Genomic DNA, 72,089 nt, shown 5'->3' with positions numbered 1-72,089 from the left:
TGATGCGGTAAGTAAACGGACTCCAAAAATTCTGTAAAAATACTTTCTATCAGTTTTGGAATATTAGAAAAAATACCAAAATAAGAAACAGCCGAGGGGACCCACGAGGTGCACACGAGGCACCAGGGCGCTCCCTGGTGACTCGTGGGCCCCTCGTGAGCCTTCCCGACTTTGTTTTCTTCTAGAATACTTGTTTTGCAAGATAAAAAATCTTTATATATATACTCCCGGACGTTTTGAACACCGTATCGTAGAAATATCCTATGTTCTTGTTTCGCTTGTTTTCTGTCAGATCTACCAAGCCAGGCATCATGTCTTCTTCCTCCTCCAACAACGTAGAAGACGATGCTTGGTTGCTGCAGAAGGAACTAAGGAGAGAAGGAACTGAGGAGGCTGCCATGGAAGAAGATGAAGGAGACTTGCTTGGAGCCCACCCTTTGACCTTCGAGAGGGGCACGCTAGCTGGCATCTCCACTACTACGAACCCCATCAAGCCATGAGGCCGATGAACGACCAAGGGAATGATGCGGCTTGAAGCTACGTCGGTATTTCCCCAAAGAGGAAGGGATGATGCAGCACAGCGACGGTAGGTATTTCCCTCAATGATGAGACCAAGGTTATCGAACCAGTAGGGGAACCAAGCAACACTACGTAAACAGCACCTGCACACAAATAACAAATACTCGCAACCCGACGTGTTAAAGGGGTTGTCAATCCCTTTCGGGCAACGGCGCCAGAAATTGGCAAACGGACATGAGAGAGTTGTAAATATTGATAGATCGAACGCCAAATAAAATAAATTGCAGCAAGGTATTTTAGTATTTTTGGTGTAATAGATATGAAAATAAAAGCAAAGGAAAATAGATCGCAAAGGCAAATATAATGAAGAAGAGACCTGGGGGGCGTAGGTTTCACTAGTGGCTTCTCTCGGGAAAAATAGCAAACGGTGGCTTAACAAATTACTGTTGGGCAATTGATATAACTTCAAATAATCATGACGATATCCAGGCAATGATCATTATATAGGCATCACGTCCAAGATTAGTAGACCGACTCCTGCCTGCATCTACTACTATTACTCCACACATCGACCGCTATCCAGCATGCATCAAGTGTATTAAGTTCATGGAGAAACGGAGTAATGCAATAAGAGCGATGACATGATGTAGACAAGATCTATTTATGTAGAAATAGACCCCATCGTTTTATCCTTAGTAGAAACGATACATACGTGTCGGTTCCCCTTTTGTCACTGGGATCAAGCACCGTAAGATCGAACCCACTACAAAGCACCTCTTCCCATTGCAAGATAAATAGATCAATTTGGCCAAACAAAACCCAAATATCGGAGAAGAAATACGAGGCTGTAAGCAATCATGCATATAAGAGATCAAGGAAGACTCAAATAAATTTCATGGATAAAAAGATAGATCTGATCATAAACTCAAAGTTCATCCGATCCCAACAAACATACCACAAAAAGAGTTACATCATATGGATCTCCAAGAGTCCATTGTATTGAGAATCAAACGAGAGAGAGGAATCCATCTAGCTACTAACTACGGACCCGTAGGTCTACAAAGAACTACTCACGCATCATCGGAGAGGCACTAATGGACATGATGAACCCCTCTGTGATGGTGTCTAGATTGGATCAGGTGGTTCTGGAACTTGCAGCGGCTGGAATTGATTTTCGTCGACTCCCCTAGGGTTTCTGGAATATTGGGTATTTATAGAGCAAAGAGGCAGTCCGGGGGCACCCGAGGTGGGCACAACGCACCAGGGCGCGCCTGGAGGGTTGTGCTCCCCTCGGAGCACCCCCAGGCGCTTCTCCGGCCCACTGGATGTCTTCTGGTCCAAAAAATCCACAAAAAGTTTGATTGTGTTTGGACTCCGTTTGGTATTGATTTCCTGCGATGTAAAAAACATGCAAAAAACAGCAACTGGCACTTGGCACTGTGTCAATAGGTTAGTACCAAAAAATGATTACAAAACATCCAAGAATGATAATATAACAGCATGGAACAATAAAAAATTATAGATACGTTGGAGACTTATCAGCATCCCCAAGCTTAATTCATGCTCGTCCTCGAGTAGGTAAATGATAAAAACAAATTTTTTGATGTGGAATGCTGCCTAACATGTCATCTCATATTCTTTTTCTTTATATCATGGACATTTGGACGTTTTATATGGTTCAAAGCAATTGTCTAGTTTTGACATGATAACTTAAATACTCAAGCATATCAACAAGCAACCATGTCTTTCAAAATGTCAACGCTAAAATAAGTTATCCCTAGCCCATCATGCTCAATCATTGATCCATTCATGAAACACACTCACATATTAGCTACACCCAATGCTCAAGTATGATCATAGTGCTCCTAGTTGGTGCTTTATAAGAGAAGGTGGAGACTCAAATTAAAAATAAAAATTACATAAAGTAAAAGGAAGGCCCTTCATAGAGGGAAGTTGGGATTTGTAGAGGTGCCAGAGCTCAAAGCGAAAAACTTAGAGATAAAAACATTTGGGAGGTATACTTTTCCCACCAACGAAAACGACTTAGAGTTCCCAACACTTTCCATGCTAGATATATCATAGGTGGTTCCCAAACAGAAAATAAAGTCCATTCCTTTTTCCACCATACTTTCACTTTCCATGGCTAACCGTCTCCACGGGTACCCTCCATACCAACACTTTCCAAGGAATTTATTATTTGACAACATAAAGTAAATTCATTTTTCATTTCGGGACTGGGCATCCCTAATACCTTTGCCTTACTCTCGTGCAATGACAAGTGAATAAACACTCATCATGAGAATAACACATCTAGCATGGAAAATATTAGCCACCCCTCACCGCCTCACGAGCGGTAGGAACACACAAAAGAGAAATTTATTTTGAAAATTAGAGTTGGCACATGCAAATTTGCTTAGAACGGCAAAAGAATACCGCATATAGGTAGATATAGTGGACTCATGTGGCAAAACTGGTTTAAAGGTTTTTGGATGCACAAGTAGTGATCATACTTAGTGCAAAATGAAGGCTAGCAAAAGATTGAGAAGCGACCAACCAAGAAACGAATAATCTCATAAGCAAGCATTAAGCATAATTAACACTGAATAATGCACCACAAGTAGGATGTAATTTCATTGCATGACTATTGACTTTCATACTTGCATAGGGAATCACAAACCTTAACACCAATATTCTTACTAAAGCATAATTACTCATCAACATAACTCACATATCACATCATCATATCTCAAAACTATTACAAGGAATCAAGTTTATTTTGTCCAATGATCTTCATGAAAGTTTTTATTATATACTTCTTGGGTATCTATCACTTTGGGACTAATTTTCATGTGCTGCTTTTGAGAAGCTCAAACAAATATAAGTGAAGATCATGAGCATAATATTTCTTTCTCTCAAATTAATTTAAGTCAAGCAAGAGAGAATTTCTTAAAAAATTTACTAACTCTCAAATAAGTCTAAGTGAAGCAAGAGAGCATTTCTTAAAAAATACTAAAGCACACCGTGCTCAAAAGGATATAAGTGAAGCACTAGAGCAATTCCATAGCTCTTAAAGATTTAAGTGAAGCATAAAGAGCAATTCTAACAAGTCATGGCATAATTTTTGCTCTCTCAAACAAGTGTGTCCAGCAAGGATTCAATATTTAAAAAGCAAAACAAAACAAGCAAAGACTCATATCATACAAGCGCTCCAAGCAAAACTCATAGTATGTGACGAATAAAAATATGCTTCGAGTAAAATACTGATGGTCGTTAGAAGAAAGAGGGGATGCCACTCGGGGCATCCCCAAGCTTAGTTGATTGCTTCTCTTTGGATAATAGCTTGGGATGCCATGGGAACTCCCAAGCTTAGGCTCTTCTTACTCCTTATTCCTTCATCCATCGTAACATCATCCAAAACATGAAAACTTCAATCACATAAAACTCAACAAAGCCTTCATGAGATCCGTTAGTATAAGAGAGAAAATCACTACTATAAGTACTGTATCAAACCAATTCATATTTTATCCTTGCATTATATCTACTGTATTCCAACTTTTCTATGGCAGAAACTCATCAAAGAAAACCATAGAATCATCAAAACAAGCACACAACGCAAAGAAAATAGAATCTGTCAAAAACAGAACAGTCTGTAGCAATCTGAATAACTCGAATACTTCTGCAACTCCAAAATTCCTGAGAAACTAGGACATCCTAGGCAATTTGTATATCAGTCTTCTGCAAAAAGAATCAAATCAAAATCACTCTTCTGTTAAATATGAGAATTATTTTCATGAGCGCAAAAGTTTCTGTTTTTCAGCAAGATGAAATCAACTATCACCCAACATGATCCTAAAGGCTTTGCTTGGCACAAACACTAATTAAAACACAAAAAACACAATCATAACAGTATCATAATTGTACAAACACTGAACAACAGAAATAAAAAAGACAAAAATAAATTTTATTCATTGGGTTGCCTCCCAACAAGCGCTATCGTTTTACGCCCCTAGCTAGGCATAAATTTTATTGATGCTCACATGAAAGATAATAATTGAAACACAAAGAGAGCATCATAAATCATGTGACAAACATATTTAAGTATAACATATTTTCGATGCATATGAATTTTATAGGAAAACAAATCAGCAAGACAAGCAAGATCTAGCATATGCAAAGGAGAGGAATAAAACATTGAAAATCTCAACATAACGAGAGGTAATTTAGTAACATGAAAATTTCTACAACCATAGTTTCCTCTCTCATAATAATTACATGTGGGATCATACTCAAATTCAACAATATAGCAATCATATAAAATTTTATTTTCATGATCCACATGCAAAAAAGTCTTATAATCTTCCAAGATAGTGGGATTAACATCAACTAAAGTCATGACCCCTCCAAACCCACTTTTATCAAAAAATCCAAAGTAGTGGGATCATTATTACCTATAGTTGACACTCTTCCAAACTCACTTTCAATATTATCGCAAACATATTCATCATGAGGCTTAAATAAATTTTCAAGATCATAAGAAGAATCACCCCAATCATGATCATTGCAATAAGTAGTGGACATATCAAAATTAGCATCCCCAAGCTTGGGGTTTTGCATATTATTAGCACAATTGACATTAATAAAATTTATAACAACATCATTGCAATCATGCTTTACATTCAAGGAGCTATGATGAATCACTTTATAAATTTCTTCGTTTAACACTTCATCACAATTTTCAGATTCATAAATCTCAAGCAAAACTTCATAAAGATAATATAGTGAACTCAATTCACTACTGATTGGTTTATCATAACTGGATCTTTTGAAAAGATTAGCAAGTGATGAGGATCCATATCAATAGATTTTTAGCAAGCGAAGATGCAAGCAAATATAAGGCACATGGCAACACAAGCAAAAAAGAGATCTGACGAGAAAACGGCGAACGAAAAAGAGGGCGAATAAAATGGCAAATTTTTGTGAAGTGGGGGAGAGGAAAACGAGAGGCAAATGGCAAATAATGTAATTGCGAGGAGATGAGATTTGTGATTAGGAACCTGGTAGATGTTGATGATGTCTCCCCGGCAACGGCGCCAGGAATTCCTTTTGATGCGGCTTGAAGCTACGTCGGTATTTCCCCAAAGAGGAAGGGATGATGCAACACAGCGACGGTAGGTATCTCCCTCAGTGATGAGACCACTGTTATCGAACCAGTAGGAGAATCCAGCATTCAACTAGTGTATTAAGTTCATGGAGAAACTGAGTAATGCAATAAGAACGATGACATGATGTAGACAAGATCTATTTATGTAGAAATAGACCCCGTCATTTTATCCTTAGTAGCAACGATACATACGTGTCGGTTCCCCTTTTGTCTCTGGGATCAAGCACCGTAAGATCGAACCCACTACAAAGCACCTCTTCCCATTGCAAGATAAATAGATCAAGTTGGCCAAACAAAACCCAAATATCGGAGAAGAAATACGAGGCTATAAGCAATCATGCACATAAGAGTTCAAGGAAGACTCAAATAACTTTCATGACTAAGAAAATATATCTGATCATAAACTCAAAGTTCATCCGATCCCAACAAACACACCGCAAAAAGAATTACATCATATGGATCTCCAAGAGACCACTGTATTGAGAATCAAACGAGAGAGAGGAAGCCATCTAGCTACTAACTACAGACCCGTAGGTCTACAAAGAACTACTGACGCATCATCGGAGAGGCACCAATGGACATGATGAACCCCTCCGTGATGGTGTCTAGATTGGATCTGGTGGTTGTGGAACTTGCGGCGGCTGGAATTGATTTTCGTCGACTCCCCTCGGGTTTCTGGAATATTGGGGTATTTATAGAGCAAAGAGGCGGTCCGGGGGGCACCCAAGGTGGGCACAACCCACCAGGGCGTGCATGGAGGTGGGTTGTGCTCCCCTCGGAGCACCCCCCCAGGCGCTTCTCCGGCCCACTGGATGTCTTCTGGTCCAAAAAATCCACAAAAAGTTTCACTGCATTTGGGCTCCCTTTGGTATTGATTTCCTGCGATGTAAAAAACATGCAAAAACAGCAACTGGCACTTGGCACTATGTCAATAGGTTAGTACCAAAAAATGATATAAAATGTCCAAGAATGATAATATAACAGCATGGAACAATAAAAAATTATAGATACGTTGGAGACTTATCAGGGAATCATGAAGTGCAAGGAGGGCTTTCCCCTAAGAGGCCCTTACGTAGGTTACATCGGAACAATTTTCACAATTTTATTCATAATTATGGGGTTGAAAATACTCCTCGTATGCACATACCATCCAATTGGGGCATATCTCGTCCAAGAGGAATTGATGCACGAACAAGCTCTTGGTGGCCGGAAAACAAACATATTATGGTTCAGGTGGGAAGGAATACTGTGTTAATTCGTCAAGCGCTCCGGGAGATTCAGAGTCTGAGGGAGATGCTCGTCCACATTATGAAGGACAAGCCCACTACTTCATCACCACCATCATCACCGAAGAAACAAACGTGAGTACACGGGTATGGGTTCTTGTTGGAAATATGCCCTAGAGGCAATAATAAAATGGTTATTATTGTATTTCCTTGTTCATGATAATTATCTCATGCTATAATTGTATTAACTGGAAAACGTAATACATGTGTGAATACATAGACCACAACATGTCCCTAGTAAGCCTCTAGTTGACTAGCTCGTTGATCAATAGATGGTTATGGTTTCCTGGCCATGGATATTGGATGTCATTGATAACGGGATCACATCATTAGGAGAATGATGTGATGGACAAGACCCAATCCTAAGCATAGCACAAGATCGTGTAGTTCGTTTGCTAAGAGCTTTTCTAATGTCAAGTATCGTTTCCTTAGACCATGAGATTGTGCAACTCCCGGATACTGTAGGAATGCTTTGGGTGCACCAAACGTCACAACGTAACTGGGTGGCTATAAAGGTGCACTACAGGTATCTCCGAAAGTGTCTGTTGGGTTGGCACGAATCGAGACTGGGATTTGTCACTCTGTATGACGGAGAGGTATCTCTAGGCCCACTCGGTAATGCATCATCATAATGAGCTCAATGCGACTAATGAGTTAGCCACGGGATCATGCGTTACGGAACGAGTAAAGAGACTTGCCAGTAACGAGATTGAACAAGGTATAGGGATACCGACGATCGAATCTCGGGCAAGTAACATACCGATAGACAAAGGGAATTGTATACGGGATTGATTGAATCCCCGACATCGTGGTTCATCCGATGAGATCATCGTGGAACATGTGGGAGCCAACATGGGTATCCAGATCCCGCTGTTGGTTATTGGTCGGAGAACGTCTCGGTCTTGTCTGCATGGTTCCCGAACCCGTAGGGTCTACACACTTAAGGTTCGGTGACGCTAGAGTTGTTATGGGAAATAGTATGTGGTTACCGAAGGTTGTTCGGAGTCCCGGATGAGATCCCGGACATGACGAGGAGCTCCGGAATGGTCTGGAGGTGAAGATCGGTATATTGGACGAAGAGTATTGGAGTCCGGAATTGTTCCGGGGGTAACAGGCTATGGCCAGCATGTCCGAAAGGGGTTTCGGAGGCCCCGGCAAGCGTTGGGGGGCCTTATGGGCCAAGGGGAAGGGGCAAACCAGCCCACTAAGGGGCTGTGCGCCCCTCCCAACCCCTCTCACATAACCAGGAGAGGTGGGGGCGCCACCCCTAGGGCAGCCGCCCCTCCCGGCTTGGGGGCAAGTTTCCTAGGGGGCGGGGGCGCCCAAACCCATCTAGGGTTTCCCCTGGCCGCCGCCTCCTCCTCTAGATCCATCTAGAGGGGCCGGCCCCCTCTCCCCTTCCCCCTATATATAGTGAGGGGGTGGGAGGACAGCCATACCCTTCCCTTAGCGCAGCCCCCTTCCTCCTCATACATCTCCTCCTCCACCGTAGTGCTTGGCGAAGCTCTGCCGGAGAACCAAGAGCTCCATTGCCACCATGCCGTCGTGCTACTGGAGTTCTCCCTCAACTTCTCCTCTCCCCTTGCTGGATCAAGAAGGAGGAGACGTCCCCGGGCTGTACGTGTGTTGAACGCGGAGGCGCCGTCCATTCGGCGCTAGAACGGATCTTCCGCGATTTGAATCGCCGCGAGTATGACTCCATCAACCGCGTTCTTGTAACGCTTCCGCTTAGAGATCTTCAAGGGTATGAAGATGCACTCCCTCTCTCTCGTTGCTAGCATCTCCTAGATTGATCTTGGTGACACATAGGAAAATTTTGAATTATTGCTACGTTCCCCAACAGTGGCATCATGAGCTAGGTCTATGCGTAGATTCTATGCACGAGTAGAACACAAAGTAGTTGTGGGCGATGATTTGTTCAATTTGCTTACCGTTACTAGTCTTATCTTGATTCGGCGGCATTGTGGGATGAAGCGGCCCAGACCGACCTTACACGTACTCTTACGTGAGACAGGTTCCACCGACTGACATGCACTTGATGCATAAGGTGGCTAGCGGGTGTCTGTCTCTCCCACTTTAGTCGGATCGGATTCGATGAAGAGGGTCCTTATGAAGGGTAAATAGCAATTGGCATATCACCGTTGTGGCTTTTGCGTAGGTAAGAAACGTTCTTGCTAGAAACCCATAGCAGCCACGTAAAACATGCAACAACAATTAGAGGACGTCTAACTTGTTTTTGCAGGGTATGCTATGTGATGTGATATGGCCAAAAAGATGTGATGAATTATATATATGTGATGTATGAGATTGATCATGTTCTTGTAATAGGAATCACGACTTGTATGTCGATGAGTATGACAACCGGCAGGAGCCATAGGAGTTGTCTTAATTTATTGTACGACCTGCGTGTCAATGAAAAACGCCATGTAATTACTTTACTTTATTGCTAACCGTTAGCCATAGTAGTAGAAGTAATAGTTGGCGAGACAACTTCATGAAGACACGATGATGGAGATCATGGTGTCATGCCGGTGACGAAAGTGATCATGCCGCGCCTCGATGATGGAGATCAAAAGGCGCAAGATGATACTGGCCATATCATGTCACTTTATGATTTGCATGTGATGTTTGCCATGTTTACATCTTGTTTGCTTAGAACGACGGTAGCATAAATAAGATGATCCCTCACTAAAATTTCAAGAGATGTGTTTCCCCTAACTGTGCACTGTTGCGAAGGTTCGTTGTTTCAAAGCACCACATGATGATCGGGTGTGATAGATTCTAACGTTCGCATACAACGGGTGTAAGCCAGATTTACACATGCGAAACACTTAGGTTGACTTGATGAGCCTAGCATGTACAGACATGGCCTCGGAACACAAGAGACCGAAAGGTTGACATGAGTCGTATAGTAGATACGATCAACATGAAGATGTTCACCGATGATGACTAGTCCGTCTCACGTGATGATCGGACACGGCCTAGTTGACTCGGATCATGTATCACTTAGATGACTAGAGGGATGTCTATCTAAGTGGGAGTTCATTAAATAATCAGATGAACTTAATTATCATGAACATAGTCAAAAGGTCTTTGCAAATTATGTCATAGCTTACGCTTTGGTTCTACTGTTTAAGATATGTTCCTAGAGAAAATTTAGTTGAAAGTTGATAGTAGAAATTATGCGGACTGGGTCCGTAAACTGAGGATTATCCTCATTGCTGCGCAGAAGGCTTATGTACTTAATGCACCGCTCGGTGTGTGAACCTCAAGCGTCGTCTGTAGATGTTGCGAACATCTGACATACACGTTTTGATGACTACGTGATAGTTCAGTGCGTAATGCTAACGGTTTAGAATTGAGGCGCCAAAGACGTTTTTGAAACGTCGCAGAACATATGATATGTTCCAAAGACTGAAATTGGGATTTCAGACTAGTGCCCACGTCAAGAGGTATGAGACCTCTGACAAGTTTCTTAAGCCTGCAAACTAAGGGAGAAAAGTTCAATCATTAAGCATATGCTCAGATTGTCTGAGTACTACAATTGCTTGAATCGAGTGGGAGTTAATCTTCCAGATGAGATAGTGATGGTTCTCCATAGTCACTGCCACCAAGCTATTAGAGCTTCGTGATGAACTATAACATATCAGGGATAGACATGATGATCCTTGAGCAACTCGCGACGTTTGACACCGCGAAAGTAGAAATCAAGTAGGAGCATCAATTGTTGATGGTTAGTAAAACCACTAGTTTCAAGAAGGGCAAGGGAAAAAAGGGATACTTCATGAAACAACAAATCAGTTGCTGCTCTAGTGAAGAAACCCAAGGTTGAACCCAAACCCGAGACTAAGTGCTTCTGTAATGAGGGGAACGGTCACTGAAGCAGAACTACCCTAGATACTTAGTAGATGAGAAGGCAGGCAAGGTCGACAGAAGTATATTGGATATACATTATATTAATGTGTACTTTACTCCTAGTAGCACCAGGGTATTAGATACCAGTTCGGTTGCTAAGTGTTGGTAACTCGAAATAAAAGGCTACGGAATAAATAGAGACTAGCTAAAGGTGAGATGATGACATGTGTTGGAAGTGTTTCCAAGGTTGATGTAATCAAACATCGTACGCTCCCTCTACCATCGGGATTGGTATTAAACCTAAATAATTGTTATTTGGTGTTTGCGTTGAGCATAGACATGATTGGATTATGTTTATCGCAATACGGTTATTCATTTAAGGAGAATAATGGTTACTCTGTTTATTTGAATAATACCTTCAATGGTCTTGCACCTAAAATGAATGGTTTATTGAATCTCGATCGTAGTGATACACATGTTCATGCCAAAAGATATAAAATAGTAATGATAGTACCACATACTTGTGGCACTGCCATTTGAGTCATATTGGTATAAAACGCATGAAGAAGCTCCATGTTGATGGATCTTTGGACTCACTCGTTTTTGAAAAGATTGAGACATGCGAACCATGTCTATTGGTAGATATGCATGAAGAAACTCCATACAGATGGATCGTTTGGACTCACTTGATTTTGAATCACTTGAGACATGCAAATCATAACACATGGGCAAGATGACTGAAAGGCCTCGTTTTCAGTAAGATGGAACAAGAAAGCAACTTGTTGGAAGTAATACATTTTGATGTGTGCAGTCCAATGAGTGCTGAGGCATGCAGTGGATATCGTTATGTTCTTACTTCACAGATGATTTGAGTAGATGCTGAGTATATTTACTTGATGAAACACAAGTCTGGATTATTGAAAGGTTCAAGTAATTTCAGAGTGAAGTTGAAGATCGTCGTGACAAGAGGATAAAATGTCTGTGATATGATCATAGAGATGAATATCTGAGTTACGAGTTTGGCACACAATTAAGACATTGTGGAAATCATTTCACAACTAATACCGCCTGGAACACCATAGTGTGATGGTGTTTCCGAACATCATAACAGCACCCTATTGGATATGGTGCATACCATGATGTCTCTTATCGAATTACCACTATCGTTTATGGGTTAGGCATTAGAGACAACCGCATTCACTTTAAATAGGGCACCACACAATTCCGTTGAGACGACACCGTATGAACTATGGTTTAGAGAAACCTAAGCTGTCATTTCTTAAAAGTTTGGGGCTGCGACGCTTATGTGAAAAAGTTTCAGGCTGATAAGCTCGAACCCAAAGCGGATAAATGCATCTTCATAGAATACCCAAAACAGTTGGGTATACCTCCTATTTCAGATCTGGAAGCAAAAGTGATTGTTTCTAGAAACGGGTCCTTTCTCGAGGAAAAGTTTCTCTCGAAAGAATTGAGTGGGAGGATGGTGGAGACTTGATGAGGTTATTGAACGATGACTTCAACTAGTGTGTAGCAGGGCACAGGAAGTTGTTCCCGTGGCACCTACACCAATTGAAGTGGAAGCTTATGATAGTGATCATGAATCTTCCGACCAAGTCACTACCAAACCTCGTAGGTCGACAAGGATGCGTACTACTTCAGAGTGGTACATAATCCTGTCTTGGAAGTCATGTTGCTAGACAACAATGAACCTACGAGCTATGGAGAAGCGATGGTGGGCCCAGATTCTGACGAATGGCTCGAGGCCATAAAATCCGAGAGAGGATCCATGTATAAAAAAACAAAGTATAGACTTTGGAAGAACTACTTGATGGTCGTAAGGCTGTTGGGTGCAGATGGATTTTAGAAGGAAGACAGACAATGATGGTAAGTGTCACCATTAAGAAAGCTCGACTTGTCGTTATGATGTTTTCCGACAAGTTCAAGGAGTTGACTGCGATGAGACTTTCTCACTCGTAGCGATGCTAAGAGTCTGTTGGAATCATATTAGCAGTTACTGCATTATTTATGAAATCTTGCAGATAGGATGTCAAAACGTTGTTTCCTCGACGATTTTCTTGAGGAAAGGTTGTATGTGACACAACCAGAAGGTTTTGTCAATCCTGAAATATGCTAACAAGTATGCAAAGCTCCAGCAATCCTTCTAAGGACTGGAGTAAGCATCTCGGAGATGGAATGTACGCTTTGATGAGATGATCAAAGATTTTGGGTTTTTACAAAGTTTATGAGAAACTTGTATTTCCAAAGAAGTGAGTGGGATCACTATAGAATTTTTGATGAGTATATGTTGTTAACATATTGTTGATCAGAAATGATGTAGAATTTCTGGAAAGCATACAGGGTTATTTGAAAAGTGTTTTTCAATGGAAAACCTGGATTAAGCTACTTGAACATTGAGCATCAAGATCTATAAGGATAGATAAAAAACGTTTAATAGTACTTTCAAATGAATACATACTGTGACAAGATTTTGAAGGAGTTCAAAATAGATCAGCAAAGAAGGAGTTCTTGGCTGTGTTACAAGGTGTGAGTATTGAGTAAGACTCAAGACCTGACCACGGCAGAAGAGCGAGAAAGGACGAAGGTCGTCCCCTATGCTTTAGACGTAGGCTCTACAGTATGCTATGCTGTGTACGGCACCTGAAGTGTGCCTTGCCATGAGTCAGTCAAGGGGTACAAGAGTGATCCAGGAATGGATCACATGACAGCGGTCGAATTTATCCTTAGTAACTAGTGGACTAAGGAATTTTCTTGATTATGGAGGTGGTAAAAGAGTTCGTCGTAAAGGGTTACGTCGATGCAAACTTTGACACTAATCCGGATGACTCCGAGTAGTAAACCGGATTCGTATAGTAGAGCAGTTATTTGGAATAGCTCCAAGCAGCGCGTGGTAGCTGCATCTACAAGATGACATAGAGATTTGTAAAGCACACACGGATCTGAAAGGTTCAGACCCGTTGACTAATAACCTCTCTAACAAGCGAGATATGAACAAACCCCATGGGTGTTGGATTCATTACAATCACATAGTGATGTGAACTAGATTATTGACTCTAGTGCAAGTGGGAGACTGTTGGAAATATGCCCTAGAGGCAATAATAAAATGGTTATTATTGTATTCCCTTGTTCATGATAATTGTCTATTGTTCATGCTATAATTGTATTAACTTGAAACCGTAATACATGTGTGAATACATAGACCACAACATGTCCCTAGTAAGCCTCTAGTTGACTATTTCGTTGATCAATAGATGGTTATGGTTTCCTGACCATGGACATTGGATGTCATTGATAACGGGATCACATCATTAGGAGAATGATGTGATGGACAAGACCCAATCCTAAGCATAGCACAAGATCGTGTAGTTCGTTTGCTAAGAGCTTTTCTAATGTCAAGTATCGTTTCCTTAGACCATGAGATTGTGCAACTCCCGGATACTGTAGGAATGCTTTGGGTGTACCAAACGTAACAACGTAACTGGGTGGCTATAAAGGTGCACTACAGGTATCTCCGAAAGTGTCTGTTGGGTTGGCACGAATCGAGACTGGGATTTGTCACTCCGTATGACGGAGAGGTATCTCTGGGCCCACTCGGTAATGCATCATCATAATGAGCTCAATGTGACTAATGAGTTAGCCACGGGACCATGCGTTACGGAACGAGTAAAGGGACTTGCTGGTAACGAGATTGAACAAGGTATAGGGATACCGACGATCGAATCTTGGGCAAATAACATACCGATAGACAAAGGGAATTGTATACGGGATTGATTGAATCCCTGACATCGTGGTTCATCCGATGAGATCATCGTGGAACATGTGGGAGCCAACATGGGTATCCAGATCCCGCTGTTGGTTATTGGCCGGAGAACGTCTCGGTCATGTCTGCATGGTTCCCGAACCCGTAGGGTCTACACACTTAAGGTTCGGTGACGCTAGAGTTGTTATGGGAAATAGTATGTGGTTACCGAAGGTTGTTCGGAGTCCCGGATGAGATCCCGGACATGACAAGGAGCTCCGGAATGGTCCAGAGGTGAAGATCGGTATATTGGACGAAGAGTATTGGAGTCCGGAATTGTTCCGGGGGTACCAGGCTATGGCCAGCATGTCCGAAAGGGGTTTCGGAGGCCTCGGCAAGCGTTGGGGGGCCTTATGGGCCAAGGGGAAGGGGCAAACCAGCCCACTAAGTGGCTGTGCGCCCCTCCCAACCCCTCTCACGTAACCAGGAGAGGTGGGGGCGCCACCCCTAGGGCAGCCGCCCCTCCCGGCTTGGGGGGCAAGTTTCCTAGGGGGTGGGGGCGCCCAAACCCATCTAGGGTTTCCCCTGGCCGCCGCCTCCTCCTCTAGGTCCATCTAGAGGGGCCGGCCCCCTCTCCCCTTCCCCCTATATATAGTGAGGGGGTGAGAGGGCAGCCTTACCCTTCCCTTGGCGCAGCCCCCTTCGTCCTCATACATCTCCTCCTCCTCCGTAGTGCTTGGCGAAGCTCTGCCGGAGAACCACGAGCTCCATTGCCACCATGCCATCATGCTGCTGGAGTTCTCCCTCAACTTCTCCTCTCCCGTTGCTGGATCAAGAAGGAGGAAACCTCCCCGGTCTGTACGTGTGTTGAACACGGAGGCGCCGTCCGTTCGGTGCTAGATCGGATCTTCCGCGATTTGAATCGCCGCGAGTACGACTCCATCAACCGCGTTCTTGTAACGCTTCCGCTTAGCGATCTTCAAGGGTATGAAGATGCACTCCCTCTCTCTCGTTGCTAGCATCTCCTAGATTGATCTTGGTGACACGTAGGAAAATTTTGAATTATTGCTACGTTCCCCAACAGTTCTCCCCTTGGATTGTGCCAAGATTGAGGGAGGTTGCCCAGTATCGTATCACCATCACTTTTATTATCTTTACCTGTTTTTAGTTTGATCCTTAGATATTTCATGATTTAATTGAATAAATTTTTAGTATGATCTATTTTAGGGAGCTAGTTTCGTGATCTATCTATTTATGTAATCGAGTTGAGAGTTGTATAATAAAGAGTAGTTTGATTTTTTGCTTCTTTACTTTTATGTTTCAACCTTAGCAATGAAAATAATGGAAAAATCACATGCTAATCTTATGGAAAGTAATGACATCACATAAGAAAAGTGTAAGTGGTAAAATTTATTGAAATTAAAAAAACATAGCATTAGTCAATGATGCAATTCATGAAAGAATTAATAAGGGAAGAGAAGATTCACATATAAATATACTATCTTAGACATCTTTATGATTGTGAGCCCCAGCCCCATTAAGTATTTTATGTCAAATTATTGACGTTGGAGAAGGAAGACAACGTAATGAGTTATATTTGCTTTTATTCACATAGAAATTATATTATCATAGTTCCTCGAACATGTGGTTCTTGCTCAATATCTTTGCTAGCCAAAAATCCGCACCAAGTAGAGATACTATTTGTGCATCCAAAAAACCCTTAAACCCAGTTTCATGTCATGATCGAGAGTCCGGTATACATACCTATGGATTGAATAAGATCCTTCAAGTAAGTTGTCATCGGTGCAAAAGATAATAAAAATTGCTTCTAAATATGTATGATCTTTTATTGTAAGGGAAAATAAGCTTTGTACGATCTTGTGATGGTAAAGAAATAAAAGCGACGGAGTGCACAATAAAGGTTGCTATCACAAGAGGCAATATAAAGGTGTCATTCCTTTGCATTAAGAGCTTGCACATCCAAAAACAAAAAAGCGCATGACAACCTCTGCTTCCCTCTGCGAAGGGCCTATATTTTACTTTTATGTATTTACTTTTCATGCAAGAGCCAAAAGTGTTCTCCTCTATTTTTTTCGCTTTTACAAGCATCATGTGGTGGGAAAAGATCTAGACATATATATCCAATTGAATATGAGTAATCATGAGTTATTATTTTTGACATTACCCTGGAGGTAAATGAGTTGGGAGGCGAAATTATAAGCCTCTATCTTTCTATGTGTCTGGCTGAAACTTTTGCTCCATATATATGTCGTGAGTGTTAGAAATCATAGAAGACTAAATGATGGTTGAGTATGTGGACTTGCTAAACAAAATCTCCTACATGAGACTCTTCCTGAAAAGATGATGAATTGAAATTGCATTGTTGACTGAGAACATAGTTTGTTAGTTTTCAAGGAAGTTTATGCTTTATACTTTGTTGTTGTGATGAATTGTTACTTGCTCATGAGAAGTTTTATGATGATAATTATTGCTGCTATGATACTAGTCATGATGCTACTATGTCCATATTTTGTTTTTATCGACACCTCTCTCTCTCTCTCTAAACATGTGGTCATGATTATCGATATCGGCTTTGGCTTGAGGACAAGCGAGGCCTAAGCTTGGGGGAGTTGATGCGTCCATTTTGTATCATGATTTCCTACTATTACTTATAATGTTTTTGACCAATATAATACTTTATAGTACCTAATACGTCTCCAACATATCTATAATTTTTTATTGTTCCATGCTATTATATTATCATTCTTGAATGTTTTACAATCATTTTATAGCAACTTTATATCATTTTTCTGGGACTAACCTATTGACATAGTGCCCAGTGCCAGTTGCAGTTTTTTGCTTGTTTTTTACTTCGTGGAAAATCAATGCCAAACGGAGTCTAAATGCAGCGAAACTTTTTGGAGAATTTTTCTGGGCCAGAAGACACAGGATGGGCCAAAGAAGTACCAGAGGGGTGCCCCGAGGGGGGCACAACCCACCTGGGTGCGCCTGGGGGCCCAGGCGTGCCCTGGTGGGTTATGCCCACCTCGGTGGCCTCCCGCACCACCTCTTTGCTCTATAAATACCCAAATATTCCAGAAACCCTAGGGGAGTCAACAAAAAACAATTGCAGTCACCTCAAGTTCCAGAAACCACAGATCCAATCTAGACACCATCACCGAGGGGTTCATCATCCTCATTGGTCATTAATGAAATTAATTAAAAGAATAAAATTAAATATTAATTAATTAATAATATATAGACTTAATTAATTCCGTTTAAGTTAACTAATTAAGATTAATTAACCTAATAGCTAATTAACCTAATTAACCACTATTAATTAACTAAACAGTCAATGACATGCGTGACCCACACATCAGCGATGCAGTCAACACCTCTGTTGACTGCTGACGTCGTGCTGATGCAATAATGCTATTTTCGAATTAATTTAATAATAATAATTTAAAAATTGATTAAATCTTTTAAAATTAATATAAAATAAACCGTAGCTCGGATGGAAAAACTTTGTACATGAAAGTTGCTCAAAACGACGAGACGAATCTGGATACTAAGCCCGTTCGTCCGCTACACATCCCTAGCATAGCGAACACACAACTTTCCCCCTCCGGTTCATTTGTCCAAAAACGCGAAGCACCGGGAATACTTTACCGGATGTTTTCCCCCCTTCGCTGGTATCACCTCCTACTGCGTTAGGGCACACCTGGCACCGTTACTTGTCATGTCATGCATCGATATGCATCTGTTTGCATTGTATTCATTGTTTCTTCCCCCTCTTCTCTCGGGTAGACTACGAGACTGGCGCCGCTGCTGGTGCCCCGATCGACTACTGTGTTGATGACCCCTCCTTCTTGCCAGAGCAACCAGGCAAGCCCCCCCTTGATCACCAGATATCACCTATTCCTTCTCTCTACTGCTTGCATTAGAGTAGTGTAGCATGTTACTGCTTTCGGTTAATCCTATTCTGCTGCATAGCCTGTCATTGTTGCTACAGTTGTTACCCTTACCTGCAATCATAAATGCTTAGTATAGGATGCTAGTATTCCATCAGCGGCCCTACATTCTTGTCCGTCTGCCATGCTATACTACTGGGCCGTGATCACTCGGGAGGTGATCACGGGTATATACTTGTACATTATATGATACATGTGGTGACTAAAGTCGGGTCGGCTCGTAGAGTACCCGCAAGTGATTCCAATGTGGGGGCTGAAAGGACAGGTGGCTCCATCCCGGTAGAGGTGGGCCTGGGTTCCTGACAGCCCCCGATTGTTACTTTGTGGCGGAGCGACAGGGAAGGTTGAGACCACCTAGGTGAGAGGTGGGCCTGGCCCTTGTCGGCGTCCGCGGTTACATCAATTAACATGCTTAACGAGATCTTGGTATTTGATCTGAGTCTGGCCACTGGCCTATACGCACTAACCAACTACGCGGGAACAGTTATGGGCACTCGACGTCGTAGTATCAGCCGAAGCCTTCTTGACGTCAGCGACTGAGCGGCGTGCGCCGGGTTGGACCGCGTAATGCAACTTTCTTTGTAATGGAGGTTGCTAGGTCTGCTCACCGGCCGCAATCGCAACGTGCAGGTGTGCAATGGGCGATGGGCCCAAACCCCTGCACGCATAGGATTTAGACCAGCGTGCTGACCTCTCTGTTGTGCCTAGGTAGGGCTACGACGTGTTGATCTTCCGAGGCCGGGCATGACCCAGGAAAGTGTGTCCGGCCAGAGGGATCGAGCGTGTTGGGTAATGTGGTGCACCCCTGCAGGGAAGTTTATCTATTCGAATAGCCGTGATCCTCGGTAAAAGGACGACCCAGAGTTGTACCTCGACCTTATGACAACTAGAACTGGATACTTAATAAAACACACCCTTTCAAGTGCCAGATACAACCCGGTGGTCACTCTCTCATAGGGGGACGAGGAGAGGATCGCCAGGTAGGTTTATGCTATACGATGCTACTTGGTGAACTTACCATCTACTCTCTTCTACATGCTGCAAGATGGAGGCTGCGAGAAGCCTAGTCTTCGACAGGACTAGTTATCCCCCTTTTTATTCTGGCATTCTGCAGTTTAGTCCATCGATATTGCCCCTTTACACAGATACCCATGCATATGTAGTGTAGATCCTTGCTTGCGAGTACTTTGGATGAGTACTCACGGTTGCTTTTCTCCGTCTTTTCCCCCTTTCCATTCTTCTCGGTTGTCGCAACTAGATGCTGGAGCCCAGGAGTCAGACGCCACCTTCGACGACTCCTACTACACCGAGGGTGCCTACTACTACGTGCAGGCCGCCGCCGACGACCAGGAGTAGTTTAGGAGGATCCCAGGCAGGAGGCCTGCGCCTCTTTCGATCTGTATCCCAGTTTGTGCTAGCCATCTTATGGCAACTTGTTTAACTTATGTCTGTACTCAGATGTTGTTGCTTCCGCTGACTCGTCTATGATCGAGCACTTGTCTTCGAGCCCTCGAGGCCCCTGGCTTGTATTATGATGCTTGTATGACTTATTTTATTTTAGAGTTGTGTTGTGATATCTTCCCGTGAGTCCCTGATCTTGATCGTACATGTTTGCGTGTATGATTAGTGTACGATTGAACTGGGGGCGTCACAAGTAGGTATCAGAGCCGACTGCCTGTAGGAATCCCCTTCCAAACTCCTTGGTCGAAGTCGAGTCTAGTCATTGCAAAACTTTTACTAACATGGTTGTGTGGCTTATAGGCCCACGTCACCATTGGGTGGTATTAGGATCTTTTATTCCTCATCTATACTCTAGGATTCTGATCTCTCTTCTATTCGGGTTAAATGATTTTCTAAAATCTAACTTTAGGTTCTCGAAAACACTTTCTCCCGGAGAGCCCCTTCAGTCCAGATGATCGCGGGCTGCACCAGAAGATTTCGAAGTTACTCTCTGATACTCTTTCGAGACTTTGTGTCCGTTGCTTTTGCAATTCCCTTCCACCGTCAACCCCAATAGATAACTACATGCTCTTGCCATTCTTACATTCATCCCCAGCTGCTCTTGTTATTACAAGATGTATTGAATTATCCTTCGACTTTTAAGAATCTCTTGAGCCACTGCCTTATAGATCTTTGCCGCATGAATACCCCTACGTATAATTCCTCACACTTATCGTGTATCTGCTCATTCCCAGTTGTTCATGTGTTTCGCAAAAGACTTCGAAATACCATTCGATCTTTCAAAAATCCCGAGCATCCTATTGCTCTTGAAATTCTTGCTTGCTTGCATTATGGTTAATCCCATAAGTCTCGTAATCTTATTGGCATCCCTTGTCTTTATCATTTTAAGTCTGTTGATTCAATATGTTGAGGATGCTCCCATTCCTCAGTCGAACCCTAGAATTCATCCTTCCGGCTCAGATGTCATTTTGAATAGGAGCTGGTTCTCTACTAATCAATTTACCTTCGATTGTATCCCTAAGTCTACTCAACTTATCCATCCTTAATCAGAGCGTTTGCTTCTAAGCCCTTGATTTGAAAATCACAATTCCTTTGCATTTGAGCTCTGAATTAGTCAGTTGTTTCTATAATCCAATGCCTTTACATTGTTACTTCCTCTGCTTGTGTGCCGATGCTCACATCAGCTCCGTTATGGACCGTCAGATCCTTTGTTGAATTTTCATCCGACAGTGTCCTTGGTATACAAAAACCTCGAGAAGTTCTTTCCCTAATACATAATGCCATTGCTAAATCCTATTCCCTGATTTGGCCAACCATGCTCTGCTTTCGAGCTGGTGATATTTACTCTTGAAGCGTGTGGTATATGTTTCAAAGATACCCTGATGGGTTGAACCCATGCCTTCCTTAATCTGTGTGAACTTGAAAAGCTTTCACGAGTCATACTCCTCTGGTAATTCACCAGGTGGGTTTTCACACTCAAATCATTTTTTAATAAGAGCAGTGAATTAATGGTCATGCATTGGAGAAGTGGGAGTCGACCTTGAACTTTGTGTTCATGCCCATGGACATGATGTAGATCCTATCATGGAAGCTTCTTGTGATAATAACTATTTCCTTGATATAATATCAGCTGGTATCTGTGAATTGATCCTTTGCAATCGTGCTTCCAACCATATTTTCTCCTTGATTCTATTTCTCAGACAAGTTAAAGTACTTGCCTTTTGCAGATCAATACGCCTGCCCAACCTCTATTTTGATCCACCTTCGAGTATTACCCCCTGGTATCTCGAGGATATCAACCCATTGCACTACATCTTATGAATTTCTGATAAATTAGTACCTTTCTCCGTCATAGTCACTCCATGGGTTCTGGGTTGTCGTCAACCGAGAACACCGATTAGTGAATCGAATCAACGCTATGATTCAATACTCTTAGTACTTTGTTGTTGAGAAGTTTAATACTCCATCATGTCATTTCTAGCCTTATCGGCTACATCATTATCGTGCTAAATTTAACTGTGCTGCATGGTTCTTCTTCCCGGAGCACAAATTTTCGACGGTGAGCTAATCTTATGTCGATCTTCCTCATCATATCATTTCGCCTTGAACAGCGAACTTGGTTTCGAGTTTGTGTCGTACCCTTGGTTCCAATAACCTTTCGCTTCACCATTCCTTTGACTTGATGTCATCGCTGATCGATTACATCTTGAAATCTCTCGACAAATGTGTCATGATCATCATCAACATTCTAAGCTCTTCCAAGATATCTATAGAATTCTTCATGGGAAATACCATCCTTGTCCCTTGGTAATTTGTGTTGTCATCAACTACTTCCTTGCCTTCTTTCCAACACAAACTTGTTAGTGTTGTGGCCGTACCTTGAGTTCCTGGCTATCCAACTTATCTTATGTCCTACCTTAAAGTAATACCATCTTATATATCAAGAATGTTGTGAGAATTTCAACACCTCTTAAGAATTCTTGATACAATTGATATATCTCGCCATCTACATTCATCTCTTGGTCCCCGTGTTGTTTCTAACCGGAAAACCGACAATTGAACTATGATGTGCGAATTCAAAACTTCTAGCAACCCTATTGCTTTGAAGTTAATGGTCGACATTTCATTCTTAGACCATTGGTTATCGAATCACCATTCTAACATTGATCCTGCTACCTAAGCCCATATTTCGGGTGCACCTTTCAACCAGTGATTAATTGTGTATGTTTCCCTCGAGCATTCATCATTATATCATTTGATTTGATAAATGTTATCTCCTTGTTCACATAATTGTGGAGATCCATCTTTTGGAAATCTCGATGAACTGTCGCTGAGACCATCAGCCACCTCCTCATCCTCTCGTTGATTTAATGATGAACTCTTGTTTTGGAACTCGCTTCCATAGTTCAATTGCCGACAATCTTACAATGTCATCTGGACAATTTGTGTTGCACCTTTCTTCTCAGGCATCCTGAGTTTGAGTTATCCTGACATCAATCAGATCTGAATCTCGGTCAGATACGATGGTTGGAACATATTCCCCAGAGCTAGAATAAGGTCATGTCATGCCTAGCAAACCTGGTCGGAGGAGCTATTGTTACAGTTTTTTTTAGCAAGATTATCCATTCTTCCATGAGGAAATTGTAAGACTTATTCTACAAGTTGTTCCTGATGGATCCTTCGTGTATCCGAAGTGTGATCTTTGCTTGACGACCATGTCAATACTATCTCGAAGCATGTTTGTGGTACTTAGATTTTCAACAAGAACATTTAAAGCCCAATGTTAAATGTTTCTTGCTCAATTATCCAAACACCGTTGTATGGGTAATGTCATGAAAATTCTCTCCCCTACCTAAAGATTTTTCTACATTATATCCTGTCATGGATATCATGGTCTGCTTGTCCTTGGGAAGGATATACCCTTGAAATATGTGTTAAACACATTTTCCTTTCCATTGTTCTATTTAATCTGATAATCATATTTTCCTTTCCATTGGTTGGTTTAACATTTCTTGTGATCTATATGATCTAAGCAGTAATATTCTCCTGCTTATGTAAACACCTCGGTGTACAATTCTGTCAGCAAGACCGTGTTACTATTGCTGATGACATTCCGGTAGCCACCGATGGACGAGAACCTTGCCTATCGGTCCGCCTTGTTCAACGAGCAGGAAAAATGGTTCTCTTCGTCCCTCGCCCTTGGTACCGATGTTGTTGCTGACATAACTGATAGGTGATACTCTGACCTGCCTTGCTATCTTGACCATGCAAATTGATTAGCGCCTTCCTGCTATTAACCCACATGGTGGGCCCATAACCCACAGTTCCACATGATCGAAACCTGACTCTCCTGTACACCCCTGTTTCTAAAGTTATTCCTCACGCTTGGCTTCGTATGAAAGATCATGAGCCACCTTTCTAGTGATCTATTCTGGTATCAGGTGCAATACGTATTCCCATTGCTCTGAACCCCTTTCACCCTCTATTTCAGGCAACAGACGGTTGCCTACCCGCTTGGAGCTTCTTGTTGCCCATCCTCACCTTGCTCTCAATAACTTTCTTGAATTTCAACTCAAGAGATGCCTCTATGCCACGTTCACTGAGATAGCCCCCAGGTACCTAACATATGTTGAGCTCCGTCCTTCCCAAGTTTTCCACCTTAGCTTCCCGTAAGTACGATGGAGATCCTGAAGGAAGGATGATGACTTCATCAGGATAACCTGAAGCAGATAAATGAAGACGTCAATGTAATGGATCGACATCTTTGAGAAGAGCAACCAAGATCGAGAAGATTCGTTAGAATTTCGTAAACCGATTCCCCCCTTACTCCACCTCTTAAATCTCGGGACGAGATTTCTTGTAGTGGAGAAGAATTGTGACGCCCGGATAGTTAAGCTACAGTAACCATCTACTAATATTGCCACGTCACCACTACTACTGTTGCTAAACTCACTCTGATACAAAACCGATTCAAATTCAAATTCAAAATCCAGTCAAACAAATAAAGATTTAAAAAATTAGAACTAAAATGTCCGGATTGTGCCAAGTATTGCACACGTAATTATAGTGAAGAAAACACATTTTTAGAAAATGCTAAATGCTCTAAAATAAATAAAACGGAAAAGGAAAATAAATAAAAGAAGAGAAAATAGAAAACAAAACTAACAAAAAAATGAAAAGAGAACCCCCCCCACTGGGCCAGTCGGCCCAGCTACTAGCCAGGCCAGGCCCAACCGGCCACCCCCACTCCCCTTAACCCATGCCCCGAAACCCTAACCACCCCATCCACCCACTGCCCCCACTCCCTCATTCCCCCCTCCCGATCCGATCTGGATCGGGGGCTCGAACCGAACCGCGCCGACGCCACCGCCGATCCCCGTCGCCCGGAGCTGCGCCTCCGCCTCGGCCACCTCGCCGGACTTCCTCCCCAATGTCGACGTCGTCCCCATCGTCCTCCCCACGCCCCGCTGCCATTTACCCTACGGCCACCATGAGCACCCCTTCTCCTCCTCTCTCCCTCGCGCCCGCACGCGCTCACCCAGTTGAGGCCGTGCCCGCGCCCCCGCTACCCCGCCGCTTGCAGCGCTCGGCCATCCCGCGTCGTGCCTCGCCGCTGCGCCCCCCTTGCCGCTCGCGCACCCTGCTGCTGCTGCTCGCCACAGCCGCCTTGCTCCGCCGCCTCCCCCCTCCCGTGTCCCGCTCCACCTGTTCCAGCTGCAGCCGCCGCTCGCGTCGGCCCGCTCTGCCTCGTGCGCAGCTGCTGGTCTGCGCCGTGCCATCCGCCGCCGCCGGCGCTCCGCCCTGCCCTCCGCTCCTCCCGTGGCACTCGCTGACGCCCAGCACGCGCGGGCCAGCGCCCGGCTCCGCCGCTCACCTTGCCGCCCCTCCTGTGGCTGCTGCTCCAGCGGTGGCCGCGGCCACAACCGCGCCAGCGGCGGACCCCTGTAGCCCGCGCCTGCGCCATTCTTGTGGCGCCCAGCGCCCGTCGCCCGCACCCACACCCGTTAGTGTCGTGCCCGCTAAGGCCCACTGGCCCTATGACAAAGGGGCCCCACCCCCTAGAATGTTTTTGTTAAAAAGGGTTATTAATTAAATTAAATAAATGAATAAAATTAAATATTAATTAGTTAATTAACTAAATAATTAACTTAATTAATTATGTTTAAGTTAACTAATTAAGATTAATTAACCTAATAGCTAATTAACCTAATTAACTACTGTTAATTAACTAAACAGTTAATGACATGCGTGACCCACACGTCAGCGACCCAGTCAACACCTCTGTTGACTGCTGACGTCGTGCTGATGCAATAATGCTATTTTTGAATTAATTTAATAATAATAATTTAAAAATTGATTAAATCTTTTAAAATTAATATAAAATAAGCCGTAGCTTGGATGGAAAAACTTTGTACATGAAAGTTGCTCAGAACGACGAGACGAATCTGGATACGTAGCCCGTTTGTCCGCCACACACCCCTAGCATAGCGAACACGCAACTTTCCCCCTCCGGTTCATCTGTCCAAAACGTGAAGCACCGGGAATACTTTCCCGGATGTTTTCCCCCTTCGTCGGTATCACCTCCTACTGCGTTAGGGCACACCTGGCACCATTACTTGTCATTTCATGCATCGATATGCATCTGTTATCATTATATTCATTGTTTATTCCCCCTCTTCTCTCCGGTAGACTACGAGACTGACGCCGCTGCTGGTGCCCCGATCGACTACTGTGTTGATGACCCCCCCTTCTTGCCAGAGCAACCAAGCAAGCCCCCCCTTGATCACCAGATATCGCCTATTCCTTCTCTATACTGCTTGCATTAGAGTAGTGTAGCATGTTACTGCTTTCGGTTAATCCTATTCTGCTGCATAGCCTATCATTGTTGCTACAGTTGTTACCCTTACCTGCAATCCAAAATGCTTAGTATAGGATGCTAGTATTCCATCAGTGGCCCTACATTCTTGTCCGTCTGCCATGCTATACTACCGGGTCGTGATCACTCGAGAGGTGATCATGGGTATATACTTGTACATTATATGATACAGGTGGTGACTAAAGTCGGGTCAGCCCGTAGAGTACCCACAAGTGATTCCGATGTGGGGTTGAAAGGACAGGTGGCTCCATCCCGGTAGAGGTGGGTTTGGGTTCCCGACGGCCCCCGACTGTTACTTTATGGCAGAGCGATAGGGCAGGTTGAGACCACCTAGGTGAGAGGTGGGCCTGGCCCTGGTCGGCGTCCGCGGTTACATCAATTAACACGCTTAACGAGATCTTGGTATTTGATCTGAGTCTGGCCACTGGCCTATACGCACTAACCAACTATGCAGGAACAGTTATGGGCACTCAACGTCGTGGTATCAGCCGAAGCCTTCTTGACGTCAACGACTGAGCGGCGCGCGCTGGGTTGGACCGCGCAGCGCAACTTTCTTTGTAATGGAGGTTGCTAGGTGATACGTCTCCAATGTATCTACTTTTCCAAACACTTTTGCCCTTTTTTTGGACTCTAACTTGCATGATTTGAATGGAACTAACCCGGACTGACGCTGTTTTCAGCAGAATTGCCATCGTGTTATTTTTGTGTAGAAATAAAAGCTCTCGGAATGACCTGAAACTTCACGAAGAATATTTTTGGAAGATATAAAAAATACTAGTGAAAGAATCAACACCAGGGGGGCCACACCCTGTCCACAAGGGTGGAGGGCGCGCCCACCCCCTGGGGCGCGCCCCCTGCCTCATGGGCCCCCTGAGGCTCCACCGACCTCAACTCCAACTCTATATATTCACATTCAGGGAGAAAAAATTCAGAGAGAAGGATTCATCGTGTTTTACGATACGGAGCCGCCGCCAAGCCCTAACTCTCTCGGGAGGGCTGATCTGCAGTCCGTTCGGGGCTCCGGAGAGGGGAATCCTTCGCCGTCGTCATCATCAACCTTCCTCCATCACCAATTTCATGATGCTCACCGCCGTGCGTGAGTAATTCCATCGTAGGCTTGCTGGACGGTGATGGGTTGGATGAGATTTACCATGTGATCGAGTTAGTTTTGTTAGGGTTTGATCCCTAGTATCCATTATGTTCTGAGATTGATGTTGCTATGACTTTGCTATGCTTAATGCTTGTCACTAGCGCCCGAGTGCCATGATTTCAGATCTGAACCTATTATGTTTTCATGAATATATGTGAGTTCTTGATCATATTCTGCAAGTCAATAGTCACCTACTATGTGTTATGATCCGGTAACCCCGAAGTGACAACAATCGGGACCACTCCCGGTAATGACCGTAGTTTGAGGAGTTCATGTATTCATTAAGTGTTAATGCTTTGGTCCAGTACTCTATTAAAAGGAGGCCTTAATTTCCCATAGTTTCCAATAGGACCCCGCTGCCATGGGAGGGTAGGACAAAAGATGTCATGCAAGTTCTTTTCCATAAGCACGTATGACTATATTCGGAATACATGCCTAGATTACATTGATGAACTGGAGCTAGTTCTGTGTCACCCTAGGTTATAACTGTTGCATGAGGAATCGCATCCGACATAATTATCCATCACTGATCCAATTCCTACAAGCTTTTCACATATTGATCTTTGCTTAGTTACTTTACCATTGCCACTGTTACAATTACTATAAAGTTGCTACTGTTACCTTTGCCACTGTTACTGTTACTTCCATACTACTTTGCTACTAAACACTTTGCTGCAGATATTAAGTTTCCAGGTGTGGTTGAATTGACAACTGAACTGCTAATACTTGAGAATATTCTTTGGCTCCCCTTGTGTCGAATCAATAAACTTGGGTTGAATAATCTACCCTCAAAAACTGTTGCGATCCCCTATACTTGTGGGTTATCACTAGGTCTGCTCACCGGCCGCGTTCGCAATGTACAGGTGTGCAATGGGCGATGGGCCCAGACCCCTGCGCGCATAGGATTTAGACCGGCGTGCTGACCTCTCTGTTGTTCCTACGTAGGGCTGTGATGTGTTGATCTTCCGAGGCCGGGCATGACCCAGGAAAGTGTGTCCGGCCAGAGGGATCGAGCATGTTGGGTAACCTGGAGCACCCCTGCAGGGAAGTTTATCTATTCGAATAGCCGTGATCCTCGGTAAAAGGACGACCCGGGGTTGTACCTCAACCTTATGACAACTAGAACTGGATACTTAATAAAACACACCCTTTCAAGTGCCAGATACAACCCGGTGGTCACTCTCTCACAGCGCGACGAGGAGAGGATCACCGGGTAGGTTTATGCTATACGATGCTACTTGGTGAACTTACCATCTACTCTCTTCTACATGCTGCAAGATGGAGGCTGCCAGAAGCGTAGTCTTCGATAGGACTAGCTATCCCCCTTTTTATTCTGGCATTCTGCAGTTCAGTCCACCGATATTGCCCCTTTACACAGATACCCATTGATACGTCTCTGTCGTATCTACTTTTCCAAACAGTTTTGCCCTTGTTTTGGACTCTAACTTGCATGATTTGAAGGGAACTAACCCGGACTGCCGCTGTTTTCAGCAGAATTGCCATGGTGTTATTTATGTGCAGAAACAAAAGTTCTTGGAATGACCTGAAACTCCACGGAGATTATTTTTGGAAATAATAAAAAATACTGGCGAAAGAATCAAGACCAGGGGGACCACACCCTTTCCACGAGGGTGGGGGCGCGCCCCCTGCCTCGTGGGCCCCTGGAGCTCCACCAACCTGAACTCCAACTCCATATATTCGTGTTCGAGGAGAAAAAAATCGGAGAGAAAGATTCATCGCGTTTCACGATACCGAGCCGCTGCCAACCCTAAACTCTCTCGGGAGGGCTGGTCTGGAGTCCGTTCGGGGCTCCGAAGAGGGGAATCCGTCGCCGTCGTCATCATCAACCATCCTCCATCACCAATTTCATGATGATCACCGCCGTGCGTGAGTAATTCCATCGTAGGCTTGCTACACGGTGATGGGTTGGATGAGATTTATCATGTAATCGAGTTAGTTTTGTTATGGTTTGATCCCTAGTATCCACTATGTTCTAAGATTGATGTTGCTATGACTTTGCTATGCTTAATGCTTGTCACTAGGGCCCGAGTGCCATGATTTCAGATCTGAACCTATTATGTTTTCATGAATATATGTGAGTTCTTGATCCTATCTTGCAAGCCTATAGTCACCTACTATGTGTTATGATCTGGCAACCCCGAAGTGACAATAATCGGGACCACTCCCGGTGATGACCATAGTTTGAGGAGTTCATGTATTCACTATGCATTTTTGCTTTGGTCTAGTACTCTATTAAAAGGAGGCCTTAATATCCCTTAGTTTCCGCTAGTACCCCGCTGCCACGGGAGGGTAGGACAAAAGATGTCATGCAAGTTCTTTTCCATAAGCACGTATGACTATATTCGGAATACATGCCTACATTACATTGATGAATTCGAGCTAGTTCGGTGTCACCCTATGTTATGATTGTTACATGATGAACCGCATCCGGCATAATTCTCCATCGCCGACCCAATGCCTACGAGCTTTTCACATATTGTTCTTCGCTTATTTACTTTTCCGGTGCTACTGTTACAATCACTACAAAACCCAAAAATATTACTTTTGCTATCATTACCGTTACTTCCATATTACTTTGCTACTAAATACTTTGCTGCAGATATTAAGTTATCCAAGTGTGGTTGAATTGACAACTCAACTGCTAATACTTGGGAATATTCTTTGGCTCCCCTTGTGTCGAATCAATAAATTTGGGTTGAATACTCTACCCTCGAAAACTGTTGCGATCCCCTATACTTGTGGGTTATCAAGACTATTTTCTGGCACCGTTGCCGGGGAGCATAGCTCTATTCTTTGAGTCACTTGGGATTTATTTCTACTGGTCACTATGAGGAACTTGAAAGGCGAGAAAACAAAAATTTATCCCTCAACTACGACGGGAGGTAAGGAACTGCCATCTAGCTCTGCACTTGATTCACCTTCTGTTTTGAGTAAGCTTGCGACACCTAAACCTGCTTCTGCTATTAATTCTGATATGTCGCATGTTATTGATGATGCCACTTCTGCTATGCATGATACTTATGATGAAACTACTTCTATGCTTGATACCACTGTGCCACTTGGTGAATTTCTTGATGAACAACTTGCTAGGGCTAGAGATGAAATTACTGAAACTGATAATATTGATGAAAGTGATGATGAAGGCTCTCCCAATAAATATGAATTGCCTGTTGTGCCTGAGGGCTATGTTATGGATGAAGAAACTGCTAGAGACTTTCTTGCTTGCAATGATAGAAGTGATCTTAAGAAATTATTAGCTAAGCTTAAACAAAAAAAATCTGAATGCTAGAATGAAATATGATCCTGCTTATGCTACTTCACCTATCTTCGTTACTCATAAGGATTATGAATTCTCTGTTGATCCTGATATAATTACTTTGGTTGAGTCTGATCCTTTTTATGGTTATGAATCTGAAACTGTTGTGGCACATCTTACTAAATTAAATGATATAGCCACCCTGTTCACTAATGATGAGAGAACTCGCTACTTTTATATCCTTAAAATATTTCCGTTCTCATTAAAGGGTGATGCTAAGATATGGTTTAACTCTCTTGATCCTGGTTGTGTGCGTAGTCCCCAGGATATGATTTATTACTTCTCTGCTAAATATTTCCCTGCTCATAAGAAACAAGCTGCCTTAAGGGAAATATATAATTTTGTGCAAATTGAAGAAGAGAGTCTCCCACAAGCTTGGGGGGGCTTCTCCCATTACTTAATGCTTTGCCTGATCATCCTCTTAAGAAAAATGAAATACTTGATATCTTTTATAATGGACTAACCGATGCTTCCAGAGACCACCTGGATAGTTGTGATGGTTCTGTTTTCAGGGAAAGAACACCAGATGAAGCTGAAATTTTGTTGAATAATATGTTGACTAATGAAAATAATTGGACACTTCCTGAACCAACTCCTAAGCCAACTCCGAAGAAAAGAGGTGTTCCATTTCTCAGTCCTGAAGATATGCAAGAGGCAAAGAAATCTATGAAAGAAAAGGGTATTAAAGCTGAAGATGTAAAGAATTTACCTCCTATTGAAGAAATACATGGTCTTAATTTACCTCCTGTTGAAGAAATATATGATCTTAATTCATCACCTATTGAAGAAACTCATGGTCTTGATAACCCGACACAGGTAGTGAAGGTAAATTCTCTCTATAGATATGATAAAGCTGAAATCCCTCCTACTAAGTTTGCTAGCCAATGTTTGGATGAGTTTGATAACTTTATGGTTAAGCAAGAAGATTTCAATGCTTATTTTGGTAGATAATTAAAATGCAATGCTTATATGATTGAACACTTGAGTGGTTATATGTCTAGAGTTAAAGGTGAACTTAAACTCATTAGTAAACATGCTTCTATGGTTACCACTCAAGTAGAACAAGTACTTAAAGCTCAGAATGATTTGCTCAATGAATTGAATAGTAAGGATAATGATTTTGTTGTTAGAGTGGCTACTAGAACTGGTAAAATGACTCAGGAACCTTTGTATCATGAAGGCCATCCTAAGAGAATTGAGCAGGATTCCCAAAGAACTAATATAGATGCACCTAGTCCTTCTAAAAAGAAGAAAAAGAAAAATGATAGGACTTTGCATGCTTCTAGTGAACCTATTGCTGAAACACCTGAGAATCCAAATGATATTTCTATTTCTGATGCTGAAACACAATCTGGTAATGAACATGAACCTAGTGATAATATTAATGATGATGTTCATGATGATGCTCAACCTAGCAAAGATAATGATATAGAAATTGAACCTGCTGTTGATCTTGATAACCCACAATCAAAGAATCAACGTTATGATAAGAGAGACTTTGTTGCTAGGAAGCACGGTAAGGAAAGAGAGCCATGGGTTCAAAAACCCATGCCTTTTCCTCCCAAACCATCCAAGAAAAAGGATGATGAGGATTTTGAGCGCTTTGCTGAAATGATTAGACCTATCTTTTTGCGTATGCGTTTGACTGATATGCTCAAAATGAATCCTTATGCTAAGTACATGAAAGAAATTGTTACTAATAAAATAAAGATACCGGAAGCTGAAATTTCCATCATGCTTGCTAATTATACTTTTAAAGGTGGAATACCAAAGAAACTTGGAGATCCAGGAGTACCTACTATACCATGCTCCATTAAAAGAAATTATGTTAGAACTGCTTTATGTGATCTTGGAGCTGTTGTTAGTGTTATGCCCCTCTCTTTATATCATAGACTTGATTTGAATAAGTTGACACCTACTGAAATATCTTTGCAAATGGCCGATAAATCAACTGCTAGACCTGTCGGTATTTGTGAGGATGTGCCTGTTGTGGTTGCAAACGTTACTATTTTAACGGACTTTGTTATTCTTGATATTCCCGAGGATGATAGTATGTCTATTATTCTTGGAAGACCCTTTTTGAATACTGCAGGGGCTGTTATTGATTGCAACAAAGGCAATGTCACTTTTCATGTTAATGGTAATGAGCATATAGTACACTTTCCGAGGAAACAACCTCAAGTCCACAGTATCAATTCTATTGGAAAAATTCCATCGATTATTTTTGGAGGTTTTGAATTTCCTCTTCCTACTGTCAAGAAGAAATATGATATTCTTATTATTGGGGATGTGCATATCCCCGTTGAGGTAACATAGTGTTATTCGAAATTTCTCCGGTTTCATGCGATTCGGAATGAGTTTGTTAACAAGACCTGATCAACCTTGTTAGTGGATTCCTTTTGATGAGCATGAGATGGATGAAGTTAGAAAGCACAACCTTCTGTACCCTCCTTTTACTTTCTGTTGTTTAGAACAAATAAAGCAAAAATAGTATATTCTGTCTGTTTTCTGAATTATCTGTGCAATATAAAAATACCCCAAAAATAAAAGTTCTCCAAATGCCCTGAAATTGATATATGATTTTTTCTGGAATATTTGAGAATATCTGGCACTGAGAACACAACAGGGGGAGCAAGCACCTGGCCACGAGGGTCCAGGGCACGCCCACCCCCCTGGGCGTCTCCCCCTGCCTCGTGGGCCCATGGTGGCTCCCCTCCACTTATTCCTTCACCCACACACTTCTTCTTCCTCCCAAAAAATCACCAACCAGCTCAAGCACGAGTTCTAGCTCATTTTGCTGCAATTTTCGATCTCCTTGCTCAAAGCACCTCTCACAAAACTGCTTTGGGGGATTGTTCCTTCGTATGTGACTCCTCCATTGGTCCAATTAGTTTTTGTTCTAGTGCTTTATTCATTGCAAATTTGTGCTGCCTAGGTGACCATGTTCTTGAGCTTGCATGTCAAATTTATATGGTTCCAAGTAGTTCTAATGCATGATATAGGCTCTAGGCACTTGTAGGAGTAGTTGCTATCAATTTTGTTGAGCTTGGTTCACTTTTATTTGAAGTTACTAAAAATTTCAGAAATTTTTCAGAGGAAGAAATATGTTTAGGAAGGTGTAGCAAGCTGGTTCTTCAAGGAAGCAAGGACCCAGGCTTGCAATGCGTGATGCTGATGATGAACCACCAAGGGACGCCCCAGTGCGGCCTTGTGAATGGCCTTCAGAGGACTTCATGGATCAAGCAGGAATTAAGGAAGAATTTAACACATATTTGCGTAACGCTGATCTTGTGAGCTTCGAGGCAGAAAAGTGCCGTCAGTACCACTATCTCACTAGTTCCTTTGTGAGGAGGTTTGAATTTTCATCTTCACGCAATTCCAAATTGTCCTGTTTGATCTTTATGAAAATTCTTATACTATGGACTTAGAGGATTTTACCACTGCTTGCAAACTTCCACAATGGGGTAGTACTAGTGAACCTCGCAAATCTGAACTTAGAGATTTTCTTGCTAGTATAACTATGGGGGAATCTAGAGATATAGCACAAGCTACCATAGGGAGCATTCATTTTCCTGCTATACATTATTTTTCTCTCTTCATAGGTAGGTGCATAAATGGTAAGGATGAAGCATGTCACATGTGTGTCCCTAACCTCAGTATTCTTAGGAGTGCTGTCTTAGGAGATAAACATTATAATTTGGGAGCTATTGTTGCACGTAGGTTGCATCATAATAGATTTAATGGAGATTTCTTTGGTGGAATTTATGCAACCCGTATAGCTAATTTTCTTGGTGTAACCATACGTGAGGATGATATTGAGTTGCCTCCTGCTTATTTGGATTATGAGGCTATGGTTCATCATCATTTTGTTGAGAGGAACGATCAGTTCCTCCAGTACGGACTAATCTTTGACAGACGACGCACCTATCACGTCGCTCTCCCTGCTTCTACTTTCTTTGACTTTCAGGCAAAAGGGAGATATTTTATAACCAGAGAGTAGGCGGAAGAGTATAAGAGGAGGGTTGAGATAGCTCGCCTCCAAGCTGCAGCCCACGATGCAATGACTACTGCATCTCAGTACGACCCCAACTACAACTTTGGATACCCGCCAGGCCATCCGTGGCAATAAACCAACTTAGGCCAAAAGCCTAAGCTTGGGGGAGTACGTATCTCTCACCAACATTACATTCATGTTGACACACTCATTGCTAGATGTCGGTGCTCATACTTTTTCACCGTAATATCCATGCTAGTTTATTTTCCTTTTTCTTGCTTTCTTCTTGTGTGTTTGAAAAATCTTAAGAAAACCAAAAAAAATAGTTGTAGCGTTTAGCTAGTTTATTTTCTTGATGTAGTAGTAATAATTAAAAAGAAAAACCGAAAATATTTCATGTTCTTCTTTTGTTTGTTGGGAGCTTTCCCGTGTAAATAGATTTTATTTCTTTTCTTTTCTTTGGGGGTCGATAGGAGAAGACCATGATTAAATTGTTGAAGTGGCTCTTATATGCATTATTGTTGATTTAACCAAGAGCCCATATTGCCTTGTCTTCTCCTGTTTATTGAATGCTCACAGATTCCAGCTTAGTCCAATGCACATGCACTATTATTATTCACATCATTCGGTCGTGCAAGTGAAAGGCAATAATGACGATATATGATGGACTAATTGAGATGGGAGAAGCTGGTATGAACTCGAGCTCTCTTGTTTTTGTAAATATGATTAGTTCATCGTTCCTGATTCAGCCTATTATGAATAAACATGTTTGCAATGACAATTAGAGATCATAGTTGCTTGTGCCATGCTTAATTAGCTAGGAGTTTATAATGGTTTACCTTGCGTACCAACATGCTATTAAAATGGTTGTGATGTGGTATAATAGGGTGGTATCCTCCTTTGAATGATTTAAGTGATTTGACTTGGCACATGTTCACACATGTAGGTGAAACAAAATCAACATAGCTGATGACCTACAAGTATAGGGGATCTATCGTAGTCCTTTTGATAAGTAAGAATGTCGAACCCAACGAGGAGCAGAAGGAAATGATAAGTGGTTTTCAGCAAGGTATTCTCTAAAAGCACTGAAATTATAGGTAACAAATAGTTTTGTGATAGGATAATTTGTAACGAGCAACAAGTAACAAAAGTAAATAAAGTGCAGCAAGGTGGCCCAATCCTTTTTGTAGCAAAGGACAAGCCTGGACGAACTCTTATATAAAGAAAAGCGCTCCCGAGGACACATGGGAATTATCGTCAAGCTAGTTTTCATCACGTTCATATGATTCGCGTTCGGTACTTTGATAATTTGATATGTGGGTGGACCGGTGCTTGGGTGCTGTCCTTACTTGAACAAGCATCCCACTTATGATTAACCCCTATTGCAAGCATCTGCAACTACAAAAGAAGTATTAAGGTAAACCTAACCATAGCATGAAACATGTGGATCCAAATCAGCCCCTTACGAAGCAACGCATAAACTAGGGTTTAAGCTTCTGCCACTCTAGCAACCCATCATCTACTTATTACTTCCCAATGCCTTCCTCTAGGCCCAAATAATGGTGAAGTGTCATGTAGTCGACGTTCACATAACACCACTAGAGGATAGACAACATACATCTCATCAAAATATCGAACGAATACCAAATTCACATGACTACTAATAGCAAGACTTCTCCCGTGTCCTCAAGAACAAATGTAACTACTCACAAAGCATATTCATGTTCATAATCATAGGAGTATTAATATGCATGTAGGATCTGAACATATGATCTTCCACAAAATAAACCAACTAGCATCAACTACAAGGAGTAATCAACACTACTAGCAACCTACAGGTACCAATCCCAGACTTAGAGACAAGAATTGGATACAAGAGATGAACTAGGGTTGGAGAGGAGATGGTTCTGGTGAAGATGTTGATGGAGATTGCCCTCTTCCGATGAGAGGAACGTTGGTGATGACGATGGTGATGATTTCCCCCCTCCCAGAGGGAAGTGTCCCCGGCAGAACAGCTCTGCCGGAGCCCTAGATTGGTTCCTCCAAGGTTCCGCCTCGTGGCGGCGGAGTCTCGTCCCGAAAGCTTGCTTATGATTTTTCTTCAGATGAAAGACTTCATATAGCAGAAGATGGGCACCGGAGGGCCAACAGGGGGGCCACGAGGCAGGGGGGCGCGCCCCCCACCCTCGTGGCCAGGGTGTGGGCCCCCTCTGGTATTTCTTCCGCTCAGTATTTTTTATTATTTCCAAAAATAACTTTCGTGGAGTTTCAGGACTTTTGGAGTTGTGCATAATAGGTCTCTAATATTTGCTCCTTTTCCAGCCCAGAATTCCAGTTGCCGGCATTCTCCCTCCTTATGTAAACCTTGTAAAATAAGAGAGAATAGGCATAAGTATTGTGACATAATGTGTAATAACAGCCCATAATGCAATAAATATTGATATAAAAGCAAGATGCAAAATGGACGTATCAACTCCCCCAAGCTTAGACCTCGCTTGTCCTCAAGCGGAAGCCGATAACGATAAATATGTCCACATGTTTAGAGATAGAGGTGTCGATAAAATAAAATAAGGACATGAGGGCATCATGATTATTCTCATAACAGCAACATATATGGATATTGTCATATGATTTCTTATGCTCAAGTAATAATCTATTCACAATGCAAAGTATGAATCAGAAACTCTATTGAGAACTAACAAACTATAATCTCAGTCATTGAAGCAATTGCAATTTATCATAACATCAGAAAGAGTCTATGTCAGAGCCTTTTAGCAAGTCCACATACTCAACTATCATTTAGTCTTTCACAATTGCTAGCACTCACGCAATACTTGTGGTTACGAAGTTTTAATCGGACACAGAGAAAGATAGGGGCTTATAGTTTCGCCTCCCAACCTTTTACCTCAAGGGTAATGTCAACAATAATAGTTCATGCTAACTTACATCCAATTAGATATATATATATATCAGGATCTTTCCAACATACTATGCTTGCCAAAGGATAAAATGTAAAAAGGAAAGGTGAAGATCACCATGAATCTTGCATAAGGTAGAAGATAATAATAAAAGAGAGGCCCTTCGCAGAGGGAAGCAGAGGTTGCCATGCGCTTTCAAGGTTGGATGCACAAAATCTTAATGCGAAAGAATGTCACTTTATATTGCCACTTGTGATATGAACCTTTATTATGCAGTCTGTCGCTTTTATTTTTTCCACATCACAAGATCGTATAAAGCTTATTTCCTCCACACCAATAAATCATACATATTTAGAGAGAAATTTTTATTGCTTGCACTGATGACAACTTACTTGAAGGATCTTACTCAGTCCATAGGTAGATATGGTGGACTCTCATGGCAAAACTGGTTTAAGGGTATTGGGAAGCACAAGTAGTATCTCTACTTGGTGCAAAGAATTTGGCTAGCATGAGGGGGAAAGACAAGCTCAACATGTTGGATGATCCATGACAATATACTTTATTTCAGATATAAGAAAACATAACCCATTACGTTGTCTTCCTTGTCCAACATCAACTCTTTAGCATGTCATATTTTAATGAGTGCTCCCAATCATAAAAGATGTCCAAGATAGTATATTTATATGTGAAACCTCTCTTTCTTTATTACTTCCTATTAATTGCAACGATGACCAAAGCTATGTTTGCCAACTCTCAACAACTTTTAATCATCACACTCTTTCTATGTGAAGTTATTACTCTCCATAAGATCAATATGATCTCTTTGTTTCTTTTTATTCTTTTCTCTTTCTTTTATTCCCTCAAGATCATAGCAAGATAATCAACCCCTTGACTCAACACTAATCTTTATTATATATAGCTCACGGACTTGATTACATAGAGGGATCATAAAGCAAAACTCAAAACTAGATCATACCAAAACTTTATTCTACTAGATCAAGATATTACTAAAAGGATCGAACTAAGAAAAACGGTAAAGATAGGAGATGTGGTGGTGATACGATACCGGGGCATCTCCCCCAAGCTTGGCAGTTGCCAAGGGGAGTGCCCATAGCCATGTGATTATGTTTCCTTCCTCAGAAGTGGTGGTGATGGGGTTGTTGATGAAGCAAGCTTGTCGTCCCTCTTCCAAGGCATGGGCTTCTTCCTTAATTTGCGCTTGAGGACATAATTTTGATCCCTCAGGTCATCAATCTCCTGCCCCAGGCTTAATATCTTTTTGCATAATTCCTGCTTGTTTTCCTGCAAGAGGCGAAAAGGGATAAACTCGATCTTAAATTTCTTTGCTCTATCAAGGAAGCTTGACTTTTTGAACTCCACATGCATGTCCCCAGGTTGAGGTAATGGGACTTCATCTTCATCTGAGCTCGTCTCCTCCTTTCTCTTGGGTTCATAGTCCTCTTCTTCTTCCGTAGTCCAACCACAATGCTCCACATCCCCATAGACCTTAGGATCTGCAAGGTAATCAGCCACATAGCTTTCTCCTTCCGAATTCTGGGACGACATGTTGCTCTAATCTGCAGCAGGACAGCTCGAAACAAAGACAGGAAATGTTTGCGTGATACGGAGGTCAAAACCTTCGGGAGATTATATAATGAATTTTTACCGACCAAAATACGTATCGTGCAAGAAAACGGAGTCCGGAGAGTGTACGAGGTGCCCACGAGGTAGGGGGGCGCGCCCAGGGGGTAGGGCGCGCCCTCCACCCTCGTGGAGGCCTCGTGTCCTTCTCGGACTGCGTCTTATTTTTCTATTTTTCTAAATATTCCAAAATGGAGAAAAATTGCCTTTAGAACTGTTTTAGAGTTGGTTTACTTACCGTACCACATACCTATTCCTTTTCGGAGTCTGAAACATTCCGGAAAGTGTCCCTTATGTATTCTTCTGGGGTTACGGTTTCAATAACATTGGTTTCAACATTTATAGGATTACCTGAGATAAAATGTTTGATTCTTTGACCGTTCACCACCTTCGGATTTGTGCCTTCAAAGTTATTGATTTTTATGGCACCGGAACGATAGACCTCCTCGATAACGTAAGGGCCTTCCCATTTAGAGAGAAGTTTCCCTGCAAAAAATCTTAAACGGGAGTTGTATAGCAATACATAATCACCTACATTAAACTCACGCTTTTGTACCCTTTTGTCATGCCATCTTTTAACCTTTTCTTTAAACAATTTGGCATTCTCATAGGCTTGGGTTCTCCATTCATCAAGTGAGCTAATGTCAAATAACCTCTTCTCACCGGCAAGTTTGAAATCATAGTTAAGCTCTTTAATGGCCCAATATGCCTTATGTTCTAGTTCGAGAGGTAAGTGACATGCTTTTCCATAAACCATTTTATACGGAGACATACCCATAGGATTTTTATATGCAGTTCTATAAGCCCATAATGCATCATCAAGTTTCTTGGACCAATTCTTTCTAGATCTATTAATAGTCTTTTGCAAAATTAATTTGAGCTCTCTATTACTCAATTCTACTTGACCACTAGACTGCGGGTGATAAGGAGATGCAATTCTATGATTAACATCATACTTAGCAAGCATTTTACGAAAAGCACCATGAATAAAATGTGAACCACCATCAGTCATTAAATATCTAGGGACTCCAAACCACGGAAAAAATAACTTCTTTAAGCATCTTAATAGAAGTGTTATGATCAGCACTACTAGTTGGAATAGCTTCTACCCACTTCGTAACGTAATCAACATCAACTAAAATATGTGTGTATCCATTGGAGGCAGGAAAAGGTCCCATATAATCAAAGCCCCAAACATCAAGTGGTTTAATAACAAGTGAATAATTCATAGGCATTTCTTGACGTCTACTAATATTACCAATTCTTTGGCATTCATCACAAGATAAAACAAACTTGCGGGCATCCTTGAAGAGAGTAGGCCAATAAAAACCGGATTGCAATACCTTATGTGCAGTTCTGTCTCCAGCGTGGTGTCCTCCATAAGCCTCGGAGTGACACTTGCGTAGGATCTGTTCCTGTTCTTGCTCAGGTACACAACGTCTAATAACACCATCCACTCCTTCTTTATAAAGATGTGGGTCATCCCAGAAGTAATGTCTTAAATCATAGAAAAACTTTTTCTTTTGTTGGTATGTGAAATTAGGTGGTATAAATTTAGCAACGATGTAATTAGCATAATCAGCATACCAAGGAGTAGTACGAGAAGCATTTATGACATTTAATTGTTCATCAGGGAAGCTATCATCAATAGGTAATGGGTCATCAAGAACATTTTCTAACCTAGACAAGTTGTCTGCAACGGGGTTCTCAGCTCCCTTTCTATCAATAATATGCAAATCAAGTTCTTGTAACAAGAGAACCCATCTAATAAGTCTAGGTTTAGCATCTTTCTTTTCCATAAGATATTTAATAGCAGCGTGATCAGTGTGAATAATTACTTTAGAATCAACAATATAAGGCCTAAACTTATCACAAGCAAATACAACTGCTAAGAATTCTTTTTCAGTAGTAGCATAATTTCTCTGACCATTGTCTAGGGTTTTACTAGCATATTGAATAACATTTAATTTCTTATCAACTCTTTGCCCTAGAACAGCACCTACATCATAATCACTAGCATCACACATAATTTCAAAGGGTAAATTCCAATCAGGTGGCTGAACAATAGGTGCAGAGATCAATGCTTTCTTAAGTATTTCAAATGCTTCTACACAATCATCATCAAAGACAAATGGTATATCCTTTTGTAATAAATTAGTCAGAGGCCGAGAAATTTTTGAGAAGTCCTTAATGAACCTCCTATAAAAACCGGTATGACCAAGGAAACTTCTTATACCTTTAATGTCCTTGGGACATGGCATCTTTTCAATAGCATCAACCTTGGCTTTATCAACTTCAATACCTCTTTCAGAAATTTTATGCCCCAAGACAATACCTTCATTAACCATAAAGTGGCACTTTTCCCAATTCAAGACAAGATTAGTTTCTTCACATCTCTGCAAAACTCGATCAAGGTTGCTCAAGCAATCATCAAAAGAGGATCCATAGACGGAGAAATCATCCATGAAAACCTCACAAATCTTTTCACAAAAGTCAGAGAATATAGCCATCATGCATCTTTGAAAGGTAGCAGGTGCATTACATAAACCAAAAGGCATACGTCTATAAGAAAAAGTACCGAAAGGGCAAGTAAAAGTGGTCTTTGATTGATCATCGGCTGACACAGGTATTTGAGAGAAACCAGAATAACCATCTAGAAAGCAAAAATGTGTATGTTTGGATAATCTTTCTAGCATTTGATCAATAAAAGGTAAGGGGTAATGATCTTTTTTAGTAGCCTTATTTAATTTGCGGAAACCAATTACCATCCTATAACCTGTAATAATTCTTTGCGGAATCAATTCATCTTTATCATTAGGAACGACAGTAATACCTCCCTTCTTAGGGACACAATGGACGGGACTTGCCCACTGACTATCAGCAACGGGATAAATTATAACTGCCTCAAGGAGCTTTAGTATTTCCTTTCTTACCACTTCTTTCATCTTAGGATTCAGCCGTCGTTGGTGATCATGAACTGGTTTGGCATCTTTCTCCAAATTTATTTTGTGTTGACATAGAGTGGGACTAATGCCCTTAAGATCATCAAGAGTATATCCAATAGCAGCACGGTGCTTCTTCAGAGTTTTCAAATCTCTCTTCTTCATGCTCTGAAAGGTTAGCACTAATAATAACAGGATATATCTTTTTCTCATCAAGATAAGCATATTTAAGAGTATCAGGTAACGGTTTAAGCTCAAACACGGGATCACCCTTGGGTGGAGGAGGATCCCCTAGGATTTCAACAGGAAAATTGTGTTTCAGGATAGGTTCCTGTTTGAAGAATACTTCATCAATTTCCCTTCTTTCATTTATAAACATATCATTTTCATGGTCTAGCAAATATTGTTCTAAAGGATCACTAGGAGGTACGGCAATAGAAGCAAGACCAATAATTTCATCCTTACTAGGCAATTCCTCTTCACGGTGTTGTCTACGAAATTTAGAGAAATTAAACTCATGGGACATATCACCCAAACCAATAGTAACAACATCCTTTTTGCAGTCTATCTTAGCATTAACAGTGTTCAAGAAGGGTCTACCAAATATAATGGGACAAAAGCTATCTTGTGGGGAACCAAGAACAAGAAAATCAGCAGGATATTTAGTTTTCCCACACAAGACTTCAACGTCTCTAACAATTCCCATTGGTGAAATAGTATCTCTATTGGCAAGTTTAATCGTGACATCAATATCTTCTAACTCAGTAGGTGCAATATCATGCATAATTTCTTTGTATAAGCCAATAGGTATTGCACTAGCACTAGAACCCATATCACATAAGCCATGATAACAATGATCTCCTATTTTAACAGAAATAACAGGCATGCCCACCACAGGTCTATGTTTATCTTTAGCACAAGGTTTAGCAATTCTAGCAGCTTCATCACAGAAATAAATAACATGCCCATCAATATTATCAGCCAAGAGATCTTTAACTATAGCAATATTAGGTTCAACTTTAACTTGCTCAGGAGGTGTATAGGTTCTAATATTGCTTTTACGAACCACAGTTGAAGCTTAGCATGATCTTTTATCCTAACAGGAAAAGGTGGTTTCTCAACATAAGCAGTAGGAACAATAGGATCATTATAAGTGATAGTCTTTTCTTCAACTTTAATAGGTGCAGCTACTTTTACTTCTATGGGAGGATGATATTTAAACCACTTCTCCTTAGGGAGATCAACCTGAGCAGCAAAAGATTCACAGAAAGAAGCTACTATCTCAGAGTCAAGTCCATATTTAGTGCTAAATTTACGGAAAACATCGGTATCCATAAAAGATCTAACACAATCAAACTTAGGTGTCATACCTGACTCCTTACCTTCGTCGAGATCCCAATCTTCAGAGTTGCGTTTAATTCTTTCCAATAAGTCCCATTTGAATTCAATAGTCTTCATCATAAAAAAGCCAGCACAGGAAGTATCGAGCATGGTGCGATTGTTATCAGAAAGCCGAGCATAATTTTTTTGAATAATTATCTCTCTTGGGAGCTCATGATTGGGGCATGAATATAACATTGATTTAAGCCTCCCCCAAGCTTGAGCGATGTTTTCTCCTTCGCGAGGCCAGAAATTATATATATATATAATTGCGATCACGATGAACAAGATGCATAGGATAAAACTTCTGATGAAATTCCAATTTCAGTCATTTGTAGTTCCATGATCCCATATCATCACATAGCCTATACCATGTCAATGCATCTCCCTTCAAAGATAAAGGGAAGACCTTCTTCTTAATAACATCATCGGGCACACCTGCAAGCTTAAATAATCCACAAACTTCATCCACATAGATTAGGTGCTCATCAGGATGCATTGTTCCGTCTCCTGCAAAAGGATTAGCTAGCAGTTTTTCTATCATACCCGAAGGAATCTCAAAGTAGACATTTTCATCTTCAGTAGGTTCAGTAGGTTGAGGAGCAACTCTTTGCTCTACTGGTCGGGGTGAAGATACCCCGAACAAGCCCCTCAGAGGATTACTTTCCATAGTAACAAGTGACAGTAAATTTCAGCACACTATATAAATTTTTCCTTACCAAATTCCACCTACCAAAGGCGCTTCACTCCCCGGCAACGGCGCCAGAAAAGAGTCTTGATGACCCACAAGTATAGGGGATCTATCGTAGTCCTTTCGATAAGTAAGAGTGTCGAACCCAATGAGGAGCAGAAGGAAATGATAAGCGGTTTTCAGCAAGGTATTCTCTGCAAGCACTGAAATTATAGGTAACATATAGTTTTGTGATAGGATAATTTGTAACGAGCAACAAGTAACAAAAGTAAATAAAGTGCAGCAAGGTGGCCCAATCCTTTTTGTATCAAAGGACAAGCCTGGACAAACTCTTATATAAAGAAAAGCGCTCCCGAGGACCCATGGGAATTATCGTCAAGCTAGTTTTCATCACGTTCATATGATTCGCATTCGGTACTTTGATAATTTGATATGTGGGTGGACCGGTGCTTGGGTGTTGTCCTTACTTGAAAAAGCATCCCACTTATGATTAACCCCTATTGCAAGCATCCGCAACTACAAAAGAAGTATTAAGGTAAACCTAACCATAGCATGAAACATGTGGATCCAAATCAGCCCCTTATGAAGCAACGCATAAACTAGGGTTTAAGCTTCTGTCACTCTAGCAACCCATCATCTACTTATTACTTCCCAATGCCTTCCTCTAGGCCCAAATAATGGTGAAGTGTCATGTAGTCGACGTTCACATAACACCACTAGAGGATAGACAACATACATCTCATCAAAATATCGAACGAATACCAAATTCACATGACTACTAATAGCAAGACTTCTCCCGTGTCCTCAGGAGCAAACGTAACTACTCACAAAGCATATTCATGTTCATAATCAGAGGAGTATTAATATGCATATAGGATCTGAACATATGATCTTCCACCAAATAAACCAACTAGCATCAACTACAAGGAGTAATCAACACTACTAGCAACCTACAGGTACCAATCCCGGACTTAGAGACAAGAATTGGATACAAGAGATGAACTAGGGTTGGAGAGGAGATGGTGCTGGTGAAGATGTTGATGGAGATTGCCCTCTCCCGATGAGAGGAGCGTTGGTGATGACGATGGCGATGATTTACCCCTCCCGGAGGGAAGTGTCCCCGGCAAAACAGCTCTGCCGGAGCCCTAGATTGGTTCCGCCAAGGTTCCGCCTCGTGGCGGCGGAGTCTCGTCCCGAAAGCTTGCTTATGATTTTTCTTCAGGCGAAAGACTTCATATAGCAGAAGATGGGCACCGGAGGGCCAACAGGGGGCCCACCAGGTAGGGGGGTGCGCCCAGGGGGGTAGGGCGCGCCCCCCACCCTCGTGGCCAGGGTGTGGGCCCCCTCTGGTATTTCTTCCGCTCAATATTTTTTATTATTTCCAAAAATAACTTTCGTGGAGTTTCAGGACTTTTGGAGTTGTGCAGAATAGGTCTCTAATATTTGCTCCTTTTCCAGCCCAGAATTCCAGCTGCCGGCATTCTCCCTCCTTATCTAAACCTTGTAAAATAAGAGAGAATAGGCATAAGTATTGTGACATAATGTGTAATAACAGCCCATAATGCAATAAATATTGATATAAAAGCATGATGCAAAATGGACGTATCAATAGCCTTCACGATATTTATGTTCATGGTGGATTATATCCTACTCATGCTTGCACTCAATGTTTATTAATTTTAATGCATGTTCACGACTGTTGTCGCTCTCTAGTTGGTCGCTTCCCAGTCTTTTGCTAGCCTTCACTTGTACTAAGCGGGAATACTGCTTGTGCATCCAATTCCTTAAACCCCAAAGTTATGCCATATGAGTCCACTATACCTTCCTATATGCGGTATCTACCTGCCGTTCCAAGTAAATTTGTATGTGCCAAACTCTAAACCTTCAAATGAAATTCTATTTTGTATGCTCGGATAGCTCATGTATCAACTAGGGCTGTCCGTATCTTCCATGCTAGGCGGGTTATTCTCAAGAGGAGTGGACTCTGCTCCTCACTCACGAGAAAATGGTTGGTCACCGGGATGCCCAGTCCCATGCTTTATGCAAACCAAATCAAAATAATTGCAAACAAAACTCCCTCGGGACTGTTGTTAGTTGGAGGCACTCGTTGTTCGAGCAAGCCATGGATTGATGCTTGTTGGTGGAGGGGGAGTATAAACTTTACCATTCTGTTTGGGAACCGCCTATAATGTGTGTAGCATGGAAGATATCGTCGCCATCTCTTGGTTGTTATGTTGACAATGAAAGTATGCCGCTCAAAATATTATTTATCTCTATTTCAAAATCGAGCTCTGGCACCTCTACAAATCCCTGCTTCCCTCTGCGAAGGGCCTATCTATTTACTTTTATGTTGAGTCATCACCCTCTTATTAAAAAGCACCAGCTGGAGAGCACCGCTGTCATTTGCATCCATTACTGTTAATTTATATTGGGTATGACTATGACTGGATCTCTTTTACCATGAATTACAATGTCTAGTCAGTCCTTGATCTTTAAAGGTGCTCTGCATTTATGTTTTGCGGTCTCAGAAAGGGCTAGCGAGATACCATCTGTTATATCATATCATGATTGTTTTGAGAAAGTGTTGTCATTCGAGATTTATTATTATTGCTCGCTAGTTGATTATGCCATTGATATGAGTAAACATGAGACCTAAGAGTTATTGTGAATGTGGTTAGTCATAATCTTTGCTGAAAACTTGAATGCTGGCTTTACATATTTACAACAACAAGAGCAAACAGAGTTTGTAAAAGTGTTTCTTTATCACTTTCAGTTTATCAACTGAATTGCTTGAGGACAAGCAACGGTTTAAGCTTGGGGGAGTTGATACGTCTCCGTCGTATCTACTTTTCCAAACACTTTTGCCCTTGTTTTGGACTCTAACTTGCATGATTTGAATGGAACTAACCCGGACTGATGTTGTTTTCAGCAGAATTGCCATGGTGTTATTTATGTGCAGAAACAAAAGTTCTCGGAATGACCTGAAACTCCACGGAGATTATTTTTGGAAATAATAAAAAATACTGGCGAAAGAATCAAGGCTAGGGGGCCCACACCCTTTCCATGAGGGTGGGGGCGCGCCCCCTGCCTCGTGGGCCCCCTGGAGCTCCACCGACCTCAACTCCAACTCCATATATTCGTGTTTGGGGAGAAAAAAATCGGAGAGAAAGATTCATCGCGTTTTACGATACGGAGCCGCCGCCAAGCCCTAAACTCTCTCGGGAGGGCTGATCTGGAGTCCGTTCGGGGCTCCAGAGAGGGGAATCTGTCGCCGTCGTCATCATCAACCATCCTCCATCACCAATTTCATGATGATCACCGCCATGCGTGAGTAATTCCATCGTAGGCTTGCTGCACGGTGATGGGTTGGATGAGATTTATCATGTAATCGAGTTAGTTTTGTTAGGGTTTGATCCCTAGTATCCACTATGTTCTGAGATTGATGTTGCTATGACTTTGCTATGCTTAATGCTTGTCACTAGGGCCCGAGTGCCATGATTTCAGATCTAAACCTATTATGTTTTCATGAATATATGTGAGTTCTTGATCCTATCTTGCAAGTCTATAGTCACCTACTATGTGTTATGATCCGGCAACCCCGAAGTGACAATAATCGGGACCACTCCCGGTGATGACCATAGTTTGAGGAGTTCATGTATTCACTATGCGTTAATGCTTTGGTCCGGTACTCTATTAAAAGGAGGCCTTAATATCCCTTAGTTTCTGCTAGGACCCCGCTGCCACGGGAGGGTAGGACAAAAGATGTCAGGCAAGTTCTTTTCCATAAGCACGTATGACTATATTCGGAATACATGCCTACATTACATTGATGAATTGGAGCTAGTTCCGTGTCACCCTATGTTATGATTGTTACATGATGAACCGCATCCGGCATAATTCTCCATCACCGATCTAATGCCTACGAGCTTTTCACATATTGTTCTTCGCTTATTTGCTTTTCCGTTGCTACTGTTACAATCACTACAAAACCCAAAAATATTACTTTTGCTATCGTTACCGTTACTTCCATATTACTTTGCTACTAAATACTTTGCTGCAGATATTAAGTTATCCAGGTGTGGTTGAATTGACAACTCAACTGCTAATACTTGAGAATATTCTTTGGCTCCCCTTGTGTCGAATCAATAAATTTGGGTTGAATACTCTACCCTCGAAAACTGTTGCGATCCCCTATACTTGTGGGGTATCACCCATGCATATGTAGTGTAGATCCTTGCTTGTGAGTACTCTGGATGAGTACTCACGGTTGCTTTTCTCCTCTTTTCCCCCTTTCCATTCTTCTCGGTTGTCGCAACCAGATGCTGGAGCCCAGGAGTCAGACGCCACCTTCGACGACTCCTACTACACCGAGGGTGCCTACTACTACGTGCAGGCCACCGACGACGCAGGAGTTGTTTAGGAGGATCCCAGGCAGGAGGCATGCGCCTCTTTTGATCTGTATCCCAGTTTGTCCTAGCCATCTTATGGCAACTTGTTTAACTTATGTCTGTACTCAGATATTGTTGCTTCCGCTGACTCGTCTATAATCGAGCACTTGTATTCGAGCCCTCGAGGCCCCTGGCTTGTATTATGATGCTTGTATGACTTGTTTTATTTTAGAGTTGTGTTGTGATATTTTCCCGTGAGTCCCTAATCTTGATCGTACACGTTTGCGTGTATGATTAGTGTACGATTGAATCGGGGGCGTCACACCTCTCATCATGGGAGGACCAATCTTCATCAACATCTTCACCAGCACCATCTCATTTCGAACCCTAGTTCATCTCTTGTATTCAATCCTTGTATCAAAACCTCAGATTGGTACCTGTGGGTTGCTAGTAGTGTTGATTACATCTTGTAGTTGATGCTAGTTGCTTTATTTAGTGGAAGATTATATGTTCAGATCCATTATGCTATTCAATACCCCTCTAATCTTGAACATGAATATGATTCATGAGTAGTTACTTTTGTTCTTGAGGACATGGGAGAAGTCTTGTCATATGTAATCATGTGAATTTGGCATTTGTTCGATATTTTGATGATATGTATGTTGTTGATTCTCTTAGTGGTGTCATGTGAATGTCGACTACATGACACTTCACCATCTTTGGGCCTAAGGGAATGCATTGTGGAGTAGTTATTAGATGGTGGGTTGCTAGAGTGACAGAAGCTTAAACCCTAGTTTATGCATTATTCCGTAAGGGGCTGATTTGGATCCATATGTTTAATGTTATGGTTAGATTTATCTTAATTCTTCTTTCGTAGTTGCGGATGCTTGCGAGAGGGTTAATCATAAGTGGGAGGCTTGTTCAAGTAAGAACAACACCCAAACACCGGTCCACCCACATATCAAATTATCAAAGTAGCGAACGTGAATTAAATAAACATGATGAAAGTGACTAGCTAGATGAAGTTCCCGTGTGGCCTCAAGAATGATTTGCTTATTATAAGAGACTGTTCCGGCCTGTCGTTTGCTACAAAAAGGATTGGCTGCCTTGCTGCACTTTTTTTACTATTACTATCTATTACTCGTTACAAATTATCTTGCTGTCAAACTACTCGTTGCCGATAATTTCAGTGCTTGCAGAAAATACCTTGCTGAAAACCGCTTGTAATTTCCTTTTGCTCCTCGTTGGGTTCGACACTCTTACTTATCGAAAGGACTATGATTGATCCCCTGTACTTGTGGGTCATCACCTGCCATGCCGGAGAAGGCCGGAAACCGCCGAAGGTGAGCTCGGGAGGCGGAGGGGAGTGGAGTGAAGTGGCTATGGCTTGCTCCGGGGAGCGGATGGGGACGAATATATGTGGGGTCGGGTGGGCCAGCATGGGCCGGGTCCGACATGGCGGGCGTGCCCGGGCGCGCCCATATCCGCCCCATATTTGGCCTGGATATGAGGGGTGCCGGTCAGCCCAAGCATTTGAGGCCCGTTTGAGGCGGCCGTCTGGGTCGAAAAATCGTGACCGATCAGTGTCGGTCAGCCCGTGCATTTGAGGAGGGTTTGGGCTGCCTGGTTGCAGATGCTCTAACTCCAACGCGATATGCAGATTTGTCCGTATTGAGTTGGCCAAGCAGATGTCGAAGTCCCATTTACTGTTCGTCGCCTTTAGCGTTAGTTTTTTAGACAACTTTGAGAAGCTTTATTAAACCGTCACAATGTTTACATGGACGAAAAGAATACTGTTGGGCTGGCCTAACCGAACATGGCGACCAGCACTCAAATTCAAAGCATGCTTCGCTAAGTTGTGAGCATCAAAATTTGAGCTCCTAAACTCATGCACTAAATTACATGGAATAAAAGAACATAATTGTAGCTTGATCTCCCTAATGATTCGTCCATAAATAGGAGCACCTTCGTTTTTGACCTCTTCTACAACCCCTTTACAATTTGAAGCAGCATGAACACTAGTAAGATTCAGATCCGCAACTAGAGCTAAACGTTCTCTCACAGCCAGAGCTTCAAGGCTAGTCGGATCACCTATGTGTTGGTGAAGACAAATGTTGACGCTCCCAGAAAACTTCCCACCCGATCCCTACAGATAGCACCAACAGCTCCACTTTGTCCCCTGCGGCCAACTACAGCATCCACGTTCAACTTTGCATAACTTACAGGAGGGGCAAGCCATCCAGAGGGATGGTGGGTAGCGCCCCAGCTGGCAGCTTTGTTTCATATTAAAACCCGAAGCTCAGATATATAAGAGTTGATAAAGCCACGTATTGTATGTGGTGGCTTAAAATACCTTCATAAATAGCTTTCCTTCTTGCTCCCCAAATGGCTGATACGTCTCCGTCGTATCTATAATTTTTTTGTTCTATGCCAATATTATACAACTTTTATATACTTTTGGCAACATTTTATATTATTTTTTGGGACTGACATATTGATCCAGTGCCCAGTGCCAGTTCCTATTTGTTGCATGTTTTTGTTTCGTAGAATATCGATATCAAACGAAGTCCAAATGCGATAAAAAAATTACGGAGAATTATTTTGGAATATATGTGATTTTTGGGAGGTGGAATCAATGCAAACGGAGGCCCACGGCCTCCACAAGACACCAGGGCGCGGCCTCCCCCCTGGCTCGCGATGGTGCCTTGTGGGCACCCCGTAAGTCAGTTGGGGCTCTACTTCGGGCGCAAGGAAACTTATATCCGGAAAAAAATTGTGTTAAAATTTCAGCGCAATCGAAGTTACGGATCTTTGGATATTTAAGAAGGAGGAGGAGGAGGAGGAGGAGAAGGGGGCTCTCTCCCCATCTCTCCCAGTGGCGCCGGAGTGCCACCGGGGCAAGGATCGTGACGGCGATCTACATCAACAACCTTGCTACCGTCAACACCAACTTTCTCCCCCTCTATGCAGCAGTGTAACCTCTCTATTCCCGCTACAATTCTCTACTTAAACATGGTGCTCAACACTATATATTATTATCCAATGATATGTTGTTATCCTATGATGTTTGAGTAGATCTGTTTTGTCCTATGGGTTGATTGATGATCGTGATTGGTATGAGTTGTATATTTTATTTTGGTGTTGTCCTATGATGCCCTCCATGTCACGCAAACGTGAGGGATCCCTGCTGTAGGGTGTTGCAATATGTTCATGATTCGCTTATGGTCGGTGGCGTGAGTTACAGAAGCACAGACCTGAGTAAGTGGGTTGTTGCGTATGGGAGTAAAGAGGACTTGATACTTAATGCCATGGTTGGGTTTTACCTTAATGATCTTTAGTAGTTGTGGATGCTTGCTAGAGTTCCAATCATAAGTGCATATGATCCAAGTAGAGAAAGTATGTTAGTGAAGCAAATATGCCCTAGAGGCAAAATAATAAAGTTGTTATTTTATATTTCCTTATTCATGATAAAGGTTTATTATTCATGCTAGAATTGTATTGATCGGAAACTTAAATACATGTGTGAATACATAAACAAATATTGTGTCCCTAGTAAGCCTCTACTAGACTAGCTCGTTGATCAAAGATGGTTAAGGTTTCCTAACCATAGACATGTGTTGTCATTTGATAACGGGATCACATCATTAGGAGAATGATGTGATGGACAAGACACATCTGTTAGCTTGGCATATTGACCGTCCAGTTTATTGCTATTGCTTTCTTTATGTCAAATACATATTCGTTCGACTATGAGATTATGCAACTCCCGGATACCGGAGGAATGGCTTGTGTGCTATCAAACATCACAATGTAACCGGGTGATCATAAAGATGCTCTACAGGTATCTCCGAAGGTGTTTGTTTAGTTGGAATAGATCGAGATTAGGATTTGTCACTCCGAGTATCGGAGAGATATCTCTGGGACCTCTCGGTAATACACATCATAAGCTTGCAAGCAAATGACTAAGGAGTTAGTCACGAGGTGATTTATTACGGAACGAGTAAAGAGACTTGCCGGTAACGAGATTGAACTAGGTATGAAGATACTGACGATCGAATCTCGGGCAAGTAACATACCGATGGACAAAGGGAATTGCGTATGTTGTCATAACGGTTCGACCGATAAAGATCTTCGTAGAATATGTAGGAGGCAATATGGGCATCCAAGTTCCGCTATTGGTTATCGACCGGAGAGATGTCTCGATCATGTCTACATAGTTCTCGAACCCGTAGGGTCCGCACGCTTAACGTTCGTTGATGATATAGTGCTATATGAGTTATATGATTTGGTGATCGAATGTTGTTCGGAGTCCCGGATGAGATCACGGACATGACGAGGAGTCTCGAAATGGTCGGGAGGTAAAGATTGATATATAGGACGATGGTATTCGGACACCGAAAGTGTTTCGGAGGGTACCAGGTACTTATCGGGTCACCGAAAAGGAGTTTCGGGCACCCCCGGCAAAGATATGGGCCTTATGGGCCAAGTGAGGGAACACACTAGCCCACAAGGGGCTAGTGTGCCCTCTATGGGGCCGGCCCTATGGGGGGGAAAGGAAAGGGGAGGAGGAAAGGAAAGTGTGGAGTTGGACTCCCTCTTCCTTCCCTCCCCCCTCTTTCCTTTCCCCTTGTTCATACAAGGAAAGGGGGCGCAGGAGGGTAGGAGCCCTAGGGCCGGCGGCCATCCCCTAGGGGCGCGCCCTGGCTGCCTCCCTCTCCCCTCCCACCTATATATACATGGGGAGGGGCGCCACACAAGGACACAACATTGTCTTAGCCATGTGCGGCGCCCCCGTCCACCGTTTACTCCCTCGGTCATATTTTCGTAGTGCTTAGGCGAAGCCCGCGGAAATTACATCACCATCACCGTCGCCACACCGTCGTGCTATTTGGAACTTATGTACTACCTCGCCGTCTTGCTGGATCATGAAGGCGGAGAACGTCACCAATCTGAACGTGTGCAGAACACGGAGGTGTCGTGCGTTCGGTACTAGATCGGTTGGAGCATGAAGAAAGTTTGACTACATTAACCGCGTTGTGAAACGCTTCCGCTTATAGTCTACAAGGGTATGTAGACATACTCTCCCCCTCGTTGCTATGCATCTCCATGGATATATCATTGCGTGTGCGTAGAATTTTTTTTATTTTCCATGCTACGTTCCCCAACAGTTAGCTCATGCCTCTCCCTTATATAAAATTGCAATAATGATTACCGTTTTAGTTATCAAGTGCCTAGGGACAAATAACTTTCTTGTGTGGCAAAACCTTTATACTAAACAAATAACTTTTATTATCTTGCAAAGTACTCATAGTTTTATTCTTGCAAAGTAGTTCTAGCATCACACCTACAAAATAGTTTCATACTTGTTCTAGGTAAAGCAAACGTTAAGTGTGCGTAGAGTTGTATCGGTGGTCGATAGAACTTGAGAGAATATTTGTTCTACCTTTAGCTCCTCGTTGGGTTCGACACTCTTATTTATCGAAAAAGGCTACAAACAACCCCGTATACTTGTGGGTTATCAAGACCTTTTTTCTGACGCCGTTGCCGGGGAGCAATAGCGTGGGGTTGATATTGTCGTGTGTGCTTGTTTGCTTTATCACTTAGTTTTTATTTTCTATTCTAAGTTGTTCTCTATCTTTAATTATGGATATGGAACACGAAATGCCAAAAGAATAGTTGTACTTGCTACTAATGGAGATGGGGAACCTCCTAAAACCCTCGATGCTCATTATGTGAAAATATTAAACACTACTTTGATAATCCTAAGAAAACCCCGTTCAACTTGATAATGGGAGACACGTTGGATCAACGTGAATACTTTAGGGATTATCGCTTGAATCAAAAAGGGAAACTCTTACGGGATCAAATTGATTATTTGCAATGGTATGCTTGGAATTTATGCTTGAGATATGATTATACTTGTTGCTCTAAGATGAAGGCTCCACACCTTCCCTTTTCATATGAATTTAATGATAATGAAACCTTTGGTTCTTATGCTAATGGTAGATATGATTACTATGATGTGGAACGAATAGAAGAATTTGTTGCTTTTAAGGGTGCTAGTGAAATTGAATCTCTGTTTGAAAAGTATGAAGATTATGATGATGTTGTTTATAGACCTGAAATTTTTTCTGTACTTAAATATTGCTATGAGAATTATAAATACAATTCCGATATTGTTGTATTCATTGAGAATGTCGCCACTGTCCAAGAAGAGAATAATATTTTGCAGGAATCTATGGAAGAAGAAATTGCTGAAAATGTGGGCTCATTAGATGAAAAAGATGAGGAGGAGACTGAAGAACAAAAGGAGGAAGAGCGGATTAGCTACCTGTGCCCACCTTCTAATGAGAGTAACTCTTCAACTCATACATTGTTTAATTTCCCTTCGTACTTACCAAAGGATCGATGAATGCTATGATAATTACTATGATCCCGTTGATTCGTTTGAAATATCCTTTTTTGATGAATTTGATGCTTGCTATGCTTGTGGCCAAGATGCCAGTATTAATTGTGCTTATGGAGATGAACTTGCTATAGTTCCTTATGTTAAGAATGAAATTGTTGCTATTGCACCCACACATGATAGTCCTATTATCTTTTTGAATTCTTCCAACTACACTATATCGGAGAAGTTTGCTCTTATTAAGGATTATATTGATGGGTTGCGTTTTACCACTATACATGATAATTTTGATGAATATAATATGCATGTGTTTGCTGCTCCTACTTGCAATTATTATGAGAGAGGAACTACATCTCCGCCTCTCTATGTTTCCAACACGATAAAATTGCAAGAAACTATTTATGCTATGTATTGGCCTTTACTTGACGTGCATGAATTGTTCTTTTATGACATGCCAATGCATATGAAGAGAGTTAGACTTCGTCATTGCTTGATATATGTTGCTTTGTGCTCACTACTAAATTACAAATCATTGCTAATTAAAATTGGCTTTGATATACCTTGGGATCCGGGTGGATACATTACTTGAGCACATTACACCTAGCTTAATGGCTTTAAAGAAAGCACTGCCAGGGAGACAACCCAGAAGTTTTAGAGAGTCATTTTGTTCTGTCGTGTGCTTTTTTAAGTTTTCAAAACAAAAAAAATATAGAGGGGAGCTTAAAACTTTACAAAAGGAAAAGTGAAAGTGAGAGGGACGAACACCGTTGGAGTGGGGGATATCCTTGAACTTGTTCATGCCTATGGAAACTTTGTGAATCTTAAATTACAGAAACTTTTCAAAAAAATCCCCTTTTACAAACCCATTGTATTATAAAAATAATGTGCCAAGATTTGCCTTTAGGATGATTAGATTGCTTGTTGGTATGTGCGGTGCAAAAACAGAAACGTTGGCTGTAGTGCGTGAATTTACATTTTTTAATGGAATGTCAAAAGTTTCTGAAATTTTTACACAGTACTGCTATGAATTTTTTTATTTTGTCCCAAATTTTCAGAATTTTTAGAGTTACATAAGTATGGTCAATGTTCAGATTGCTACAGACTGTCCTATTTTTGACAGATTTTGTTTTTGATGCATTGTTTTGCTTGTTTTGATGGAACTATGGATTTTATCGGTTGTATAAGCCATGGAGAAGTTAGGATACAGTAGGGATAATGCAAAAATAAAATATGAATGGTTTGCAACAGTACTTAAAGTAGTGATTTGCATTATTATACTAATGGATCTCAGGAGTTTTCTGTTAAGTTTTGTGTGGATGAAGTGTTCAAAGATTGAGGAGGTCTCGATATGAGGAAAAGGAGGAGAGGTAAGATTTCAAGCTTGGGGATGCCCAAGGCACCCCAAGTAAATACTCAAGGAGACTCAAGCGTCTAAGCTTGGGGATGCCCCGGAAGGCATCCCATCTTTCTTCAACAAGTATCAGTATGTTTTGGTTTTCGTTTCGTTCACGTGATATGTGTAAATCTTGGAGCGTCGTGTGCCTTTTCTTTTTCTTTTTAGTAATGCACCATGATGGTATGAGATAGTCCTTAGTTGATTTATAGAATGCTCATTGCACTTCACTTATATCTTTTGAGTATGACTTTATAGAATGATTCATGTGCTTCACTTATATCATTTGAAGTTTGGATTGTCTGTTTCTATTCATATAGAAAACCGTTATTTGTAGAATGCTCTTTCACTTCTCTTAAATTTATTAGAGCATGGTATTTTGTAGAAAGAATTAAACTCTCATGCTTCACTTATATCTATTTAGAGAGTCAACAGGAATTGGTCATTCACATGGTTAGTCATAAATCATACATAAAACTTGTGGATCACTGAATATGATATGTTTGATTCCTTGCAATAGTTTTGTGATATAGAGATGATAATATGTGGGAGGTACTAGTAAATGGGTGTGGTTAGTAAGAATATTGGTGTTAAGGTTTGTGATTCCCGAAGCATGCACGTATAGTCTCTCGTTATGCTATGAAGTTGGCGCATGATTCATTATTGATTGTCTTCCTTATGAGTGGCGGTCGGGGACGAGCGATGGGCTTTTCCTACCAATCTATCCCGCTAGGGGCATGCGTAGTAGTACTTTGCTTCGATGGCTAATAAACTTTCGCAATAAGTATATGTGTTCTTTATGACTAATGTGAGTCCATGAATTATGCGCACTCTCACCTTTCCGCAATTTGCTAGCCTCTTCGGTACCGTGCATTGCCCTTTCTCACCTCGAGAGTCGGTGCAAACTTCGCCGGTTCATCCAAACCCCATGATATGATACGTTGTATCACACATAAGCCTTATTATATCTTCCTCAAAACAGCCACCATACCTACCTATTATGGCATTTCCATAACCATTCCGAGATATATTGACATGCAACTTCCACCGTTCCGTTTTTATGACTTGAGCATTCATTGTCATATTGCTTTGCATGATCGTAAGATAGCTAGCATGATATTTTCATGGCTTGTCCATTTTTTGATATCCTTGCTACGCTAGTTCATTGCACATCCTAGTACACTGCCAGAGGCATTCATATAGAGTCATACTTTGTTCTAGGTATCGAGTTGTAATATTGAGTTGTAAGTAAATAGAAGTGTGATGATCACCATTATTCATTATTAGAGCATGTCCAAGTGAGGAAAGCATGATGGAGACTATGATTCACCCACAAGTCAGGATAAGACTCTGGACGAAAATATATAAAAAAGGGGAAAGGAAAAAAAAGGTGAGGCCAAAAAGAGCCCATGAAAAAAAGAAAAAAAAGAAAAAAGAAAAAATGAGAGAAAAAGAGAGAAGGGGCATCTAATTCCACACTTGTGATTCAAAGTAGCACCATGTTTTTCATATAGAGAGTCTCCTATGTTGTCACTTTCATATACTAGTGGGAAATTTTCATTATAGAGTTAGATGCACACCCACTTAGTTTTCAGTCTGAGCTTTCATACACTTATAGCTCTTAGTGCATCCGTTGCATGGCAATCCCTACTCCTCGCTTTGATATCAATTGATGGGCATCTCCATAGCCCGTTGATTAGCCGCGTCGATGTGAGACTTTCTTACTTTTTTGTCTTCTCTATGTTTACCCCTATCATCATACTCTATTCCACCCATAGTGCTATGTCCATGGCTTGTGCTCATGTATTGCATGGGGGTCGAAAAAGCTGAAGCGCGTTAAAAAGTATGAACAAATTGCTCGACTTGTCATCGGGGTTATGCATGATAAATACTTTGTGTTAGAAGATGGAGCATGACAAGACTATATGATTTTGTAGGGATAACGTTCTTTAGCATTGATATTTTGAAAGACATGATTTTTTGTTGGGATGCATGAGTATTAATGTCTTTATGTCAAATTATAGACTATTGCTTTGAATCACTCGTGTCTTAATATTTATGCCACGATTAGATATATGATCAAGATTATGCTAGGTAGCATTCCACATCAAAAATTATCTTTTTATCATTTACCTACTCGAGGACGAGCAGGAATTAAGCTTGGGGATGCCGATACGTCTCCGTTGTATCTATAATTTTTGATTGTTCCATGCCAATATTATACAACTTTTATATACTTTTGGCAACATTTTATATTTTTTTGGGACTAATATTGATCCACTGCCTAGTGCTAGTTCCTGTTTGTTGCATGTTTTTTGTTTCATATAATATCCATATCAAACGAAGTCCAAACGGGATAAAAATTTATGGAGAATTATTTTGGATTATATGTGATTTTTGGGAGGTGGAATCAACGCAAACGGAGGCCCACGACATCCACAAGACACCAGGGCGCGGCCTCCCCCCCGGCGTGCGGTGGTGCCTTGTGGGCACCCAGTAAGTCGGTTGGGGCTCTACATTGGGCGCAAGGGAGCTTATATCCAAAAAAATCATGTTAAAATTTCATCGCAATCGCAGTTACGGATCTACGGATATTTAAGAAATGGTGGAAGGCCAAATTTAGGGAACGCGAAACAGAAAAGAACAGAGAGATAGATCCAATCTAGGAGGGCCTCTCGCCCCTTCGCTGCCATGGAGGTCATGGACCAGAGGGGGAACTCTCCTCCCATCTAGGGGGGAGGCCAAGGAAGAAGAAGAAGGAGGGGGCTCTCTCCCCCTCTCTCCCGATGGCGCCGGAGTGCCGCTGGGGCAAGGATCGTGACGGCGATCTACATCAACAACCTTGCTACCTTCAACACCAACTTTCTCCCCCTCTACGCAGCGGTGTAACCTCTCTATTCCCGCTACAATTCTCTACTTAAACATGGTGCTCAACACTATATATTATTATTCAATGATATGTGGTTATCCTATGATGTTTGAGTAGATCTGTTTTGTCCTATGGGTCGATTGATGATCGTGATTGGTATGAGTTGTATATTTTATTTTCGTGATGTCCTATGGTGCCCTCCGTGTCGCGCAAACGTGAGGGATCCCCGCTGTAGGGTGTTGCAATATGTTCATGATTCGCTTATGGTGGGTGGCGTGAGTGTCATAAGCACAAACCCGAGTAAGTGGGTTGTTGCATATGGGAGTAAAGAGGACTTGATATTTAATACTATGGTTGGGTTTTACCTTAGGGAAACACTTATAGTCAAATGTCAGATCTCTTCCAATCGTCAGACCGCTACTCCATCGTTGGTTTCTTTTTGATCGCATGGCCGAGAGAAGCTTCGACAATATCATGTACGTTCCAACCACCCCCAATTCCCGCACATATAATCAGCACACCCATGACCTTCCCCAATCCCGCAAAATCCGCACCTCCCTCCTCCTTCCAGTTCGGTCAATTTCCTCCCAAACCACTCCAGATCTGGCTCTCCATCCTGCCGCCGACGACCGAGGCTCCTTGACATTCAGATCATATGGCTGACAGTACAGAACGACGCATCGTGTCCTCCACCATGACCTCGCCCGACGCTACTCCTCCATGGCGTCCCTCTACATGGTTCCCTTATTCGAGTTGACACCGTCTCTGATGCTTCCTGCCATGGACGCAAGCGGTTCCTCAACATGGCCACAAGTGGTAATTTTGTGCTTCGCTGTCAGATATGCAATGCTTCATGGACCTGTGCATTAAGTTTTCTATGTGCTTCCTTTGATCTGTATCACAGACGAGTGCTTCGGTATCATGTGTGCAAGTATCTATATGTTTCCAGTATTTCATCCATGCTTTCATTTTTTTATACTCTTGTTTTATGTTAGTCGGCATGAATGTTGATTGCTAATCCACACATTCAAAGTATTGTACTTCATTCTAGATAGATTGTGTCAATAGTCCACAATTAGGTTAACAAATTAGCTTTTTTTCATGGAAATAGTTCATTCTCATATATGTTTCCAGTTATATTGAGAACAGACTATTTTAGTACTGTATTAGCTAATTAATTTATGTTCCTAACTTATTTGCCAAACACAACTTTCTACATCCACTCATGCTACCAATTCAAAAAAACTCCATGCTTCAAGTCTGTTTGATATATGCTACGATATAATGAAGCCGATGCTGCGTAGTGAATTTTGCTTCAAGCATTGTAAGTATATGCTTATTTTATTGTAAAATCATTTTGATGGAATCATTAGCAGCCACATTTGCTTCAAGCACTACTATAATGTGCATCAACCAGTGCCACTTTTATTGGTGAAATTTTATTGTAAATGTATTTTTGCACCTTTTATAGTATCAACAACTACAATTTGTGCTTTCCTCTTTCTAATCGAATGCTTCTAATGTACATGCACCTGCACCCAATTCCAAATGCGCTTCTTTGTTGTCCGCATGATGCCTTGCAATGACGCTGAGCACGTTGTAACTGAGACAAACCAGTCACCACTCTAAGTTGTCGGTTATACTGGAACGACAGAGAGCACGTGGCACCGCAGATCTTTTGTCAATAATCAACTTGTAACAAGTGTTGATGTAATAGTCTTTTATTTAGTTGCAAAAAGGAATTGTAATACTTTTTTTGCATATCTTATGAATTTGTTTCAAGGCTTGATCATTCTTTTTTTGTATGCCGATGATTTCTTTGCAAAGCAAAAGTTTTCACTATAGAACAAAAATGCTTCCTTTACACCAAAAATTTATTTCCATCTCCTAAAAATATAACATAGATTAATTCCTTTTGTTGAATAATATTTTTCTGCCTTGCCACAAAGCATATTTTACCATCGGTTTGTAATGTTTCCATGGCACAAAACTATTTCATCGTTGCATAAAAATGCGTCTCCGAAAAATATAGGTATATATTGTACTAGATTTAGTTGAAGTATATGCATCTGACATTTAAAAGGATTGTTTCCATGGCATAAAGATTCACATAATCTCTCGTAAATATGGATAGCAAACGATTTTTGTAAGCAATCCTCAGAAGCATAATTATTGGAAGCACAATTCTCGGAAGCAGGAAACAAATTCTAGTTATGATATGATTTAGTTTCCACTAATGTATGGTTATGATACGGAGCTGGTTTACTACCTGGAAACAAATTATGGTTAGGATTTATATTCCACTAATTCTTGGAAGCACAAATCTCAGAAGAAGGAAACAAACGACCAAGCCTATCCCTGGGCCCGTCCACGCATAGCAGTTGCGATGCACAGTCAATTAACGCCACAAATTTCGCTTAAAAAATTACCGCTACAGTCCATAAATCACGCGTGGAAGTTTACTAGCAAATCTGACGGCCAACATGCATCTGATCCAATGCTCGTGGACTGGTCTGATAGGTGAGAAGCATTAGCGGTCTGATGCCTAGTAGTTCCCATAGAGTTCCGCATATGATCCAAGTAGAGAAAATATGTTAGCTTATGCCTCTCCCTCATATAAAATTGCAATAATGATTACCGTTTTAGTTATCAACTCCCTATGGACAAATAACTTTCTTGTATGATAAAACCTTTATACTAAACAACTAACTTTTATTATCTTGCAAAGTACTCGTAGTTTTATTCTTGCAAAGTAGTTTTAGCATCACACCTACAAAATAGTTTCATACTTGTTCTAGGTAAAGCAAACGTTAAGTGTGCGTAGAGTTGTATCGATGGTCGATAGAACTTGAGGGAATATTTATTCTACCTTTGGCTCCTCGTTGGGTTCGACACTCTCATTTATCAAAAAGGTTACAAATGACCTCCTATACTTATGGGTTATCAATGGACCATAAATATATTGCAAACGTGATGAATTCTTTTGTTGGTAACGCCCCGAGCATTGCAAAAAAACACTGCTTGGCACAATCCTGTTGGTGAATACATTGTTGATCTAAAATGGCTTCAGAAGAAAGCACCCAAGTACCGTGAGACATTGGGCAATTAAGCAACGCGTGCCGCCAAGTATCAGGTGCTCCGCACAAAACACAAGCTCCTGTCGTGGCCATGTTCCTTCGATGCAAGACCTCACCAGAGGGAATAGAGTGTCTAGCCAGACGCCACAAGAATACCCTAATCTTGGATGGTACCATAACCTTCCATATATCCTTCCACTCCTTGATAACCCCCTCGCTGCTAGATGATCCCTCCCGTCCTTCAAGCCAACCTTCTTTGTCATATTTGGTTCAAACCAACATGCGATATGCAGATCCAACTATAAAGTTACCACGAGGTTCCTTGCTCCAGGACCAAAAATCATCGATCCTCTTGGTGCACAAAGGGATCTTCAGTATAGCTTCAACATCGAAAGGAGTGAATACTGAACGAGCAAGCCCCTCCGCCAAGAAGCATAGCTGTTTCAATAGGTCTAAAACTGCTTGTGTCGAGGCTTGTCAACGAAGTGATAGGTCTCTTAAAACTCTCGCTTGGGATCCATTTATGGTCCCATGTGATTGTAGTAGCCCCATCAACGATCCTTCTAATTATGCCTTGTGCCAATACATCTCTTCCGTCAACTATCGCTCTCCAAATTTGGGAAGGGTGAGGTCCCAATTCGGCTTCAAGAAGCGAAACATCTGGATAGTAGCCCGCAACATTCTTGCACTCAAAGACCCAGGTTCATTCAATAACCTCCAAGCTTGCCTTGACAATAATGCTAGATTCAAGAGCTCCAAATCATAGAAACCAAGACCCCCCCCCCCGGTGTGTTTTGGTGTGGTCATGATATCCCATGCGACCCATGCTAGTTTGTGTTTCCTCTTTTGCTTCCCCACCAGAACTGACGAATAATTGATGTGACATTCTCGCAAAGCCCTCTCAGCAGCCTGGAACAAAACATGAATAAACTGGAATTGCTTGAGCAACTGATTTTATGACATCCTTTCCTGCGGCCTTTAGTGCCAGTTATAGGTTATTGTGCAAACCGACGCACACTCCATCTCTGACATGGGCTCAGCCCATTTAACTTTTTTTCGCAACCTTCAAAAGGTCAGCATATATGAGGCTGAACTATGAACCTCATGGTTCAGCTCCGAACGCGATAACCACGACCTCACTTGTTGTCTAGTTTATTCTTTTTCTACTATTGTTGTGCGTCAAATGTAACGCAAAAAAGAAAGACTCTAGTTTTCCTTCGGTTTTTGGCCAGTTTTTTCTTCGGGTTTACTCAGTAATTTTCAATTTTTTTCCTTTTATTTTTTTCTTATTTTCTCAAATTTGTGAAAATTTTAAAATTTTGATATTTTTTCCAATTCATGAACTTTTATCAAATATGTGAAACTTTTTCAACTTCGTGATTTTTTTCAATTTGTATGAATTTTTTCAAATCCGTGAACATTTTAGCTTTTTGAATTTTTATTTCAGAATCAATGAAGTTTTTTTTAATCTGTGAATTTTTTTAAAAATGATGATTTTTTCTTCAAATTCATGAATTATTTTCAAATCGATGATTTAAAAAAAGATGACCTTTTTCTTAAAAAACAACTCCCTCCGTTCACTGCTTTTCTCAAAAAAATCATGAAAATTTTCCTCAAAATTTTTAAAATTCCTAAAAAAATTATCTAAATCACGAAAAATTTCTAAAATTCATGAAGTTTATTAAATTTAGGAACTTTTTCAAACTCGTGATTTTTTCCAAATTTTCGTTTTTTTCACAAAACCTACATCTGTTCATGAAGTTTCAAAATTCTTGGTTTTTTAGGAAAAAATTGTATGTGTTTTTTTTTTCAGAATGGGTATTTTTTTTCCTTGACAGTGAGCAGCGACTGAGAGTTTTTTGAGAAAAGCAGTGAACAAGGTGGCTAGCAAGGCGGGCGAGCGACTATCCTAATGGGCTGGCCCAGGTGTTTCTCGCGCGAGGTCAGTTCCTAAAACGAGCACTGAAGACACTAATTAAGAGCAGAGTCCAGTTTTGTCCACCGATCCACAGATGCGATCAACATGGGCCGACACATTTCACACTTGTGGCAGATTTTGGAAATTAAAAGAAATAAACAGTCGGTGAAGTCTATTTACATTAAATAAAACTAAACATTAAAAATATTAAATTAAAACAACCGACGGATCCAGGCAACATCATCGTCCTCCTCCTTGGTCAGATCAATGTAGAGTCCACTAAAGATGGTCCACGTGGTTATCTAACTCATCGCCAACCTACAACCAAGCGCAGCGTACTCATCCATGGCGCTCAGTCTCTTCACACATGCCACTAACCTTATCGACTCCAATGGGTGCTTCCGTCACCAACGTGGACTATCTCCGGCTGTTAGTCTGTGTAGACACCCTTACGGGTGATCTCATATGCAACCAGTTGAGAGCGACGCTATAATTCGGTATATTGTCGTGTCCTCGGAGCAATTTAAAATAAATAATACTTATACAAAACTTTTATATTTCTTATAAAATATGCGGTTATACTATTACTTTAACGAGTATGCATTTTGTATTATATAGTTAGTATAATTGCCACATAATAATAGTGCTAGATGTAAATTATAATATTATTGGTTATCATATGTTATATCACTAAAACTACATTGTGCTATCTTTTAGTTGTATTCTGCTAAAAAATATGTGATGTGCTAGTTCTATCACGTTTCAAGACATGTACTCTTAACAAGATAATGAAATCAAATGCCTTAATTTCATTTTTAACAAAAACAACAATATCTTTTAATTAATTTTTTATAATTGCATGAATTGTATAGCGCATATGTATACCTTTCCATGTATTTGTTTATGCATATATTTGTGTATATCTTAATGTTGTTAAATATCTTGGTAGAACTTTGTAAAGCGTATCAAATATCTTAATACGGGCTTGTACTGTATGATTAGTTAAGCACATTTGTAGGAGAGTGGTATTTTGGCACATGGGAGCGCGTGCTCCTGATTTTAAAATGTGTTTTAAACATATTTTGAAATGTCAAAAAATTCCAACAAAAATTTGGCGCGTACATCTCTATATTGTACATACTCACAAAGTCGTTTCACAAAAAACCAACAACTTATGTGTCGCGTGTGAAAAGACAAAATCTGGTGTTAAAAAATGTTTTTCACAAGACATCCTTTTGTCTTGTTTACACAAGCCACAAAAAAAATTCGGTTTTCTCCGAAACTTGACGTGCACACATATAATGTCGAGATGTATGCGCCAATTTTTTGTTTGGAATTTTTTCACACTTCAAAATATATTTTTGCAACAGGACAAGAAATAACATCACAGTCTCAACTACCTAGCTCAATAAGCATGGCTCAAGTCCCTCCAACATGGCGCTATACCCCTGTCATCGTTTATCATCCTTTCCACCCTCGGCGGTGGTACCCGTGATGTCCATCTGATCCCAATGCATTTGAACCACGATCAATCTCAAGGCGATGACCGAGCCACCACACAACATACCTATCATTTTAGCGCTCCAATGCAGTAGAATATTTAAAACTTTTAAAACTAATATAATCAAGTTGGACGTGAAGTTGTCCTCTACGAGCTACTCCCTGTAGTCACGGTGGCGAGCGAATCAATCAGCAGTTGACTACTCCTAGGAAGAGCCCACTGCACAAGACACATACTGTACATGTCAATGTTCGGAACATAAATCTGAAGTTTGCGTGGAAGAACGTGATAAGTTGCAAACATGTGCAGCAGATCAACCCAGTAGAATTGTTGTTGAAAAAATATCTCCTGTGCCCCCAACAATTCTAATAATGGTGTCAATCCCTGTTAGTCTTATTGCTAGTTGAACAAGGCTATTAAAAGATAATGTGTGATGAATTTTTTTGGTATTTTTGAAATAAAATAAAACTAAAAACAAAATAAGGTGTAAATGTTATTGGAATGTGATTCTTATGGTGAAACTGGGGTTCATAGGTTCCCCAAGTGTATCTCTCCAATGCATAAAAAATGGGAATGGTGACTTTCTCGTGTGTATGAGTTCAATATGGAACACTCATGCTCATGCCAGGTAAGTAAATATTGTGAGAATATATATAGGCAGTACGTCCAGTACTAAAGACCAAGACCCTCTCATCCATCTTTAGCTAAATAGCTTGTCCATAGACCGAGACACTCTTCATTATTTGGACATTATGTGTAAACACGGGTAATTGCATTTAGAACGATGACATACTGTTATGATTAGGGGATTATTCATCCTCTACTAACCTTAACCCTTAGTGGCAACAATTATAACAAGCCTTATCCATTTTCTGTCACTATTGTAGATTACTTGCAAGCCTTGAACCCAACTAATGCACACCTTTTTCACTATTGGCTACCGATCTAAACTGGCCAAGAGAAGACAAGCAACCGGAAATAATTATGCACCTATATATCAAACATGAATCATGAACAAATCTGAACATATAGAGTTAATCCATCACATGATCTACAACACCACCACAAACTCATTTGATAAACTACAATCACGTAGGGCAGCCCATGTATATAGCTATTGTATTGAACATCAGAAACACATCTAAGAGGAGAGATTACAACATTGGCTACTGCCATGAACACGTAGTCCAGGAGGTGCACTACTCACAACTCATCTTGGAGCACGATGATCGAGGTTGATGATGATGGAGATGAATTCCCCCTTCGATAGAGTTCCGAATCAGGGTTGTAAACAAAGATCGCCTCGGAAACATGATATGGTGGCGGCGAAAAAATGCTCGATAATTCTGAGCTGGGTTTCGAGGCATTTATAAGCCAGTGGCACCAGACGCCAGCCATGGGGCCCCACAGGTTGTAGGCGTCCCCTGTAGGCACATCCAGCCCTAGGGCGCTTAGGTCCTGTGGGCCTCACCAGGTGTGGGCCCAAGTCCCCATGGGTCCTTTTGTTCCACAAAATCCTGAAAAAAAATCTGATTTTTCCGGCACTTTTTCTGAATATTTTCCTGAAAATGCAAAAAAAAGAACTAACACTGGGAACTAGATTAATATGTTAGTACAATAAATTGAATAAAAATCATGCCCAAAGTGTTGAAAATCGATAGCAATATAGGATGAATCAATCGCCAATTTTGGGATGGTACTTTTAGATTTGCTGCAGGTGTACCTGATCTTTCTCACTTAATGTGGAGAATGATTTTATAGTTCTCGATGTGAGGAATGTCAACTATTCTTAACAATACACTTCATATTGCATAGTAATCTCGGGTGGTTTAAATAAGGGCAAATTTTAGCATGGTCCCTCTTACCTCCCCTTTTCACATACATAATAGATCTTACCTTCTTACCTCTCATGTGAAAAGAGGGGGTAAGAGGGAGCATGTTAAAATTACTCATAAATAGGATATGCGTAGTCTCACTGTCTCAGTGCCAGCTCCTATTCAACTAATGCATAACATTAGTTGAATGACTCCAAGTTCGTTCTCTTCGGTGAGAAGGAGGTTAGTGATTTATTCAATATTCTAATGTAGAAACATGAGGAGATCCCATGGGCTTAGGCTGGTGTTGAGTACGTTGTTGAGTCCACTGGTGTTTTCACTAACAAGGACAGTGCTGCAGCTCACATTAAGCCTTAAGGTATATTTTTGTTCCCATCTTTCACAGTTTCCATTTCTTGGCTTTCAAAGTTGTAGCTGTATATTTTGATACTAATAGTTTTCTGTGTTACCACTTACAGGGTGGTGTCAAGAGGGTCATTACTTCTGCTCCCGGCAAGGATGCTCCCATGTTTGTCTGTGGTGTCAATGAATACAAGTCTGGGCATCAACACTTGCTGCACTTATAATCACAATTTTGTGCTGCTCAAATAAACCAACCATCTCTGTAATGTTACGCTGATGATTTGTTACTTTCAGGTTATCAGTGTCAGGTTTGGCATTGATAAGGGTTTGGTTATCACTTTTCATGCCACGACATCTATGCATTACACTGGTTTTATGTTTCTTTTTTTTTAAACTCATGTTTCTGGCAAACACTTGATTTATGTATCTTTGCCGGGTTAGGCCTAGCCTGACTGGCCAGGGCGGGATGATGCGCCCCTGCCCACCCGCGTTTGACCTCTGTTCTTGCAAAGGGGAGTCCTCACACACTCTGCTGAATTAAAAGACCAAGTAGTTTCTCCCCCCTCCAGATTTAATGTTTTATAGTTTGATGTGGTTGAAATTTGAATTTATAGCAACCCAAAAAACTGTTGATGGTCTCTCAAGCAAGGACTGGGGAGAGGGAAGGGCTGCTAGCTTCAACATCATTCCTAGGAACATTGGTGCTGCAAAGGTTAGTTTTCGTAAGTGTAATATAATATCACCAGTTATCTGGTTGAATGGTACACATTGCATTGCAGTTTCTTTTGTTATGTTCTTATTAGTTCGCATTAGGATTGCCATTTCCATTTTATTTGTACACGGGTTTCATTTTAACTGCTTGATTTCCTGTAGTTTGTTGGCAAGGTACTTCCAAAACTTAATGGGAAGTTGACTGGAATGGCCATCCGTGTTCCCATGTCGATGTGTCTGTTGTTGATCTGACCGTTAGACTTGCAAAGGCAGCAGACACCTATGAGCAGATTAAAGATGTTGTCAAGTGAGTAACGCTACTAACTGCTCCCTCCGTTCCTAAATATATGTCTTTTTAGATATTCCAATATGGACTACATACGAAGCAAAACGAGTGAATCTACACTCTAAAATGTGTCTATATACATCTATTTGTAGTCCTTATTGAAATCTCTAAAAGGGCTTATATTTGGAAACCGAGGGAGTAGGAACAATGTCTCCCAAAAAAAAACACTAGGAACAATGTACTTTGGTTGGATTGATATATGATTTCTGATTTTAGTACTGGGGCAACAGTCTACCTTGATTTTTATGTGTAATGATCTGCTTATAACTTTGTAAGAACTAAGAAGGAGCCCGATGGGAACCTCAAGGGCATTTTGGTTATGTTGAGGAGGACCTTACTTGGTGCATTTTGGTCATCTATAATTCTATATATCAGCATAGTAAGTACTCATTTGACTTGGCTAACAGGTCCAGTATCTTTGATTAAAGGTCGAGATTGCTCTGAACAACAACTTTGTTTATTTTTCTCTCGGAATCGCTTGCAACTCCTGGTCTATTTTGAAGACAAGATACAAAAGCGGTGTTGTGAATTAGACAAACTCGATCTGAGCATAATCCAAAGCATAGGACAAAATATGCTAAGGACACAGGAAAGGAATAAAAGGAGTCAGACATTAACATTTCAGGTCCATGCAAAGATGGGCCGTAAACTCCAGTTTAGAAATAAGAGGATTAGAGAGTATCAGTTGCACTCTCTCTGCCAATTATAAGTTTGATCAAATTTATAGAAGATAAAAAATCATACCATGTATATCTGATACTATAAATATTAATCACAACCCTTAGTTGGGTGTTTGATGCACTGGCTCAATTGGTCAGAGTCAATTGCAAGAAACCACCACATTTGTGGCTAGGTTTGCAGGAAACTACCAAGTCGTTAATCTGTTGCAAAAAACACCGTAAAATCTCTTAACCCGTTGCAAAAAGCACTGAACAGCCGTTTAGCCTCGTTTGATCTCTTTTCCGACAGGTGGGCCCCGAAAACGCTGACGTGGCATGACGGACAGGCAAACGGCGCCGTTAGGAACAAAACGCTCAAGACGCCGCGCCTGTCGTTCTTTGTCAGACAGTCCCCCCCGCGCCCCTGTCCCCTCTCTCGCCCCGCTCCCCTCTCCTCTCTCGCCCCTGCTCGCCGCCGGTGATGGCCACCTCGCGTGGCGGTAATGATGGCGGTGGCGGTGGTGCTGGCGATGCATCTGGTGGTAGTGGTGCTCCTGCAGATCCAACAGAGGTTTGCGGCAGTTCAAACCCATCTCAGGCTCCGCCTCTTCCACAGCCGCCGTCGCCGTCTTACTGTGTTGAGTACCCGGCGGCGAGGGCATTCGCCAAGGCCGTGAAGGAAGATCCAGAGGGGAGCCATCACTACGCATCCTCCTTCGGTGGTGTCTCGTAAGTTTTCTCTTTCCGTACCCCGATTTGGTTTCTAGGGTTAGGGTTCTAAGTGTTTGTGATTCTAGTGTTATAGGATTATTGTTGTAAGTTGTTTATGTGGTCAGGCATGTAAGTGAAGTGTTTATGTAGTTCTAGGGTTCTAAGTGTATGTAGTAGGCACCTAAACATTAACTGAAATTACTGAATGTTAAACTCAATTTGAACCTACTCAATTACATGAAATTACTGAATGTTAAACTCAATTTCAACCTACTCAATTACTGAATTTACAACTGAATATTTAAATGAAAATGTTACTGAATTTATAACTGAATCCTGTACTGAATTGTTAAGTGAATAAATTACTTTAACTGTATTTTGGACTGAAACTTTAACTGAAACTTTAACCGAAACTTTAACTGAATAGTTTACTCTAACTGTATTTTTAACTTAAACTGTATTTTTAACTGAAACTTTAGTTAAATCTTTAAGTGAAACATTAACTGAATTGTTTGTACTAACTGAATATTTAACTTTTAACTGAATTTTGAAATGAAACTGTAATTTTAACTTAAACACTATTTTTAACTGAAACTTTAGTTAAGTCTTTAAGTGCAACATTAACTGAACTGTTTCTATTAACTGAATATTTAACTGAATATTTAACTTTTAACTGAATTTTTAACTGAAACTGTATTTTTAACTGAATCTTTAACTTTTAACTGAATTGTTTACTTGAACTCAATTGCTTTACTTGAACTGTAGATTGAATGATGAAGTGTGGGAAGTCAGATTCCATTTCCATGACAGAGATAATCTTGAAAGAAGCCTAAATGTGGATGATATCACATTTTACAATCTGATTGCACTAATAGAGCTTGAAGGATATGGGATGACAGACTTTATGTATTATGTCAGAGATCCAGGTGTTGGGGTTTCAGGTATGAAAGAACTGACAGATGATGATAAGGTGGAGGAAATGTTGGATGACCTAGTTATCAAAGGTCAGAAGGTGGTGAACATAACAGTCATCAGAAGTGATGCTCCAAGACCTAGTGATTTGAACATTGGACCAGTTTGTGAGGAGCAGGTTCCATTATCTGAAATAGTTGTGCCAGTGGTGTATGAGATAGATACAGCAGGAGTACTGTTTCCTAGCCCAACAAAGCCACAACCAGTGCCAGTGCAGGTCATTAACACACAGGAGAGTTCATTTTTGAAGCAGAAGTGCGCACCAGTACCAGAATTTGCAATGGAGAGGCATGAGTATTTCATGGAGCAAGACCAAGATCAAGAGCAAATTGAGCAACTGATGGAGCAGAAGAGGAATGAAGAGATTGAGAAGTTCAGGAAAAAGGGGAAAGAAAAAGAGAAATACAAGGCAGCTAAAAGAAAACTTCCAGAGCTAATGGCTGAAGATTTCACTGATAGTGACAGTGACACAGATTTACTAGCAGATGAGGATATAATTGCTAGGCTTGAGGCAATGAAGAA

General features: G+C 41.4%; 1 pseudogene; it reads left to right on the top strand.

Moving 5' to 3' along the window:
- Positions 1-25,000: 25,000 nt before the first annotated feature.
- On the top strand, positions 25,001-69,508 carry LOC109774712 (uncharacterized; annotated as a pseudogene).
- The last annotated feature ends 2,581 nt before the right edge of the window (positions 69,509-72,089 follow it).

This window comes from Aegilops tauschii, chromosome 5 (assembly GCF_002575655.3).
Source record: "Aegilops tauschii subsp. strangulata cultivar AL8/78 chromosome 5, Aet v6.0, whole genome shotgun sequence".
NCBI lineage: Eukaryota > Viridiplantae > Streptophyta > Magnoliopsida > Poales > Poaceae > Aegilops > Aegilops tauschii.
This window is presented reverse-complemented; position numbering and strand designations above follow the sequence as displayed.